The sequence below is a fragment of the Trachemys scripta genome, chromosome 20, assembly GCF_013100865.1.
Source record: "Trachemys scripta elegans isolate TJP31775 chromosome 20, CAS_Tse_1.0, whole genome shotgun sequence".
Lineage (NCBI taxonomy): Eukaryota > Metazoa > Chordata > Testudines > Emydidae > Trachemys > Trachemys scripta.
The window spans coordinates 13340785-13412873 of record NC_048317.1 but is presented as its reverse complement, the minus strand read 5'-3'; positions in this window follow the sequence as shown (position 1 = coordinate 13412873).

Below are 72089 nucleotides of genomic sequence, written 5' to 3'. Positions count from 1 at the left end.
AGCCAGAGTATTTCTATGTTTTCATCTAATTTCTTTGTCTGTATGAAGTGACAGAACAAAGTCCTGATATTCATATGTGGGATTTTGGCACAGATAGAAATTAAACACAGGTTTCTCAAGAAGCAGCCAGTGCCTTAACCACAAGCCCATCCTGCCCTCATGAGTCAACTGATACAGATTTAAATGAGGGAAAAACCTTGGCTGCCTTAACTCTTCACTAATAAAGCATAGAGTTTTTTGCACTGTGAGCTCCAACTAAGGTCGAAGGCTGAAAGGCTGTGATTTAAACTCCCCCACTGCTCACCAGAAAATGGGGGTTATATCGGCACAAGAGATAAGGAAACGTTCCTCCCTTTAAAAGTATTTAAAAGTACTCCTCTCTGAGTGAGAAGAAGAAAACTGCCCAGATGCATCTCATGGCTCATGCCGATGACTTGAAATTGGACTAACGCTAAGGGGTCTCCCTCAGGATGGCAGTTGCAGCCTGCTCCTCAACTGGTGAAAACTAGTGTAGATGGAACATTGGAGTTGGTGGAACTAGGCAGGGCCCTGAGGTAACCTGGCCTAGCTCCACTGAAGCCAACGAGCCTGATTCTCCTCATGCTTACACCAGGTTTATGACAAACTAACTCCATTCCCTTCAGTGGTTTACACCTGATTTACACTGATGTAAATAATAGGAGCATCAGACCTAATGGAGCTATACAGGTTTACATTGACTAAGGATGTGTCCTAGGCCAGTGGTTCTCAAACTAGGGCTGCTGCTTGTTCAGGGAAAGCACCTGGCGGGCCGGGACGGTTTGTTTACCTGCCGCGTCCGCAGGTTCGGCCGATCGTGGCTCCCACTGGCCTCGGTTCGCCACTCCAGGCCAATTGGGGCTGCAGGAAGCGGCGCGGGCCGAGGGAGAGGGGGAGAGCAAGCGACGGAGGGAGGTGGGATGGAGAGAGCAGGCGCGGGGCCTCATAGAAGGGGCATGGCCTCGGGGCAGGGGGTGGGGCAGGGGTATTCGGTTTTGTGTGATCAGAAAGTTGGCAACCCTACTTTAACTACACCAATATAGTTAAAACAATACAACTTACCCAGTGTGGACACAGTTGTATTGGTATAAATGGGCTTATACTGGTATAGCTTATTCCCATACAGGAAGGGGAAAAAGATATACCAGCATAAGGCACCTTGGCCCAGACCCTCAACAGTATTGAGACTCCTAACTTACATGGATTTCAGTGGAAGTTAGGAGTCTAAATACCTATAAGGAGGTAGGCCTTTTATCCCAGCATTACTGTCCGAACTAGGGGTTGTAAAAACCAGATCAGTAAAAAGAAATCCATCCCCCTGAAACAGTTACATTGGTACAAAAGCAGTGTGTAGACTAGGCCTTAAATCCATGGTGGTCCACAACCCCCTGCCGCCGCCACCTGCACCTTTCTGTTATTTTAAAAAGAGTGGCCTGACATCTCAAAAGTGCCTCTGATCTCCCAGCTGCCACGCACATGTCCCAAAGCCAATAAAAGTCTCAGAAACAAACCGGGAAGGTGCTAAATTATTCACTCTGACATTTGCATAGACGGCAATCTTGTAGTGCTGCGCCAGAGCACGGCAGGGAACTTAAGAGTCCCTGGGGGAAGTCGGGGAAACGTCCTCTCTGATCATCTCCTCGCCCCCCTGAACAAAACGGTTCTGTCAGACTTATTTTTTAAAGCAAAGTGCCCTAATGATGACAGACAGCTCCAGATTGGCGCTGGGAAAGCAGCCTCCCAGAGAGCTTGTGCATCTCACGGTGCCAATGAAAGGCTTGCAGAGTGATTGGCGTGCAGTAAACACAACTGAGTCGCAGGCAGTCTTAGACAGCTGGTCTAAGGCCGGGTTGCTTTCCCCAGCTCCCTGTTCCTGTGAAACTTTGGCTGAACAGGCCAAAAGAGGGGTTCTCTTAAAGACAGACCTGTCGCTCGGTGGCGTTTTCAAGCTTAATTGACCCTTCCCTGCATGGAGGAAAGATTTACTTACTAGTTAAGGGACAGAAGTAGAAACCCGTTCCACTAACTCACTGTGTTGCCAGCGCTCATGATTTCTGCTCGAGCCTCGTGATGTCGATTTATTTCTCACAGCCCCAGCTCCTGCCGTTATGTGAACACAAGAGACTCCTGGCTTTCCTTTTTTTTTTAAAAAAAAGTAAAGTTCTAAGCATTATGCTTGCAGAGAAAAATTGAAAATGTGACCCAAGTGCACTCAGAAAACAGAAGGCCAATAGAAATGGGCTAAAATGTGTTCTTTATTTTAAAATTGTCATGGTTTGGGGGAGCCTCACTTGTGATTTCTGAATTCTTGAAGGTGGCAATACTGCTCCCTGTGTGATATAGGACAAGAACACTAAAGAGACAGGAGTATTATTCAGCCCCATTTCATGGACAAGGATGGGAAGTTTACACAATACAGTTTACACACGGCACCTGGAATAGGAACCTAATTATTCTGACCCCCAAACCAATACCTCACCCCCCACCCTATTAGGGGCAACTTCTCCCTACCTCTCTGCCTTCCATAGTCCACTTCTGAGATGACCTAGTTTTCTCCAGTTCTGACAGCACAGGACAGCGCCTAGCAGCAATGAATTCTATGCCAGATTTCCAGTAGATTGCTCCCGCTTTTTGTCTTAGCCTGTCCAAACCTCTTTGAAATCTGAGGAGGCAGACACAGGCCTCATTTCTGGTGGTGCAGACCCCGAGGAAACAATGTCATGCTTCCAGGAGGCTCTCCTGTCAGAATATAGCCCACTGTATTTTTTTTTTTTTTGACAGACTCCCACTACGATCTGTAGGGCTGAAGAGAGGTTGATATCAATAGTCTATGAGAGAGAGAAAAAGAGAAAGCTTACTTTGTTTCATCGCGTCCTTGGTTTAAAAAAAACTCATTTTAAGTATCTCTGGCCTAATGACTTTGAAAGGTCACTTAAACCGTGTTCGCAATAAATAATTTTAATCAATTTACCCTCAGTATTTTCCACTTTGCAATTTCAAGCTAGTTGGTGTCTCCGCTTGGCGATAAAAGTTAGCATGATCATTTTGCTTCAGGTGTCTCATTGTCCAGAGTCTGGGATGGCCCATGAATATTTTATTCTCAGCATGGGGGACTGGGACAGACAGTGCAAGATGGCTGTGGTAGAGTGAGCTATGTCTGTGTCAAACTGTGGACTCCATTTTCTATTAAGGACTCCACTTTGTATTAGGTTCTGAACAGATCTCTACACCCACCTGGGGGCAGCTTATTGCATTTGTTATGTTTGCAGCATACACGCAGAGAAATTAGATTAAAAAAAGCATAAATACTGTTGCTGGAAGGATGCAATGTAACACAACTCATTTCTTAGAATCCAGAATGATAACATACAAGAATCCAAAATCAGAGAGAGGAAACAGGCTGCTCCCTAAGGCAGAGGCACAACTCAGTGTGCTTTGCTTTAAGCTGGATCTTTCTAGAATGACTCTGCTCACAGGCTTTGCTACAAAGCCCCTTAGCCTAGAAGCAAGACCATTAAACTCCCCCCCACCTCCTGGCTTAAAGTGATAGCTTGTCATTCCAACACATCCTCAATATACCATGGTACGGAACTCCTGACAGTGCTCTGCCAAGCAAAGGGACGTGACATCGTGTTGAAGGACTATCACAAAGAAGCCATCAAAACTACAGTCTGGGGCTATCAATGACTCTCAGCTACTGGAACAATGGGTTTTTCAGTGCAGATGGGGAAAGCCTGACTAGGGAAGGGGACTGGAGCGTTCCAGCTGAAGACATGGAAAAAGGAGACAGAGACTGCACTTAGAAAGGGGAATGCCCTATAGCATGGGTGCAACCATCACCAAATGAAAGCCAGACATGCAGGAGAGAGAGGGCAGGAGGGACTCTGCCAAGCATGAAATGCTGATGAGCCATGACTTGCAGAGAGGTGAGACCAGAAGAGAGGAGGGAACAACTCAGGACTTTTGTTGTTTTAAAAGATCTGTAGCTCTGAAGTGCTTTTCAGAGTGAAGTGCCTGTGGTTAAAAAGTCCTTTGCAGAGCCTGTGTTCCTTGCTTTCCATCCACATTGTTCCCCAAAGGGTTAAACTAGGGCTAGGGAGGTCGCAGATACTGAGTTCGGGGTCTAAGACAGCGGGATTGGAGATTCCCATGTCCCAAGGAAGGGGGGGTCAAAAAAGAGGTCTGAGCCTAGGTTTGTGCCCTATAAACCCAAAGCTACGAGCAGTAGATAAATGCTGCTCAGACCCTGCTGACTAGGAAGCACACAGGCTGTAACAACTGGGTCCACTCACAACAGAGTGGCGATTGTACAAGTGGTACTGGGACAGGTTCTGACAATGGGGTACTCCATGTTCTCTCTACAGGTGCTAATGCGGAGAGTGGACTAGATGGCCCATCTGAGGGAAGGGAGCAGAAGGAGACTCCACCGATTGGAAGGCAAAAGATGCACTGTCCTAGGGATGGGGGTTCCACGACCACCACTCCCAAGAGGAGGAGGAGGGTGGTGGTGGTCGGGGACTCCCTCCTCAGGGGGACTGAGTCATCTATCTGCCGCCCTGACCGGGAAAACCGAGAGGTCTGCTGCTTGCCAGGAGCTAGGATACACGATGTGACGGAGAGACTGCCGAGACTCATCAAGCCCTCGGATCGCTACCCCTTCCTGCTTCTCCACGTGGGCACCAATGATACTGCCAAGACTGACCTTGAGCGGATCACTGCAGACTACGTGGCTCTGGGAAGAAGGATAAAGGAGTTTGAGGCGCAAATGGTGTTCTCGTCCATCCTCCCTGTGCAAGGAAAAGGCCGGGGTAGAGACCGTCGAATCGTGGAAGTCAACGAATGGCTACGCAGGTGGTGTCGGAGAGAAGGCTTTGGATTCTTCGACCATGGGATGGTGTTCCAAGAAGAAGGAGTGCTAGGCAGAGACGGGCTCCACCTAACGAAGAGAGGGAAGAGCATCTTCGCCAGCAGGCTGGCTAACCTAGTGAGGAGGGCTTTAAACTAGGTTCACCGGGGGAAGGAGACCAAAGCCCTGAGGTAAGTGGGGAAATGGGATCCTGGGAGGAAGCACAAGCAGGAGAGCGCAACAGGGGAGGACTCCTGTCTCATGCTGAGAAAGAGGGACGATCATTGAGTTATCTTAAGTGCCTATACACAAATGCAAGAAGCCTGGGAAACAAGCAGGGAGAACTGGAAGTCCTGGCACAGTCAGGGAACTATGATGTGATTGGAATAACAGAAACTTGGTGGGATAACTCACATGACTGGAGTACTGTCATGGATGGATATAAACTGTTCAAGAAGGACAGGCAGGGCAGAAAAGGTGGGGGAGTTGCGTTGTATGTAAGAGAGGAGTATGACTGCTCAGAGCTCCGGTATGATACTGCAGAAAAACCTGAGAGTCTCTGGATAAAGTTGAGAAGTGTGAGCAACAAGGGTGATGTCGTGGTTGGAGTCTGCTATAGACCACCAGACCAGGGGGATGAGGTGGACGAGGCTTTCTTCTGGCAACTAGCAGAAGTTGCTAGATCACAGGCCCTGGTTCTCATGGGAGACTTTAATCACCCTGATATCTGCTGGGAGAGCAATACAGCGGTGCACAGGCAATCCAGGAAATTTTTGGAAAGCGTAGGGGACAATTTCCTGGTGCAAGTGCTGGAGGAACCAACTAGGGGCAAAGCTTTTCTTGACCTGCTGCTCACAAACAGGGAAGAACTAGTAGGGGAAGCAAAAGTGGATGGGAACCTGGGAGGCAGTGACCATGAGATGGTCGAGTTCAGGATCCTGACACAAGGAAGAAAGGAGAGCAGCAAAATACGGACCCTGGACTTCAGAAAAGCAGACTTTGACTCCCTCAGGGAACAGATGGGCAGGATCCCCTGGGAGAATAACATGAAGGGCAAAGGGGTCCAGGAGAGCTGGCTGTATTTTAAAGAATCCTTATTGAGGTTGCAGGAACAAACCATCCCGATGTGTAGAAAGAATAGTAAATATGGCAGGCGACCAGCTTGGCTAAACAGTGAAATCCTTGCTGATCTTAAATGCAAAAAAGAGGCTTATAAGAAGTGGAAGATTGGACAAATGACCAGGGAGGAGTATAAAAATATTGCTCAGGCGTGCAGGAGTGAAATCAGGAAGGCCAAATCACACTTGGAGTTGCAGTTAGCAAGAGATGTTAAGAGTAACAAGAAAGGTTTCTTCAGGTATGTTAGCAACAAGAAGAAAATCAAGGAAAGTGTGGGCCCCTTACTGAATGAGGGAGGCAACCTAGTGACCGACGATGTGGAAAAAGCTAATGTACTCAATGATTTTTTTGCCTCTGTCTTCACGCACAAGGTCAGCTCCCAGATTGCTGCACTGGGCAGTACAGCATGGGGAGAAGGTGACCAGCCCTCTGTGGAGAAAGAAGTGGTTCGGGACTATTTAGAAAAACTGGACGTGCACAAGTCCATGGGGCCGGATGCGCTGCATCCGAGGGTGCTAAAGGAGTTGGCGGGTGAGATTGCAGAGCCATTAGCCATTATTTTTGAAAACTCATGGCGATCGGGGGAGGTCCCAGATGACTGGAAAAAGGCTAATGTAGTGCCCATCTTTAAAAAAGGGAAGAAGGAGGATCCGGGGAACTACAGGCCAGTCAGCCTCACCTCAGTCCCTGGAAAAATTATGGAGCAGGTCCTCAAGGAATCAATTATGAAACATTTAGAGGAGAGGAAAGTGATCAGGAACAGTCAGCATGGATTCACGAAGGGGAAGTCGTGCCTGACTAACCTAATTGCCTTCTATGATGAGATAACTGGCTCTGTGGATGAGGGGAAAGCAGTGGATGTGTTATTTCTTGACTTTAGCAAAGCTTTTGATACGGTCTCCCACAGTATTCTTGCCACCAAGTTAAAGAAGTATGGGCTGGATGAATGGACTGTAAGGTGGATAGAAAGCTGGCTAGATCGTCGGGCTCAACGGGTAGTGATCAATGGCTCCATGTCTAGTTGGCAGCCGGTTTCAAGTGGAGTGCCCCAAGGGTCGGTCCTGGGGCCGGTTTTGTTTAATATCTTTATTAATGATCTGGAGGATGGTGTGGACTGCACTCTCAGCAAGTTTGCAGATGACACTAAACTAGGAGGCGTGGTAGATACACTAGAGGGTAGGGATCGGATACAGAGGGACCTAGACAAATTAGAGGATTGGGCAGAAAAAAACCTGATGAGGTTCAACAAGGACAAGTGCAGAGTCCTGCACTTAGGACGGAAGAATCCCATGCACTGCTACAGACTAGGGACCGAATGGCTAGGTAGCAGTTCTGCTGAAAAGGACCTAGGGGTCACAGTGGATGAGAAGCTGGATATGAGTCAACAGTGTGCTCTTGTTGCCAAGAAGGCTAACGGCATTTTGGGCTGTATAAGTAGGGGCATTGCCAGCAGATCGAGGAACGTGATCGTTCCCCTTTATTCGACATTGGTGAGGCCTCATCTGGAATACTGTGTCCAGTTTTGGGCCCCACACTACAAGAAGGATGTGGAAAAATTGGAAAGAGTCCAGCGGAGGGCAACAAAAATGATTAGGGGTCTGGAGCACATGACTTATGAGGAGAGGCTGAGAGAACTGGGATTGTTTAGTCTCCAGAAGAGAAGAATGAGGGGGGATTTGATAGCAGCCTTCAACTACCTGAAGGGGGGTTCCAAAGAGGATGGAGCTCGGCTGTTCTCAGTGGTGGCAGATGACAGAACAAGGAGCAATGGTCTCAAGTTGCAGTGGGGGAGGTCCAGGTTGGATATCAGGAAAAACTATTTCACTAGGAGGGTGGTGAAACACTGGAATGCGTTACCTAGGGAGGTGGTGGAGTCTCCTTCCTTGGAGGTTTTTAAGGCCCGGCTTGACAAAGCCCTGGCTGGGATGATTTAGCTGGGAATTGGTCCTGCTTTGAGCAGGGGGTTGGACTAGATGACCTCTTGAGGTCTCTTCCAACTCTGATATTCTATGATTCTATGATTCTATGACTGCCAAGACACTTACTGCAAATGTGATGGTCACCGTCTTGGCTCACATTGCAGGGACTGAACCAGGGACCTCCAGAGCTAAAATGATGGGCTCCTTTAGCTTGATCTAAAGCACTCCCTCTAGGCCTGCAATAGTCGCATCTCCCTGTGGATTGGATACAAAGGGAGCCCTACAAACCACACTCCCCAATGGGTTACACAGGCATGCTAGTGTTGCAGGAAATTTGCAACCCCTTTGGCTGAGACTCCAGCCAGGAGACAGCATCCAAATCTGGGTGAGGTTTAAGCTGGGGTTTGAGATGCAAAGTCAAGACTGAATGAAGGGTTTTGCTTCGGATTTGAGAGCACCATGTTCTTGAAAGCTGATCTTCTGCAATGGACACATGAACTGATCAGGCTGCTAGAAAGACCACGGGAAGCCCTAGAAGAGTAGCTAGGTAGCAGGAACAAAGGGGAATTGCAGGCTTCCTCCGTCACGCTCTTCTTTCTCTGTGTAAAACTAGTTGGCTTCTACTCTTGGAAACTCCATTCATGAAACCTCAGGAATCACACACTGAGATGTTTTATCCCCTTCCTGCCAGACCAGTGGATCCACTACAATATTCACAAGGGGCTGCATCTCTCTTTGAAACTTCTCTTGGAAACACTTCTGAACCCCTGTCCCTCATTGCTTCTAGAACCACTTCATCTGGTGGCAGGCATAACAACCCTCACTGATGCCTGCAAGTTGGCCACAGCTGCTCAGTGCAGCACTGTCGAGAGAACAATAGGTTAGTGCTCAGAAGGACTGGGTTCTGTTCCTGGGTCTACTGCTGACCTTCAATTCATTTGCCTGTTTAGGCTGTAAGCTCTTCAAAGTAGGGACATTTTCTCGCTATGTATTTACAGAGTGCCAAGCACGATGGGTCTGCAATTTTTGTTAGGTTCTCTAGCAATATCTCCTGCACCAGGGACCAAAATTGCCTTGATGGGAATTATTGTAATATAAATAATAATCCCGATCATCTAGTGACCAGTTCCCTTAGCCAATCCAAAAGAGGCAGGTAATTCACCCTGAGAAAGAGGGAGAGTGTGTGTGCGAGTGTGTCTGTGTGTGTATGAAATGTAAGACTCCGAAGCACAGCTACAGAAGAGATTCAAATTGGACAGGTTGATTATAACCCATCCGAGTAATGAGCTAATGCAGTTCCATCAACAGGGCCCAGCACTTCCCCGAGACAAGTTTTAAGGCCTTTCAGCTGAACTCCAAACTTTGATCATCTGCTGAGGAGTTCCCGTTGAGCTCCCGTCAGCTGAAGACAGGTTCATTTCCATTCTCTAAGGCTGCTCTACGTGAGAGGCCGAGCCATTGGCAAGTGAGCTGGTAGGATAGGGCCTAATGCAGCGTGTTCATGTCAGCCAGGCCTTCCAGAGTGCAGCTTTACAACCCCGTCACAGGCTGGCCCTTTGCAGGGAGGCAAGCTCCGTGCTGCCTGTGACGCTCAGCTAGCCTCCCTGCTGATCGGACGGGCTGGGGATCAAGTGGCCTTGGGTAATTATTAGATCCAGCTGAGAGGGTTTGCACAAAAGGCTGCGTGAGCGTGTGGCTGGTAGGAAGAGCTTCAGGGAGGAGGTTGCACCCTTGCACTGATGGGAGAAGATAACTGGGGTGAAGGAGATTCCTGGAGTGGGCCTGAGAGGATGGCCTCAGGGGGTAGGTGGCTGCTGAGACTCCAGACTAGGGCCAAGGCTCCAGGGAGTAACCCCTGAGTGTCAGTGTTCTGCAGAAAAATAAAGAGTTTAGCTGCGGAGAACCCAGGCTGGATTCAAGCTGGGGTGAGGAGGCACAGAAGTTGCTACTGATGTGGTTTGTTTTGCTTTGAAGTTTGGTTGAGAGACTCCAGGGAGAAGCCCTGGGGCCACCACTAGGACAGAGGAGTGGAATGAGGATGCCCAGAGGAGTAGATGTCAGACTGATGAGTGTTGTGTGGAATACTGTCTGTTTGGGACATTGATACCTCAACTGGGGGAACTACAAGGCACCTGGTGACTTGGCCCTCTGACAAGAAGAAGCAGACGACCAAAGGGGGGGAGGGATAGCTCAGTGGTTTGAGCATTGGCCTGCTAAACCCAGGGTTGTGAGTTCAATCCTTGAGGGGGCCACTTGGGGATCTGGGGCAAAATCAGTACTTGGTCCTGCTAGTGAAGGCAGGGGGCTGGACCCGATGACCTTTCAAGGTCCCTTCCAGTTCTAGGAGATGGGATGGGATAAAAAAAAGGGCTGGAGCAGCTATCATCAGGATAAGCTGGAGGAGAGCCTGCTATACCACATTCAACCACGAGGGGGCGGACTAGCTAGTGAGTCACTTACTGCAGTTCTGCTACTCTCTGGGAACCCATTCCAGCCACAGCTCACAGAAGTAGTGATTTTGTGAGAAATTTCCAAAGGCTTTCTGGGAGGGATTGTGGGAGAGATGGTCTATGGTGTATTGAAAACTATGAAAGGGGTTTCCTGGTCCTGCTTGCAGGGAAGCGTCAGTCTGCAAAGAGCCAGCCTAGAGGAAGGAGGGTTGCGTTCTGCTTTGAAGAGCAGCCTGCTTTGTCTCTCTGTTTTTTGTTTCTTGGTGTTAGGGTTCTGAATTCTAAGAAATAACAGAGTATTACGTTGCAACCTTCCAGAAAGATATCTTGTATGTGTTTAGCTAACTTCTCTGAGTGGATGCTGTGACTGTCACAAGGTCAAATTCTCATAAAGTCTCTGGGGAACTCCCATAAATCCCCAAGAACCTCTGACAGTTCCCAAACACTTTGTACAGTAATGGCGCCAGGGATGAATGCTCAGTTCTTGCTCTTTGTTTAGCATGAAAAGCCTCTGCTGGAGCTCTTGTGCAGCTGGAAACAAGTCTAGCCCAAATGTGATTTCATGTTGGGAGCACTTATTTGTGGTATGGTACAGGAGTGATGGGGCAGCAAGGCCCAAACGGTTTCCCACCAAAGTACTCTAGCATTGGCAAAGCATATTTGGTCCTTCCATTCCTGATCTAAGGTCTGGTCTACACTAAAAAATTTAGTTCAAAAGAAGCCACCTTAAGACAACCTGTTAATGTATGTGTCTACACTACTGGGTCTTTTACACCAACCTAAGTCGTCTCTGATGTCGACTTCTGTAATCCACCTCTGCGAGAGGCGTGGCACTTAGTTTGATTTTCATGGATCGACTGTGAGGTAGTGCAGACGCAGCGTTGTGTAATTTGACTTAATTGGCCTCCAGGTGGTGTCCCACAATGCTCATCTGTGACTGCTCTGGAGATCTTTCTCAACTCTGCTGCACTGCAGCCAGGTACACAGGAAACAGCCTCTCCCCTGCTAAAGCCTCAGGAACTTTTGATTTCCCATTTCCTGTTTGATCCGCATTGGGAGCATGCCAGCTTGATCATGGAGACTACACGCCCCAAACGTGCTCCAGCCTGGTTGGCACGGGAGGTGGTGGATCTCATCGCTGCGTGGGGAGAAGGGTCTGTGCAGGCCAAGTTCCGATCCAGCAGAAGAAACGCTGACACCTATGCAAAGATCGCTCGTGGAATGGGGGAGAAGGGCTACACGAGGGGGACACAGCAGTGCCGTGTGAAAATAAAAGAACTTCGCCAAGCGTACCAGAAAGCAAGGGAGGCGGACGGTTGTTCTGGTGCTGAACCCCACACATGCCGGTTCTACAACAAGCTGCATGCGATTCTCGGGGGTGACCCTACCAGCACCCCCACAAGCAATGTGGACACCTCACAGGTGTGTGAGTCTAGGGACAACAAGGAGGATTATATGGTGGATGAGGAGGAGGAGGATAATGGGAGACAGTCGAGCAGTGGATCCATTCTCCCCAAGAGCCAGGAAATATTTTTAACCCTGGAGCCCTGTGGATCACAGGACAGCACAGTGTTCGGCCATGATGCAGGGAAAGGCACCTCTGATGAGTATACAGTTACAATCAAAGTCTAGTTACACTTTAGTGGGCACACACATTCGGTGGTATTGCATGTTTACTGTGAAGAAAAAGTGAGGTGCTGTGGTTCTATGCTTACAAGAGACCATTCCAGCTACGCAGAGGGTAGCCCTCGAAAAGACTGTTTATGTGGACTGGGATAGCCCAGGAATCCTCCATGGATATTTCCAGGAAACTTCCATGGAGGGACTCTGCAATCCTCTGCAGAAGGTTTCTGGGCAGGGCAGTCTTATTTCTTCCCCCATGGTAGGACACTTTCCCGCGCAACTCCTGAATGAATTCTGCTGGCATCATTGCGGTACACAGCATAGCAGCACAAAGACCACGTCTATACCCAGACGCTTGCAGCATCTCCTTCCTTTCCGCCTCTGTTACCCTTGGGAGACTGATATCACATAGGGTTGCCTAGGGGAAATGGGGGAAGTTCTCATTAAAAGTGCTCTTACAAGAAAAGAAAAAAGGGCATGTAGACCCACTCCAGCCCCCACATTCTGAATCACCAAACCACGCAGCCACTAGTGTGCCTTGACTGTGCTCGGCATGGGATGGCAAGTAGTTTAAAGTGGCTGATAGGGGACTGGGGCCCCACATGCAAAATTCCGCAATTTGGGTGTGAAAACTCCCTCCCACACACCCCATTCATAAACAACTTCCCGTGGTGCTATTCCCCGTGGGGAAGGGCCATTGTTCAACTAGCTACCTCTGGTCCTGACATGAGACTGCCATAAACTTCATTAAAAGCATGGTGACTCGTGGCCCGGGAGGAGGCCATTCACAATGGCTGGAGCAGCAAAATGGCACAGTGAATGGTTACAGATTCTGATTATGTTATGGCTTGCACCTAGTATAATAAGGGTTTTATGAAAACGGCCTTGCTATGGAAACATTTTATTCATGTACAATGGCTACTTTATTTTTTCCCACGACTAACAGCTGGAAATGTGCGTGTCATCTACACCTGAAAGCAGACATTCACTGATTAGGAGGAGAAACTTGCAGAAGGACATGTTCACCGAGCTAATGAATGCCTCCAGGACAGCTGACACAGACCCGAGAACATTGAGGATTTCACTGTCCAAGAAGTTAGATGTGGACATGGAGAGCAGGAAAGCTTCCAGTGAGCGAGAGCGTGCAGCACAGGATGAGATGCTTCAGATTATGAGGGACCAAACAGACATGTTGAGGCATCTGGTTGAACTGCAGGAACAGAAGAAGGAGAGTAGAGTCCCTCTGCAGACCCAGGTGGACAGCCAGCCATCATTGCCTGGCGCAGAATCACCCTCCCCCAAGCGTTCCATGAGGCATGGGCGAAAAGTCCATTATCCCTTTCACTCAACTCAGGAAGAAGATACAAGGAACAGAAGGTGCCTGTTCATAGACCTTTGATGGTCTGGAATGCAGTGTTATGTTACACAGCTGAAAATGTTTCTCCCGTTCCAACTTTACAACCCCTTTTCCCCAAGATTACCTTTTTTTTTTCTGTTCTCACTCTTTACTTATGTTTGTTAAATAAAGTAAATGGATTCGAGAAATAAATGTTCTGTTTTGAGTAGAAGCAGTGGGTTTGGGCGGGGGATTGGCTTTACAGGGACAGTGATACAAGGCAGGTGAAGGTTTGGAAAGCACAATGCAGACAAGCAGCTCACATTACTGTGACTCATTATTGAAACGGTTTTTCAAAGCCTCGCTGATACGCAGCGCCCCTTGCTGTGCTCTTCTTATTGCCCTGGTGTCCGGCTGCACAAAAAATGGCTGCCATGCGATCTGTCTCAACTGCCCACCCCGGTGGAAAATTTCCCCCCTTTTTTTCACAGATATTATGGAGCACACAGCAGGCAGCTATAACCATAGGGATATTCTCCTCACTAAGGTCCAACCTTGTTAATAAACTTCTCCAGTGCCCTTTTAAATGACCAAAGACACATTCAACCATCATTCTGCACTTGTTGAGCCTATAGTTGAACGGTTCCTTACTGCTGTCCAGACGGCTGGTGTATGGCTTCATGAACCATAGGAGCAAGGGGTAGGCTGGGTCCCCCAGGATAACTATACGCATCTCAACGTCATCAATGTTCATTTTGTGGTCTAGAAAGAAAGTCCCAGATTGCAGTTTTTTGAGCTGCCGAGTTCCTAAAGCTGCGCAGTCATGAACCTTTCCCGACCCTCCTATATTGATGTCAGTGAAACGCCCCCTGTGATCCACAAGCACTTGCAACACCGTTGAAAAGTATTCCTTCCCATTTATGTACTCTTTGGCAAGCTGGTCTGGTGCCAAGCTGGGGATATATGTGCCATCTATCACCCCACCGCAGTTAGGGAACCCCATCATGGCAAAACCATCCACTATGTCCTGCACGTTTCCCAGATTCACTACCCTTCGTAGCAGAAGTTGATTAATGGCCCTGCACACTTGGAGCACAGCAGCTCCCACAGTTGATTTACCTACTCCAAACTGATTCCCCACTGACCGGTAACTGTCTGGCGTTGCAAGCTTCCAAATAGCGATCGCAACTCACTTCTCCACTGTCAGAGCAGTTCTCATTTTTGTGTTGCTGAACTGCAGGGCAGGGGAAAGCTCTGCACAAAGTCCCTGGACGGTGGCCTTCTGCGTTCGAAAGTTCTGCAGCCACTGCTCGTCATCCCATACCTGCAAAACGATGTGGTCCCACCAGTCAGTGCTTGTTTCACAAGACCAGAAAAGGCTCTCAACAGAGTGCAGCTGCTCTGTGACCACCAGCAGCAACTGTGAACTGTTTTTTCAATGGCTTGCAGCAGGGCTGCTTGCAGGACATCGCTATGTTCCCACGCGGTGGACCCTACTTCGGCTCTGGAAATACTGCAGGAGAAGGCGCGAGGTGTTTGAGATGCTCACAGCAAGAGTACACAACTGAGCAGGCTCCATGCTTCTGGGACTATGGCGAACACACAGTGGTTTTAAGGCATGAAAACCACTGGGTTGTTTGCCGTTGATATGAGAGTGGGAGCATAGTGCATCATGGGATGCCTATGCAATGTTCCCATTCTCCCCTGCGACAATGTTTTGGTCCCATGAGGCATTGCACAAACTTGCCACAGAGTGTTTTGGGAAGTTGCACTTTGGGATAGCTACCCACGATGCACTGCTTTGTGCACTGATGCAGGCGCTGCTAGTGAGGACACACTCCATCGAGACAATGAGCATGGTGTGGCCACGCACGATCGACTTAATTAATTCAGAGGCTCGAGATCGAATTAGATAAAGTCGAATTAATTTGTAGTGTAGACAAGCCCTAATTTACCCAATCCAGCCTAGGAAGGGTCCACTCCCCACTACATCTACACTATGAGCTAGAGGTGTGACTCCCAGTTCACAGACACATACTAGTTCCTGTTGTCAGTAGGCTATCATGAGCATAAATAGTAGGATAGCTCATTGCTTTGCTAAACCTAGGGTTGTGAGTTCAATCCTTGAGGGGGCCATTTAGGGATCTGGGGCAAAAATCAGTCTGCGGATTGGTCCTGCTTTGAGCAGGGGGTTGGACTAGATGACCTCCTGAGGTCCCTTCCGACCCTGATAGTCTATGAAAGCGCCAGAGACTCTATGAAAGGATAGCCATGGGAGCACAGGGAATGGATTCACAGAGTGAAGACCTGCCTGAACCCCCTGGGTAAGCAGCTATGCCATGCCTCTGTTGACAGTGCCCATGCTACTGCAGCTAGTCTACTATTTATACTCATCTTAGCTCTGATCAAGTTAGCACAAGTACGTCTATGCAAGCTGGGAGTTGCACTCCTAGGTCATGGTGTAGATGTAGCCTCACAGTGGCTATGTCCAATGCATCCTTGGGAGTGGCGACATTATGTTAAGTGTCTCCTTTGGTCATGATCACACCTTCCCTTTCAGACGTCTCCTTTGGTCGATAGGCAACAAGAGCCCCAACCATGAAATCTGGATAGTTCCCTCTGAATTTCTCCCAGCATCCATTGCTTTCCCCTGCAAGTGTTTGGGAACAATAATTTATGTACAGTATGCCTGAACTAATGAGTGTGTCTTGCTTTCTGAGACGAAGCAAAAACCATAGCAAATGACATTCCAGCAAAAATGGGGTCACCTAAGATTAAACTCTCTTCCCATTTATCTTGGGTCTTTAGCATTAAATTTACCGTACATATTATTAACAAATTTTAATTTTCCACAGCATTGGGCAATATCTTTTCCTTAAAGCCTAGAAGAACATTCATTAACATTCTCTTCCTTCAGTTCAGTGTGACTGGCTCCTCATTTGCACATAAATGTGAAGTTTGCTGCCTGGCAAGATTTGACTGAATAACATCAAAGATCCAGTATACATACACACACCACCCTGTGCTTGTTTTAGATCGAGGTCTAGGAATGCTAGTGACAAGTGGCCACAGGGGGTGGCAGAGAGCGAAGAATGGGATGGATACACCTACTGATGATTAGGACAGGGTACGAGGAGTAAGAGGGATGGATTAATTTGTGGTGAAGATGCTAAACTGTGACTCACAAGAGTGCTGCTCAATACCTGTTTCTGCTGTCTGCTGAGAGCCAAGATATGGGATGTGGACCTGATGGGAACAGGAAAGAATCTACTGATTGTCCTCCTCGTGGAAACAAATGATACAGCTAGATTCTCACTAGGGCACCTCAAAGGAGGCTACGCCAGGCTGGAGAAGATGTTTAAAGAAATGGAGGCTTGGGTGATCCTCAGTGGGATTTTACTGGTCCCTAGAGGAGGAGAGTGAAGGCAAGACAAGTTTATGATGATTAACAGAGAGCTGAGGCAATGGTGCAATAAGGAGGGCTTTGGGAAGTTTGACCACTGTGAGGCATTCACAGACAGTACTGTTCTCATGGGATGGACTCCATTTGATTAGGGGGGGAAATAGACTTTTGGGACAGAGGTTGGGACAATTGCTTTAAGCTAGGAATGTGGGGGAGATGGTTGGTAAAAGTCACCAGGACCAGATGGTATTGACCCAAGAGTTCTGAAGGAACTCAAATGTGAAATTGCAGAATTACTAACTGTGGTATGTAACTGATCACTTAAATCAGCCTCTGTACCTGATCAGTGAGAATAACTAATGTAATGACAATTTTTAAAAAAGCTCCGGAGACAATCCTAACAATTACAGGCCGTTAAGCCTAGCTTCAATACCAGGCAAACTGGTTGAAACTATAGCAAAGAACAGAATTATCAGACATATAGATGAACAGGATATGTTGGGGAAGAGTCAACATGGTTTCTGGTGAAGCATAACTTCCTTTTACAATCTATTAGATTACTTTGAGGAAGTCAACAATTTGAGCATTGGCCTGCTAAACCCAGGGTTGTGAGTTCAATCCTTGAGGGGGCCACTTAGGGATCTGGGGCAAAATCAGTACTTGGTCCTGCTAGTGAAGGCAGGGGGCTGGACTCGATGACCTTTCAAGGTCCCTTCCAGTTCTAGGGGATGGGATATCTCCATTATGAAATGAAATGAAATGTGGACAAGGGTGATCCAGTGGATTGAGTGTACTTGGATCAGTAACTGGTTAAAAGATAGGAAACAAGTGGTAGGAATGAATGGTCAGTTTTCAGAATAGAGAAAGGTAAATAGCAGTGTTCCCCACAGACTTGTACTGGGACCTCTGCTGTTCATTCTTCAAATGAGCAAGAAAGAGGGGTAAAACAGTGAAGTGGCAAAATTTGCAGGAGATACACAATTACTCTATATAGTTTAGTCGAAAGCTGACTGCAAAGAGTTACAAAGGCATCTCACAAAACGGGGTGACAGAGCACCAAAATGGCAGATGAAATTCAATGTTGATAAATGCAAAGTAATGCACATTGGAAAACATAATCCCTATTATACATACAGAATGATGGGGTCCAAATTAGCTGTTACCACTCAAGAAATAGATCTTGGCATCATTGTGGATAGTTCTCTGAAAGCATCCACTCAATGTGCAGCGGCGGTCAAAACAGCTAATAGAATGTTGGGAATCATTAAGAAAGGGATAGATGATAAAACAGAAAATATCGTAATGTCACTATATAAATCCATGATACGCAGACATCTTGAATACTGTGTGCTGTTCTGGTTGCCCCATCTAAAAAAAGATATATTAGAACTGCAAAAAGTACAGAGAAGGGCAACAAAAATGATTAGAGTTATGGAACAGCTTCCATGTGAGGAGAGATTAAAAAGATTGGGACTGGTCAGCTAAGAAGAGAGACCACTAACAGGTGATATGATAAAAATCTGTAAAATCGTAAGTGGTGTGAAGAAAGTGAATAAGGAAGTGTTGTTTACCCCTTCACATAACACAACGTCATTGGGTGATCTCTGGTTCTTAATGGGCAGCAGGTTTAAAAACAAACAAATGGAAGTACTTCTTCACACAACACACAGTCAATCTGTGGAACTCACTGGCAGGGGATGTTGTGAAGGCCAAGAGCAGAATTGTGTTAAAAAAAAGAATTAGATAAGTTCCTGGAGGATAGGTCCATCAATGACTATTAGCCAAGATGGTCATGGATGCAACCCCATGCTCTGAGTGTTCCTAAACCTCTGATTGTCAGAAGCTGGGACTGGACAAAAGAGGTTGGATCACTCGATAATTGCCCTGTTCTGTTCATTCCCTCTGAAATGTGTGACACTAGCCATTGTCAGAAGACAGGATACTGGGCTAGATGGACCATTGGTCTGGCTCAGGATGGCCGTTCTTATGAGATGGCCATGTAATCTCCATGCCCAATTCTAATATTGAGCTGAAGGAAAAAAAGTCAAGTAAAAGGGGATTCAGCAATGGAGAAAGGAAAACAGAGAGTAGGATAATGGACAACAAGAGGAAAGACAGTACTGATACCACTGAAAGCACCAGTCAGGTAGGCAATACTAGAAGTCAAATGATAGTACCTAATTGGGTGAGGAATCTGGAGTGAAGCCAAACAAACAACTACGGGTGTCTGTACACCAGTGCAAGGAGCTTGGGTAACTACTGGTACAGGAAGTGAAACAGATATTATAGGGATAAGGGGAAAAAACCCAGTGGACTAGTAGTCATGACTGAAATACAGGTATTGAAGGGTATGTGCTATTCAGTAAAGTCAGAAATAAAGGTAAATGTGATGCAGTAACATTGTATATTAATGACAAGGGAGACAGTAAAGAAATTAGAAGTGATAGACAAGATAAAATGGAATCTGTTTGGGTCAAAAATCTTTTTGGGGAAGAATGGATCTCTATGGAGATTGTAGCAGAATCTAAGCACTGACCCCCAAGCTCTGATTTGGATATGGATAGAGACCTCTTTAAAGCTTTGAATGAAATAAATACATCTGGGAATTCTGGGATTATTATTGGAGACTTTAATTTCCCAGATATAGATTGGAGGATAAGTGCTACTAATAATGGTAGGGCCTAGATATCCCTGGACAGATTTCTTCACCAAATAGTCACTGAATCAACCAAAAGGTGATGCCATTTTAGATTTAGTATTGGTAAGTAGCGAGGACCTCATAGAAGAGATGGTTGTAGAGGACAACGCTGGTGTAAGTGATCTTGAGTTAATTCAGTTTGAGCTAAATGGAAGGATAAACAAACAAACAAACAAAATAGATCTGTAACTAGGTTCTTGATTTAAAAAAGGAAAACCTAAAAAAAAAAAAACATTAAAGTGGAGGAGACTTGGATTTACTTAAGTCAAAGTTGTACAAGCTATCTGACGCCTGGATCCCAAGCAAGGGGGAAAAACTGTTGGGAAGGGTTGCTGACCAAACTGGATGAACAAACATGTGACAGGGGTGGCGTCCTGCTCCTGAATTCTGCTTTGTCTACACAGACTTGGCGATCTTCATTTGTTGAACATCCCAGTGCAGTTTATTTACATTTGCTCTTCCCACCACCTGATTGATCTATACACCACAATTATTTACAGTTTCAGTTTCTCCACAGTTCTCTGCCAAGGAGGAGAAGGAAGAAATCTATTTACTCAGGGACCCTTCCTGGTTCTGGCACTGCTAGCCTGCCTCTCTCTTCCATGCACTTCCATCCTGTGCCTTCTTACACCTCTGGTGCTAATGGGCTAATTTGCTTATTAATTCTCCCCGTACCAATTCTAATCCACCGGGGGTGAGGGACGGAGTAGGTGGTGTTTATAGTATGTTTACATTGCAATTAAACACCCACAGTTGGCCTGCGTCAGCTGACTGGTGTTGGTGGTGCTCGGGCTACGGGACAGTTTCACTGCAGTGCAGACCTTCTGGTTCAAGCTTGGGCTCTGGGACCTTGAAAACCGGAGTAATAGAAATGGGATGAAATTTAATAACGCAAAGTGCAAGGTCATGCATTTAGGGCCTGACAACAAGAATTTTTGCTATAAGATAGGGATGTATCATTTGGAGTAGAGGAGAAGAGAAGAAAGATCTGCATGTATTGGTTGATCACAGGATGAATATGAGACACCAATATGACATGGCCATGAAAGAGGTTAATGCAATCCTAGGATGCAGCTGGCGAGGTATTTCTAGTAGAGATAGGGAAGTGTTAGTACCATTATAACAGATACTGGTGAGACCTCATCTGGAATACACTGTGCAGTTCCGTTCTCCCATGTTTAAGAGAGATGAATTAAAACTGAAACAGGCGCAGAGAAGGGCTACTAAGCTGATCTGAGGAATGGAGAATCTACCTTATGAGAGGAGAATTAAGGATTTTGGCTTGTTTAGCCTAACCAAAAAAAAAAGGATAAGGGGGAGTTATGATTTCTCTCTATAAATAGATCAGAGAGACAAACACCAAGAAGGGAGAGGAATTATTTGAGTTAAGGGCCAGTGTTGGCTCAAGAACAAGTGGGCATAAACTGGCCATCAAGTAGTTTAGGTGTGAAAGTAGATGAAGGTTTCACAGTAGAGAGTCCTGAAGCAAAAATTAACGGGGGGGTTAAGTCCTTTCAAACTGAAAATGAAACTTCTCATTCGGAAAATGTTGAAATGCATTTTGAAAAGTCAAAAACCATGTGAAATGGAAAAATTCCCTGCCAGCTCTAGTTCAGGCCTCGGAAAGAGGCCCAGTGATAGCTGCGTCTTTCCTTCTTAGACGGTAGACTGTTGGACAGAGCAAACGGAAGCGATAGGCCGGCCTGTGTGGAGATGAGAGTTAGAGAAGGCGTGCAGTCTTTATTCATCTCCCCCCTTTTAAATATTAATCTGGAAACATTTCTTGGTTACATATACCATAACCTTCCCCTTCTGACTTATAACTTTCATCTGCATCTATCTAGCCTACCTCCTTCTCCCAGTGAAAAATCCAAGGGATTGTACCTACCATTTTCCAGTTGGCTAGTTGGCAGTTGGCAAGTGCAAACCTCTACTATGTGTGCCAGCTGCATACAGATGTACATGAATTGAGCCATCTACAGAGCACTTTTTACCAGATTGGCTTGACAACTGGACAAGGGATTTGCATGGGGGGGAGGGGAGCACACACGACACACTTAAAAGGATACTTTTATTCTCTGCGGCAATGTCCTTTATCTCCATTCCTGCTCACGGCTCAGCGTGAGTGGTGTTGTTTTAGTTCCTTTATGTGCCATTTCTGCAGGCCTCTCTGAACTCAAAGAATTGGGGGATTTCTTATAACTTCAAAGCTGGCTTCAATGACTGCAAAGAGCAGCACGGCATTGGCATTTCAGGCATGAGACAATCCTTCAGATGTCAGGGAACCATAAAAGCCTACATGGTCAAGACATGTTGTAAGTCACCTGTGCTGCAAATCAACACACCTGCCACTCTCAGAATTCACTTCCCTTCATTGTGTTCAAAATGATTCCAATGCTTTCATGTCTAAGGGGAGGGGGGGCGGAATTCCCTGAAGGTAAAAAGTGTAATAGGTTGTTTTGTTTCCCACTTTCCACATCAGTAATGAAAAATTGTCCTCCAGGGATAGACTGGAGAATGTTGCCAGCTAGCTTTTACAGAGTAGCAACACACAGTATCCCTTCCTTACCTGCAGTGTGATATCAAGGGCAGAGGTGCAAGAACCGCACCAGGCCCATCAGAGATGGGGCCAAGATGGGGAGCTGGGAGAGCGTCAAAACTAATTCTGAGCCTGCAGCTATTTGAATCCTGAACTGATGAGAAGTGCTACCATGAAGGTCACTCCTAGGAGCCCCGGCCACTAACACAATAGATATGTGAATGTTGTCGCCTCACCTCCACTAGGCATGGACAGGACACAATAAAAAATGAAGCTAACCCTGGATGGAACCTTTCATGAGGGGGTCAAAAAACATTTTTTTTTCTTTTTATGCAAAATAATATATGCAAATCTTCTTGGTTTCATATGAAAAGGGTAAGAACCCGGATACCCCAAGAAAGTAATGGCAGTTCCTAGCCGGCCCGTCAACAATGCTCTCCTATGACCCTCCCCTCTCCTCGCACAAAACCCCCGGTCCAGTTGTCAAGCCAGTCTGGTAAAATGTGATAGCCTGGTGCTTTGCAGATGGCTCAGCCCTTGTACGTCTGTGCACAGCTGGCACATCTAGTAGGTGTTTGCACTGGTAGCAGCCTGTCTCCAGCTGGCAATCCTGAGCCCCTAGTGACACACCAAAGTAAGTCCCTCCTGAAACAGGACCCTCTACCTCCAGTTCCAATAAAATCGATTCCCCTGTAGTCCTGGAGCACCTGCCAGTGTTGCCAATACGCGCTATTTGACTGTCTCATGGTTTTTAGTGTGTTTTCTGCTGGAAGCATGATGTTACATAAGAATCTCAGCTTACTTCTTTGCCAAATGGAAGCATCTGACCCTTGTGGTTATAGAGAAAAGACTGGAAAACGTGATACGAGCACAACCAAAAAGGCAAATAAAAAGAACCCAACAGTTATCACCCTTTTTATATATATATATATATAAACAAACTTTTTAAGGCCAGAATCATGATTTTTGAACATTTGGGTTTGGCAATACCGCACTTCCCAAGCAATGTGTCCTCACAGCACCTCTGACAGATGGGGCCATCTTAGCATTAGAGGAACAGACCTTGGACCGGTCACTTCTGCACTCGAAGTCCTGAACCATACTCTCCTGTGTCCCACTCCAGAGCCTTCCCCACAAAATCATCTTTCCAGTCAGAACAACCAAGAGTGACCAGAGTTCTGCAGCAAAGCCCGCTCTTGAGGGGAACCATTTACCTAAGGCTCCTCACAGTTGGGTGCTAATCAGAGCCAAGGTCCCTCATCGAATGTAGAGATGGAAAAGACTCCCCAGGCCATCAAGCCCACCCTGTCAGCCAGTGCGGAATGGTTCCCTAAAGAATCTGCTCCACTGCTTCATCCCAAACCATCTGAAATGTCCCAAAGGAAGGAAACAACTCCATAATCTAATAGAGTTCGCAGTTCCTTCGGCATTCATCTCGGCCTTGCCAGTTATCTGACAAGGGCGTCACCATATGCTGCAGTGCTGTAGCCCAGGGAACAGCTATGAAAACATGTGGGCTCTGCAGCGCCCGTGGAACCCTGCCTCAGGGGAAATGCAAAAACAGACACCTACACACCACTTGGCGCCTGCTGTTTCTGCTATGCTCCTCAGGCAGAGCGAGCTCTTGCCAGCTCCTAAAAGCTTTGTTTTCAACTGAAGCGGCGTGTGCTGTGTGTGTATAAGCAATCTTCCCCGTAGGCAACACTCCTGAGTGGCAGTGGTCATGTGATCATAACACCATGGCTGGCAGGATGTTCCTTGCCCAAGACAGCGGGGGAAGGTAATGCTTCAGCGGTGACACCTCGGTGACTCATGCTCCTCACTAATGCACTTGCAGGCAATGTTTCCCAGAGGCCACTGGTAGAGAGAAGAACCCTAATCCCGGAAGTAACAGCCCCATCATTGTCCTGCTCTGCCTACATGGTTCCCTCTCAGTTGGTATTGAGCCAACGGCAAGATAACACTCGGGGGTTTCTCTCTACGCCCCTGACCTCTTGTGGCATTTTCTGCCAGTGTTGGGGTGTTCGGCTTAGTGTCATGGCCATGTGTCAAGATGCTCTGTCACCTCGTTCGATCTACATAAGTGGTGTCCTCAAACCGGTGAGCTTCATTGATCAGGCCTGCACTGCATGAGCCAAATGTCCAGGCCAAGGTTTGCAAAAGTAGCCAGTCATCTTGGGTGCTTTAATTTTGGATGTGTCAAGTTGAGACTCCCTAAAAGGGCTGATTGTCAGAGAGCAAGTGTCCAGCACATTCAGAAAATGTGGCCCCTTTAAGGTGTCTCCAGATGGGCACCCAGAAGCTCTCCCCATTCCTAGGACTTTTTCCAGTCCAAAAATTTCATTTCAATAGGTCCTGCCGTTAGTGTAAAATATGGGATGGATTCTCTAGCAGCAGTTCCTTCTTTGATTGATTATTCTCGAGTCCTGGCATGGGATTTGGATAGGATGCCCCCAGTCTCCCTCTTCAATCTTACCTCTTTAGCTTTCTATGAGCAAATTAAATCCTCATTTGTTTTGCATTCCTTCGTCAGTATCGTCCTCTGCAATTAAGCTAGGAACTCTATCATTATGTCTAATTCATCAGCGTAAACTCCATCATTCTAAAGTAGGATTGATCATTTTGCACGTACTCCTTGGAGTAACCCACCAGTCAAAGTGTCAAGCCTGCATAGCCAATATGGCATTTGCCTGGGGCTTGTTAATCACAGGAGTGATTGCATCTTAGTCTACCAAGGACAGAGGAAACGGTTACATTTTAACATTCGCTAAAAAAGCAAACAATATACCAAGTACCGGTGTGAGTAGCTATGATAGAGGCACCATTGGTGAACCTCAGCTGCAAAATGCAAGCAATATACACTGTACGTATTCCAGCCTCATTCTCCCACTTCCTGCTGCTTACTAAGGGGAAGAAGGAGCTCTACATGTGGAATGCAGAAGAGCAATCAGGCAGCAACATGGTGTTTCCCAGGGTGCAGCCCTAACAGATTGGTGATGGATGCAGCTCTTCTGCTATCTCAGCAGGCGTGAGAGTAGCTGTCTCCCATCACGAGTAAAAGCAATATAACATAGCAGGGTACAGGCGTTGTTCATCCTGACGCATCCGGATCCCCTTTAATAACAAGAATCTTAAGTCCTCGTCTGGCTTGAGCTGGCTTGGGTTGAGACTGGACAGGGATCCAGGCATGCAGCTGAAGACCCGCCCCAGTGTGAAACCGAATTCCAACAAAATTGTATTCTAACAGGGATGCTGACAGGTGTGACCTCTCCCAAAGTCATCACATATGTCCCTATTGGGATCCCCGTGTGGGCTTAATTAATTAGGCTCACCTTCATTTGATTAACTGAGGGTTTAGTCAATGAGCCCGAAGAATGAGCATTATTTATTATGTCCCATCGTGTGCTTTTGATTTTTTTATTTTTAAAAGCTGGACAACTGGAAAGACACGGAGGCAGACCCACCGCTCGTGTAAATTGACTTCAGGAGAGCCAGGGCAATTTACAAAAGCTGAGAATCTGCCCCAAAGTCACTTTTTCCTGGAGAGTTTCTAAACCGCAAGTGTAGACATGACACCAAGGAAGGTGACAATCAGTAGAGAGTGGATGGGGTCGGAAGGAAAAAGAGTTACTGCAATAAGCTTGTGAGGTTACTCAGTTTTGGTGGTTAATTCCCCTGCTCGATAACACCTACCTGAACTAGATGCTATGGGGTCAAACATACGTATTGTGCTGTCAAACAGGAACTCCCAGGTAGCACCCACCTGCTCCGTTGGGGGATGTTCCGGTTGTGCCTAAATGGCTCAAACTCTTGTGCTACTTAATATGCCAGGTACATCCACACGTAACATACCGACTCTTTCTGGGACACGAAGGTGGACCAAACTTGCTGTGATAGGGGATCTTCCAGATTCATCCAGATGGCACCATCTTGTTATCTCTTCAGTGAATCCAGTCGTGCGACACCAGATTGTGGACATTGTTCTCAAGGTGCGGGGCTCAGTAGGCTTCCATACCAGCTGCTAAAGCCACAGAGGAGTAGGAGAGATTCAGGACCAAGCAAGGAAGGGATGCAGGAGCAGAGTAGCTGAGCGTTATGAGGCCTGCTGGGGCGAGTAAATGGGTAGCGTAGAGCGTGGGTTAGAAAAGCGTAACTTACAGTCAGTGATTGAGGGTAGACTGTTACTCGCTGGAGCAGCACACCGATGCAGTTTATCAGGCTAGAGAAGGGATAACTCCAAGGGAGTATGACAGCCGAGAGCATAACATTGCCTACTCTGGCAATGAATCCTTCTGCCCACCGATTGTGTCGAACTAGAAGTCTGTCCCATCAGCCTAATGGAGCGTCATCAACTTACCTCAAAGAGGCACTTAATCGAAAGAGCATTTACACCACTTGGACTGCCAGCCGCGCTTTATGACAGCTCTTTGCGTAGGAGATGTCATTGTGCATTTGCTTCTTTGTTAGAATAGATTGGTGTTATCAGCGGTTGAGTAAGCCCTGCCATTCACGGTGGTGCACTGCATGCAGCCGCAGGACAGAAGAAGACTCTAAAAGGGACAGAGCTGCTAGAGATATGGAGGAGCTATGAGGCAGAGGAACATTCTGCATAGCCTTGGTGCACTTAATCCGGATCCTCAGCTGGTGTAAATCTTGCATAGCTTCATTGGTGCAATACCGACTTAGACCAGCCAAGGATCTGGGCCTCCGTGCAGTTTGGGTGCCCAGCCAAGGATAGATCTAAAGAAGGACAAATCTATATAGAGCAAATGGAGGAGAGCGCCTAGGAGAACTGACAGCAGGAGCTAAGCTCTGCAATCTTGTAAGAAGACTCAGGGAGGCATGAACATGTTTTTAAGGTACCCATAGAAAGAGAGGGAATTAGAATCTTTAGAGTGAGGATTAGGAAGCTCCAGAAGGAAAAGTTTGAGCGAGACATTGGGGAAGCATTCTGGACTGCATAGGGCAAGCTAGATGCTTAGAGAAGGTGATGGAGGCACAGTCGTTCCAGGGGGTTTAGCAGCTGGAGGTTGGTTCTTGGGAATTTATTTAGACTTCCTACCAGCTACACCCATCCCATTACTATTAGGGGTGAAAGTCAGCCCTGGGCAGAGGCCTATGCACCACGTAAGCCCCAGATGAGTTGGAAAGCTGAAGTGGGACTGAAGTATCATCGTTCTATGAACTCACCCCATACTGAGTTATCCTATTACTCCAGAACATATTCAAATTGGGCCTAATCTAAACCCTATTGAAGTCAATGGACATCTTTTTCCACTGAGCTCCTTGGTGTTTGGTACTTCACTCTCCAAGACCCAAAGACTCTCCCTGGTGGGATGTCGGGGAAATCTGATTGAGGAACGTCACCCATGGAAAAGCAGCCCTCTGAGTCATCGACACCACAAAGCTCTGAGGGCAGAGAATCCTCCAAGCTGGTTTTCTGTTTCTTGTTATGGCTCTTCATTGAGTCATGGAACACAATGCAACAAAGTCCTGGGGCACGTGGGATAAAGCAATGTGTTTTATTTGGTCAACTTGCAAGAAGTCCCTGCAGGTAACTGTAGAGTCTTTTCTCAGTCTGCTTCATCCAAGAGCCATCAACCTCGTCTGCCTTCGTTTTCCCTGGCTGCAGAGGGTGGCTTATGCAAAACACCAGGCACAGGTACAGCTAACGAGATGGAGTCCATTATCCTGTCCTGTTTGAAGGGTAAGGTAAAGTGAGCTGAGCTGAGCACCCCTACAGGCCCTGGGTCTGGGAAAAGATGGTGAGGAGACAGCACAGTAATCTACAGGGGTTTATTTGCGAGAGCTCAGCTCCCCTGTGTAATTAACTGATCTCTGATAACATTTTGCCTTGTCAGGGTGGAATTCAGATTTTATCTTGTCTGACAGCAACATTTATGGTGTTAATACTGGAGAAGAAAGGGGGAAGTCTGTAATTGTGGAAACCCTATTTAATTTGAGAATTCTGTTATCTTGTCACAGGAACTGAGATTTTACTAATAGATTCTGACTTTGGGAAAATTATATGCTTAAGAAGATTGGATTTTAACAGACAAGATCCCACTGATATTAATAAGGAAATACAGTATTCTGCATTGGACACTTAGCACTGTGTTTTTGCTTATGACTTCCTCACCAGAAGCTAAATATGCCAACTGATGTGCCACCTGGAGCTATGCTCTATCAGCTTGGATTTGCTAAACAGCTTTAGATCTGGCCAATGTGTGGATAGGAGAGCATCAAGGAAAATGCCCAGTGCTCCATGATTAAATTGGCAATGTTTATCTGTCGAGTCGGTGCCACAGGTGGGAAGCGCTGGAGGCTTAAAACTGAAGTCCAGATGATTATAAATTCCATGGCACTTTTTTTTTCTTTTTTGCAAGACACTAGTGTTAACTCGGTAGATGTGACCAAATTCCCGCTGTGGTTTCAATTTGATAGACGATTCTTCTGTGCAGAATTGTGCAGCGTTGCTGTGTAGCGTGAAGCTGCTGCCATGTTCCTGCCCAGAGGTGGCTGCATTTCAGTGGTGTGCAAAGTGATTCATACTTAGCACAATAGAAAACTCAGCATTTGCCACCTCTGCCAATTGTAATGACACAGTGTCCCCATTTCTTTAGGAAGATAGCACAGTTACTGGCGCTCCTAGGGCCTAGGGTGACTATGAATAGGGATTATAGGCTAAATGTAATGGTGAACAGGAATAAATATTTGTGTGCTGGAAAAAATGCCTATACTGGTCTATACTGGTGTCTACTGGTGTCTACAGTCCAGTTAGTTAACTGGCAATCAGTTAACAACCCAACCAAATGCTCTAGAAAGACCCACTCAAGACTAGGGAGTCAGGGGGCTTGAGAGTCCGAGCCGCAGTCTGAGCGGCAACATCCACCCCTCTCTTCTTAGCGTAGTAGTTTGCACCCTGCTTGTGTGAGTCTGTCCTCTGCTGGGAGGCTTGCTCCCTGCTGCAATGTAGACATACCCACTGAGTCCCACGCAACTCTACTGATTTGCCTAATAGCCTGGTTGCCCGGCTAGCACCCCTGGCTATCCGGCATTCTCCTCGGGAACCCGCCTCCAGCATCCCATCTTGCAGAAACAGGTCCTGTGCGTGGGAGTGTGCCTGCGTATGTGCAAAGCTACAAAAGACTTTGCAGGCACTTGAAAAATATTTGCCAGGATATACAACCAGTGATAAAACTTCCTGCGCCTGCTATCAGCCAGGAACACTAAGCAAGTGTTTGCTCAATAAGACCGAAATGCTCAGGTCCAATAGGCTATTCCAGCAATAGTGGATATGCCCAAATTGTATCTCCTTTTCTTTTCCCCCACCCTCCCCTCCTGAAAGATAAGGACCAGCACTGAAAATATTTACACAAATGGCCTTGTTAGCGCGTGCTATTTTTTCCTTTAAAGCTGATTAATCCTTATCAGCGACACCAGCAGTTTGCTAGATAAATATTACTCCCCATTAACACTTGGGTCCTTTGGGAGACCCGCAATGATGCGGTACCTTGTTTTGGTCTAACACAGGTTTGTCTTGGCCGCAGGCCAGTCTCATGTCATTGGCTGTAGAGCTCTTGTTACCTCTCAATGCCATTGACATCCCGAACAGGGGAGGGGCAGACGGCTCTTGTCAAACGTTAAGCTTCCCCCTCCCCACTCCCTCATTTTTTCCTCGTGAAGGGAAAAGGAAAATCCAACGCCCCCCCATGGTCCGTCCCTCCCATCCTTGGGAGTCAAGTGCGAATGATGAGTCCATTATTTTGATCTCGTATTTTAAAGGACCCCTCGGTGCATTGCCTGGCTTGCTGAGGAAGCAGAGTATGGGTGGAGACTGCGAACTAGAGACAAAAGTCCCCTCTGTGCAGATAAACCAGTATGTTCAGCCTGAGAACTCAAGCAGGACTGACCTGAGGCAGAGGCCTATGGGGCGACAGTGGTGCCTCTGCCTTGTGTTGATCCTCTGCACAGGGTGACTTCACCCTAGGACATGCCTATGTGGGATCATTATGAATGCTTTTCTCCAACGCTTAGCTCTCTTTCAGCCTCCAGCCTGCTGCGTCACTGAGGGCTGAGAAGGAGAGCCTGCTCCAACTCATTGGTGACCCCCTGGGACTCTGGAAAAGGCCTCCTTGCCTGTAGCCACATACAGGGCAGGCAATGGGAGGGTAGGTACAGTAGGAAAAAGCATCTGTGACCAACAGTGGGGGTTGAACCCTGGGTCTAAGCCGGTAGCACCCGAAGTAGACCCTCATTAGCCACTAGAGGGAGATAAAGACCCACACTCACCTAGCATGGTCTAAACACAGGGATTTTATTTGCCTGGATGCTGCTCTCCTGTAATTATCCTTAACTTGTACAACAGCGACCCAGAAAATCTGGAGCATTCCTAATGGCAAGGTACCTATCTTGCTGACCCCAAATTAACTACGGTCTCTGAATGCCCTAGTGTAGTCCGTTCTAGGAGAGTGTTGGTCTTGTCTCCTGTAGGGCTCACGCTGTTTCCTTTATTCTAATGATGTTCCTTGTTCGGGGTTAGAAGAAAGCGGCTCTTTCGGTGGTTCCTCGCCATTATCGCCTGGCAGCCCTTCTTGGAAGCAGTTAAGCTGGCTGCTTTTCCATCTGAGTCCCCAGTCTTCCTTGCAAGCAAGCCCCTCCAGGTCTGTAAAAAGCAGCTGGAGACACGGAAGAGGACCCACGCCTGCGAGACCTGAATCAATAGTACCTGTGCATTCTGGAAGGACTGCACACATAGGGGGGAGAGGGGAACTCCAGTGCAAGAGGGCCAGCAATGCCACTCACTCAAATTTGGCCCAGCTGTCCCTCCATCATAAAGGGGGGGGTGAATGGAGATAACCCATCTCCTAGAACTGGAAGGGACCTTGAAAGGTCATCGAGTCCAGCCCCCTGCCTTCACTAGCAGGACCAAGTACTGATTTTGCCCCAGATCCCTAAGTGGCCCCCTCTAGGATTGAACTCACAACACTGGGTTTAGCAGGCCAATACTCAAACCACTGAGTTATCCCTCCCCCCCACTGAGTTATCCCTCCCCAAATGGCACTTTCCTCTCCCCATCTCCAGCACCTAGGATGGTACCTCTGTGCAACTGCCCTCCAATACCTCTACTACACAAGCCAACATGTAGGGAGGGAGGAAAAATTTCAAGGTCAGAAAAGACAATGGAAGATCCTACCCTGAGGGGGGTGAGGATGGTGAAAATAACAATGGATCCTTTATTTATAGTAACTTACACATGGCCCTGTGTTGTCTGTTACAGTTTCTGTTTCTTCAAGTAGCAGCAGAAACTTTGGACGTGTGATCCAATCCAGTGCTGTCTGCAGACAGCTCTAAGAAAGGTGTTAATCACCTCCATCCATCTTCCTGGACTCTGGAGCCTAATGATCACCTCCATCCATCTTCCTGGACTCTGGAGCCTAATGATGGTGATTTAAATGTCAACATTGCGAATCGTTTCTGTTGATCTTATTAGCAGGATTGTCCTGCTGCCCTGAGATTCTGGGTGGAATCTGGGCATCCCTCTGTTCTCACCCTACAAAAAGAACCCTGGATTTGGCACAGACCATATTGCACCATTAATTTATAGATAAAGTGTAGGGGGTTGAGTCACAACAAGAGACAGACCACTACCGGAGCTGTCAGCTGGGGGCAACAAACTAGGAGAGGCTGCTATGCCAGGGGATGGCACCAGCAGTGAATTGATTCTTCTACCCCATGTCTGAAAATATTTGCCGAACTAACTTGTCCAAAGCTACCTGAGTCCACGTCAGAGCCAGGGTTAGATCTAAAAGGATGTGGTTGCCAGTCCCATGCTGAAATACCTAGACTACATCTCACCATCTTCCCTTGTGATTGTCAAATCCACATATACTGTTCTCAGTGGTGGCAGATGACAGATCAAGGAGCAATGGTCTCAAGGGGGGAGGTCTAGGTTGGATATTAGGAAACACTATTTCACTAGGAGGGTGGTGAAGCACTGGAATGGGTTACCTAGGGAGGTTGTGGAATCGCCATCCTTAGCGGTTTTTAAGGCCCAGCTTGACAAAGCCCTGGCTGGGATGAATTAGTTGGTCCTGCTTTGAGCAGGGGGTTGGACTAGATGACCCCCTGAGGTCTCTTCCAACCCTAAACTTCTATGATTCTATGATATTTCTCATTTGAATTGAAGCACTCTGCCATGCAAATGATGAAGATACCTCTTGGTACATAATACTTGCACTGCTTCTGGGACTCCCATGTGAATCAAAGAAAGAACTAAAATACAGCAGAGCTTCAAGAGTTTGCAAAAGTCAATTGGAAGTAAAAACTTAAATATTCAGAGTTTAAGTATTATTTGCCTTACAGTAGTACCTAGAAGCCCCGCTTACAGACTCGCATTCTGGTCCCATCTCATGGCTGGACCAGAGAGAGGTTTATGAGCTTGCTACAGGTCTAACCAGGCAGAAGGGGGTCTGTTAGCTCTGGCAGTAAAATGCCCTGTTTTGGCAGGGGGTCAACAGGTTGTAGATTCAATCCCCATTTGCAGCCGATCTAGCCAGAGGTACTGACGATGTGCTTCTGTTCTGCTTTTCACTAAAGGCAGGTGATTCTCAGCTTGCTACAGATCCCTGCTTTATATCTGGAACCATGGGAGCTAAATAATGCTGCTATTATTTGAACTAATCCTTGTTGGTTCCAGGGTTCAAAATCTTCAAATAGGTTCTCCATTTGTTTGAAGAGAGTTTGCCCCTCTCTCATAAAAGAGTTAGCTGAATACTGCAAAAGAGTCTTCATTTAATCCCGACCCACTGTTCCACTCAAGAAGGTTATTTCCCATCCGTTTACTATCTACGGACTTTGAAAAGGACACTGAAAAGGATCTGGGGGTTAGAGTGGACCTCAAATTGAATATGAGTCAGCAACGTGATACAGCTGTGAAAAAGGCTAATATCATTCTGGGGGGTACTAACCGGATTGTCAGATGTAAGACACAGGAAGTAATTCTCCTGCTCTACTCCGCCCTGGTAAGGACTCAACTGGAGCACGGTGTCCAATGCTGGGTGCCACACGTTAGGAAAGATGTGGACAAAATGGAGAGTCCAGAGGAGGGCAACAAAAATGATAAACGATTTAGAAATCCTGCCCTATGAGAAAAGGTTAAAAAAACTGGGCATGTTTAGTCTGGAGAAAAGAAGACTGGAGGGGAAAAGGACCTGATAAGTCTTTAAATATGTTGAGGGCTTTTATAAAGAGGACGGGGATCAATTGTTCTCTATGTCTATTTAAGGTAGAGCAAAAAGTAATGGGCTTACTCTGCAGCAAGGGAAATTTAGGTTAGATATTAGGAGAAACTTTCTAACTAGAAGGGGAGTTTAGCTCTGGACTAGGCTTCCAAGGAAAGTTGTGAAGTCCCAATCCACCGGAGGATTTTAAGACCAGGTTGAACAAACACCTGTCAGGGAGGGGTGAGATTTACGTGGTCCTGTCTCAGGGCAGAGGGCTGGATTTGATGACCTTTCACGGTTCCTGCGAGACCTATGTTTCTAGGATTGTGTAGCGGGGCAGTTACTCTACTCCTCGGGGAAAAGGTTAAAGGCAGCTCACGTAGGCTGATTGGGGAGGCAGCAACAGCTGTGGCCACACCCAATCAGGTCGCAGAGGGTCCTGATATAAGGGCTAAGGGAGGCGCTAGGTCAGTCTCACTCCAGGGCTGGAGTAAGAAGGGCCTTACCTGGGAGCACAGGGTACCTCAAGCAGAGCAGAGCAGAGTTGGGGAAGGGCAGGCAAAACTGGGGAGCTCAGGCCAGGCGAGTCCCCAGGCTGAGGCCTGGCTAAAGGCCAGGGGAGGTACTGGGGCTGCAGGGAAAGGCAGCAGGTCCAACCCCCTTGCCAGTGATGAGGGGCCATTACAGACTGCAGTTTGCCCCAGTGAGAGGGGGCTAGATGATGACTGGCAGTCCCCACTGCGGCAAAGTGGTTATAGGGGATTGGGGTTCCCCTGGGAGGGAAGACCCAGAGTGTGGAGGCACTGCCCTGGGGCAGTATCCCAAGCTGGAAGGGCACCGGGGTCTGGGAGGGACATGGGGCCTGCGGTGGGCGAGACACCAGCCAGCAGGGGGCGCTCCGAGGCTGAAAAGCTAATTCCCGAGACTGACCAGCAGGAGGTGCCGTGGCGGTGAGTGCTTGATCTGCTACAGATTGATACAGACCTTGTTTTTTCATTCCCTCTATCATGTGGTCTTTTTGTTGCATATCACTCATTATTAAGTGATTTGTATATCATCTTTTATAAACCTTGGAATGCTTTGCAGAATGGCTGAAATGCAACTGACTCTGGGGTGGAACACAGCAGCGGTGTAATAACATATAACTATATTACATAACATGTTTAGGTCAAATCATGAGGAAGAATATCAGGTGGGAATTTGGTTAAACAGAACATTACTACCTGAGTTGGAATCAAGTCTGAACATTGGGGTTAATAACCCAGCTCTTGTGAGCAGTGCCATGGGGTCTTTTGTGACCCACTCTGGACTTGATTTTCTGTCTCATTTTAAAGGCCTGGCAGTGCCTTCCTCTGCACCGGTACAACAGTGATTTAAAGGGAAGCGCGCCACCTACTGGAGCACACTCACTACTTCCTGCAGCATCTTCTCTAGCAGTCTCTCATTTGAGCATCCTGCTTAGCTCTCCCCTGTGTGCACCGCTTGGGAGCTGACATGGGTGCAGAGGTGCCAACATTTTTCTTAGGCACGGCACTGACCTTCAGAGGTCACCAGTGATACCACTGCACAACGTCACTTTAGCAATGGCAGACTTGGAGTTTCTGCAAAGGACTGCAGGTTAACCCCGCCTTCCTCTTCTTGTACGTTGCAGTGGAAATGGTGATACATGAATGCGGATGGCAGAAGGAGATTTCATTATGCAATGCAAGTCCCATGTGCTCCGCCGCTCCCTTAAGTAATAACTTTCCCCTCCAGCCCCTATCCCTTTTGGAGATGACAGGGAATGCATCTCTGTGAGTTACAGCAGGACGAGCCAGGATGGATAGATGACAGATTGGGCTAATGCTGTCCCTACTAACAACTCGGAAGCTGTCAGGACGTGATCTGCGATGGTTTCAAAGATTGCTTTTTTCTCTCTCTCAATCTGTTTGGAAATGACAGCTAATAGAGAATAGCTCTGGGGGCTTTGTTGGTTGGTTGATCGCTGGTTACATAAAGGAAGCTGGGTCGCTCTCCTTGAACAGTTTGGTTTTTGTGTTCTCCTGGAGTCTGTCCCCGCCCTCCTGCAGGTGGGAAAAGTCGGGGGAGGACGAGGGAGGCAGAAGATTTGGGGTTCTGGTCTCAGCTCTTCCAGTGGCCTTTGGAAAATCTCTCGAGCCCAGACCCTCAAAAGTATTTAGGTGCTTAGCTCCCATTGATCTCCATGGGGATTAGGTGCCTAAATACCTTGGAGGATCTGGCCTCAGGTACCAATTCAAGCATGTATTTAAGTCCATCCCTGGTACAGCAAATAACATGGCCTGGGATTTTCAAATTAGCCTGTGGGAATTAGGTGCCCATTGAAATTCAGTGGGAGTCGGGCATCTGATTCCCTTATGCTACTTTGCCAATCCTAGCCTTGATTACTTAAACACTTGCTTAAAGTTCAGCACGTGCCTAGATGCCACGCTGGATCCGAGCTTGCCTCCTTTTCTCCAAACCTCCCGCGTCCCCACACTATGAATATGTTCCTAGCTCAATGGGTTGCCATGCAGTTTAATCTAGTCCTGTTTGTTTGTAAAGTGCTCCCAGATCCTCAGCTGGCAGGTGCTTTAGAAGTGCAAAGTGTTGTTTGTTTTATTAGTAGTAGTTTATTCAAGAAAACATGGAATGGTGGCTGGCTGGGATTCCTGTGTTAGAGACATGCAAGTTTGCCAGAGTCCTATCCTGGTGTTGAAATGACCCCATCTTAATGCTGTGCGGTTGCATTCAGGGCTGCACTGAGGCTTTGGGGGTGGGGCCAGAGCAAAATCTAAACTCAGGCCCCCAACTTGTCCAAAAATAACAGTAGAAAAACACTGAGGCGGGTTAGAGAGCAAGCCCACTCCACACAGCCCCCTGCAGCGCCGACTCCTGTCCTGTGCGCTGGGCCCAGCTCCATGTTCTGCCTGTTACCACGTGGTGCGTGATGTCGCAGTGCCACTCAGGACTCGCCCGGCTGCCCCGCCATCATGATACAGGGGCAGCCAGACCAAACATGAGTGGTGCTGTGACGCCGTGCACCAGACCACAATGCTACTTGATTTCGGGGGCCCTTCAAACAGGGGGCCCAGGGCAAACTGCCCCTTTTGCAGCCCCCCATCCCCAAGTTGTCCGGGTCATATCCCAATGAGGTGCCAGCTAACACTGTTCCATCAGCCCTGGAGCTATCTTGGGATACTTCTGGGACCTGATTTTCATAATGTAAGAGTAGAGAACCACAGCCTAGTTCCTCAAAAGTATTTAGGCTCCTAACTCCCATTGATTTCAGTGGAAGTTAGGAACCTAAATACCTTTGAGGATCTGGGCCCACATGCCTTTCCTCGCGCACTCTTGCATGTGAAATTTTTTCACTTGCAAATACTGCAACTGCATATACAAATCCTTCATGCAGATTTTGCATGCACACTTGTGTCAGCTGAGAGCGCAAAAGTAGACCTGCGGCTGTGCAGGCAAAAAGAAGTATACCTAGATTGTGAGCCGGATGCTACAAAAATCTGGCTCTTATATCCTGCAAAGGCCCGGGCCGTTCTCACGAACATGAGCGCTGCCCATGAAAATTGGTGTGTGTTGCTTTTCCGAAACACCGGCTATGCCTGACTGCTGTGTTGACTGAAGCAGAGGTACTGTGGAATCCATCCACCTGTATAAAGTAAAGGCCTACTGGGGATAATGCAAGGGCAATAAACAGCCACAGTAATGAAGATACAATCACTGCCTGATAAAGACCACTGCCTGATAGCCTGGCATGCTTGCGACATACAGGGAAAGAGCTTTTTGCCTGAAACAATACAAGTCCTTGCTTACTTATACCAGTGCTTTAGATCAGTGGTTCTCAACTGTTTCTATTCTTTTATTCTTCTATTATTCCATACTGCGGCCACACCATCCCATCTAGCCAGGTTGATCCCTCCCATCCACCACTTGCCAAGATGGGTAGGGCAGGATGGTGGCAACCCCGCAGTTTGAGAACCCATGATTTGGATCATATCTCTTCCTTCCCAAAGCCAATGCTTTTGAAACATGTGAAGGGTCCCAGAGCTTATTATTTTGTTGTTTTGTTTTTTATTATTCTGTTGTTGTTTTATGATTAACTTATCAAGCTCCAGCAATGTTCTTGGTGCTTTATAGACTATGGAGGAGACGTGATCCCTGCTCTGGGATCATTCAATCTAAGAAAGACCTGCTACCATGTTTTCACTGATCAGATGTGGGGAGAAAACCTGGCAAGTTTGGTGCTTTAGATCCCAGTTCATCCCTCTCAGAGCCCACGCCACTGCTGATGTAACCCACACACTTCCTGGGGGTGGAGTTCTGTCCCTTCTAGTGGCACCGAGACCACTTAGAGTTAAATGAGTCAGCGCAGGCTGTAGAGCAAAGTTGTCGGCATTATAAGTGGAGGCTCGTCTTGGATTTCAGCTGGGATGTCTCTGAAGCTCGGGACCTGCTTCCTCAGCTAGGGGAAGTATGTAACCCACACACCTGCCGAGTGTGGTGTTCTGGCCCAGCTAGTGGCACTGAGACCACTTAGAGAGAGAGCAAAATAAAATGAGTTTGCTCTACAGCCTTAGCTAACAGCCAGATGGCTTTTAGCTCATGCAGTAAACTCCAGAGATCCCCAGTTCAATCCCACCCGCTGACAACTGGGGTCTGTTAAAATAGCATAGGTTGGAGCAACTCAAATGCCTTCCAAGGAGTAGCATCTACTTATGCCCCTGGTGAATCTGGCATCGGCTCTGAACCGAGTCACTTAACAGAGCTCTTCTCCTTACTCAGACGGCTTTATTGACGTGACACAGGATGGGTACAGTGCTTCCCCCAGTTCCCGTTGCCCACGGTGAGTGCATAGCCATCACCACCTCCTGCAATGGGGCAGCCGCCTAGCTCAGTGGTCTTGGTTTGGGGGGTGGGGCCTCAATGCACACACGTCTTTTGGGGCAATCCATTTCCTCAGGGATGTACAGAGCGACCCCATGAGGCCAGGGAATGGCATTGTCCCTTCCCCTTCGGCAGGGTTTGTGTGATGAGGCTCTTTGTGGAGAAGGCAGTTTGGCTTAGTGGGTAGGACACTGGGCTCTGAAGTACTGGGTTCTGTTCTCACTGGCCTGGGCATGGCTCTGCACTGCTCTGCACCCCAGCGAAATGAGACGAATGATCCTTCTCCTTTGCAAAACACGATGAGATCTATGGATATGAAGTGCTACGTAAGAGCTAGATATTGCCATCCACACATACCCACTTGTGGATTAAGCTCAGTAATTTGGATAAAAGCATCCGCATGTGGAGTTAATCTAATCCACTCTAAATTCACAGCCGACCTTATTCCAGATTCATTTTCATGTGTAGACGAGCTCTTAGATGTTCTGACAAGGTAACACAGCAGCCTGGAAAGGATGCAGGGCGCCCTGGCGATTATAACTGTGCAGGGTACACCAGGAAGGGGATTCTAGGGAAAGGGAAATGAGTGGTGTATTGCCTTTGGGGACTGCAGCCAGCTCCAGCCATCCACACAGGTCTTTATTATGTGTGTTGTCTATGGGTTTTGTGTCTGAACAATTGGGCCCCGAAGCAAGGGTGTTGGAGATTTGGGCATGGGGTTGGCAGCCCTTCCTGGGCTGGGGAAAGAGCCTCTAGACTAGAGCCAGTCGAAAAATGGGGAAACTTCAACCAAAGAAAAAATATTTTTTTTTAATCTTTCACAGATTTTTGTCTTTTCGTCAAAATATTTCTGCCCCCAAAAAAGAAAAATTTCAACCAAACCCAAATATTTTGGCTTTCATTTTGGTAACAAAATATTAACATTTTCTGTGAGAAGCAGAAACTTCTGGGGGAGGGGAGGAGAGAAGAAATCACAGAATCAAAAACCTAATTTCCCATTGAAAAATCAGTTTTAACAGTGAATTTTCCACCAGCCCTATGTCAAGCACCTTCTGAAAATTGCTCAGGATAACCTCACCCTTTCCAGGTTCCCCATCCCGAAAGGCCCAGGTCTGCCGTTTCCAGTTTTCCAAACTTGTCTACATCAACAGACATCGAAACCTGCTTGAGAAGCGCTAGGCGGACAGCCGAAGTGTGTGTGTGTGGTGGAAGAGGGGAGGGAGGGGGTGAATGAATCCACGGTAGCTTCACAATAGACCAAATGGATAAGTGTCACAAGCAGACAGCGGAGAGTTTATGGGCAAACCTTTTAAGAGGTTTTCACTGGGCAATAAGTCTTTGTGCTGGCTTTTCATGTCTTTTTGGTTTTTTTTAAAAAAAGAAGCCCATTCGTTAAGAATATTCTTTCTAATTCCATTGAAACAAAATTTATGTTAAACTCTCAGGAAAATATATTTTGCACTATCTTTACTTCAACTGCTTGCTTTTTACTTGTTCTCTCTCCCCGTCCTGCTAATGGAATTATTGAGATCCTTTTGAATAGAATAGGCCCTTATCTTAACCTTTGCTCTCCTTTTGGAAGTGATTTAGTACCGTTCTCTTATCTGGACAGAATTAAAGACCTGTGTTGCTTTTTCCACTTCCCCCCTCCATAAAAACTATAGACTCTGCTTTCAAAAAATCAAAGGGTTTTTCTAATGATTTAGAGGTTATTCCTGAGAAAAGCTGATTGGTAAAATACTGTCCTTTTGTGAAAGGGGAATTGTACAGTTAACAAGCCTTCCACAGTCCGCTGGCAAAGAAACAAAGCTCTGGGGACAACTCGCGGGGCTGTTCTGATGGAAAATGTTTTTAGAAAAATGTTCCAAATTGCAGATTAACTTTGTTTGCTCTGTATTTACTATTGTCTCACCTGGCTTGAAATGAGCCCTTTGATAAATGGATTGAATTATTTGCCTGGTTTTGCTGTCGCTTCTTCAACTGCTGCCGCTTAAAAGTCTGCTTTTTGCAGCTTCTCTTTGAGCAGCTTATACGCCTCGGCTGTATCACAATAGATATTGATACGTCTTCGATGGGGAGGAAATGTGGTCTAGTGGATAAGGCATTGTGTTCACTGTATGTGGGTTCTGGTCCCAGCTCTAACACTGCCCTGCTGTGTGGTTGTAAGCAAGTTCCTTTACTACTCTGTGCATCTTTCCCCTTTGTCTGGCCTATCCATCCACTGGGACTGCTACAGTGTTTGCCGAAAATTGGTTTCTATAATCTACTTCACGTATGGTGGTGGATAGTCATACTCAGTGGCCATTAAAAACCACCTGAGGCAGTCTGACCTGGAGGATAGGGTGCTGGGTTGAGGAGACCTGGGTTCTGTTCCTGGGCAAATCCATTCACCTCTCTGTGCCCCTTTGATGGTCTAGTCATTAGAACATGGTCTTATCTCACCAGCTGGGCCATCTCATGTGCGGGGAGGGATAGCTCAGTGGTTTGAGCATTGGCCTGCTTAAACCCAGGGTTGGGAGTTCTATCCTTGAGGGGGCCATTTCGGGATCTGGGGCAAAAATCTGTCTGGGGATTGATCCTGCTTTGAGCAGCGGGTTGGACTAGATGACCTCCTGAGGTCCCTTCCAACCCTGAGATTCTATGATTCATAGTATGATGGCTGCTACTGTAAAATACATAATTCAGCAATAACAATATGCTGGGAGTAGAGTGACCAGACAGCAAGTGCGAACAATCGGGACAGGGAATGGGGGGTGGGCCTATATAAGACAAAGACCCAAATATTGGGACATCTGCCTTGATGTCTAAAGATGGGCTGAAACCATTGCCTAGCATGCTGACCAATCTTGTTTCCTCGTGGTTCCCCCATCTGTCTATATCCACCTATTGTATCTTTTCTTATACTGAGGATGCATCTTTTTCTTCTATGTTTGTACAGCACCTAGGACATTGGGGTCCTGCTCCATTACTGGGCTGCTAGGCACTGCCATGGGGCAAATAATAAATAATTGTAGAAGTGAGTGAGTTGCTGATTGGTGAACTCACTTTGGGTTCTCACCAATCCCAGCCCATTTTGTTCAGATCAGTGGTATTATCTTACATGCAAACTGCATCTGAAAACAATTTAGAGAATTAAGTACTGCGGGTCAGTACATTCTCGATGGTGTCCATTAGAGAAGGCAGTGGTGTAGAAACAGTGCATGGTGAACAAATTAAAGTGCTCGGTCCTAAGGCTAGTGAGTGAGAAGGAGACATAAGCGCAGAAGGCATTATATGAAATTTGGAAAGAAATGAAAAGTCAATGAGGTGAAGACAAGCAGACGGGCTGTTTCAGATGGCAGGAGCAGCAGAGGAGAGAGCACGAATACCATGAGTGTTGAAGTGGAGGGAATGTGAGCAGAGATGCAGGGGCTGGAATGGAGAGACCAGGCCCATGTCATAGCCTGCAGTACATTCAGGGGGAGATTGGAGACCGGATAAGCAGTGGGAACTGGATTGTGAAATGAAGTCCTGGCTGAGTAAGGCTCCCATAGGAGGTGGTGGAAGAGGCAGTGGCTGACATGGGCAATGTCACAGAGGTGAAGAGAAGTAGATTTGCAGACAGGTGGGAGGCAAAGGAGGGCCAAATTCAGTCCTAGGGTAAACAGGAGCAATTCGACCCAGAAAGCATCTGCTTAGACCAGGGCTGAATCTGACCCAGAGAGGTCCAGGATTAAGCCAAGGTTAGAGGGGAGGCATGAGGGTAAGAGGGGGATAGAGGAGGAGGACTTGTGTTGGAGGATGTTCTTCTGGTGTAAAAGAAACCCATTTGGCTTTGAGACTTTAGTTAATTAGTTCCCTGCAGCCAGATAGCACAATAAAGCTGCTAGCTACTTGCTTTACTACAGAGGTGTTATGGCCCAATGCCGCTTGCCTTACTCGCAGGGGGGTGAAATTCATCGCTGTGGAGAGGAGCAGCACAAGGCCATGCACCACTTACTTTGGAATTAAACCATTTTGAGGGCTTCCGTGGGACTTTAATTGTGCATAGGGACATTGTGCTAGCCCTCTGCACAGAGATGAGCTTAACCATAAGTAGCCCCATTGCTATCAATGGACCCATTGATGGAAGCAAAGTAGGTAAGATTTGGCCATTAATATGATAAATCCAGGTTCTCAGAAACTTGGGCCATAATAGCTGGAGCCTGTTGAAAAATCTGGCATTGAAACTGTTTGTTCAACAGAATTGTGTTTTTCAGCTGCAAATGCTTTTTGTGAAAATTTTCAGGTTTTCATTAGAAAAAACAAATGCCCCAAATACAAAACGTTTCAATTTGGAAATGCTGCTACTTGGCCTCATGTCATCCCCTTTCTCCTGTACGGGTGGGGCTCTCCAGCTGGACTACATCTCCCATGAGGCACTGTGGCCAGGGACTCCCTTAATGCACTGCTTTGCCTGTCCAAGGGAGTGTGTGTGGAGTATCGTTGGAGATGTGGTCAACCGAAGAGCTCTACCTATAGAGAGAATAGAAGCATGAGGAATTGGAACTACAACTCCCATGAGGCACCACAGTGGCATTTCCAAATCAAAATATTTCAGTTTTTGACCAAAACCCTCCAATTTTATCTACAATTTCTGCCCCCCCCCCCCCAAAATCTAAATTTTCTGCAGAAAAAAAGCCCCATTTTTCAACCAGTTCTAAGAATAGCCAAGATTCTCCAAAGTACTTAGTGATTTGGGGCACCCAACATGAGCCATCTTAAAGGGGCCTGAATTACAGAGGGTGGGTGCTCAGCTCTTACTGAAACTCAAACCCCTTTAAGGCATCTCAAGCTGGGAACCCAAAATTACAAGGAATTTTGGAAAATTTTGGCCAAGCCATAGATTGGGGGTAGGGAGCCATTGTGTGTCATCTCCTAATTAGTGAGTTTTAGAACCATTCAACAAAGAAACATGCATCATCTCCACCTGTTCTAGCAAAATCAAAATACATGTTGTACCATTTGCGTCATGTTCCAGCCAAAAGCCTGGTCCTTGCTGTTATCTAAGGCACACAGATACCATTCAAAGCCTTTTCTGCACTTCTTAAAAGAAGGGAAAACATCTCAGTAATGCAGTGAGCTTCAGTCGTCTTCAGTGACACAGATGCTGGTTACGTCTTCAGAGGGCACCAAGAAGGCTTTGGAACGGGGCAGGTTCTCTGCTCAGTGTTTGTAGAGTGGGGGAAAACCTATTTTTATTGGCCCAATAATTGGTGTATATTTGGCTTTTTTTTCTTTTAAAGAAAGCATATTAACAGCACAACCAATTTGTGGGCATCTGGGGGAAAAATCTCACCACGACAAAGAAATGTGGAGGGGAGAACAGTGATCGGATGATAAAAGATGATAAATACAGATAGAAATCTGTTCCCGCAAGCACTGAATGTTAATTTCTTCAATACAAGGGGAAGCAAAACTACACTGGAAAATATATACTTCCTAATATACACTGAACTTTCATAATGCCAGCGCTGTGCTGCCGACACGTAACAGGGCAGATTACTTTGTATTTAAACTTTTCCTCTCTTGCCTGGTGGTGGTTTCTTTACCCTGCTTTGAGGCAGGAGATGCAGAACTGCAAATATAAAATAAAATGTCTGGGGTTCTTTTATTTCATATTTAACTGCCGTTTACATCTTCCATGAAAATGTCCAGATATTACTGTTTGGATTGAATTATGACTGCCGAGCCTGAAAGTTATATATTGTCGGCGCTCCATTATTCATTCATCGTAGCTTTCTCTGTCAGGATCAACATGTACTTCTCCGCTTGTAACTCTAATGCATAATGGCTCGGATAGCGAGGGAATGCAAAGAAGATGCCGCTTAATTGTTCGGGGATTTCTGCTGAAGCTTTTAAGATGTCAGTGCCTGTTCCTGAAGAATGGCCCTGTGAGCTAACCGCCAACACATGTTCACAGCCCCCAGCTCCACCTTACACTTTATGAACTGTAGAGAAGGTAAAAAGATCGATGTCTGTGCAGTGCGACCTAGGCGCATCAAAACAATGCGGGGTGTGGGGTAATCTGCCCACCCTTTGGGACACCATTGCATCGGGGTTTAAAAAAATGCAGGCCTTGCAAAGGGGTTTCGCACGCTGCTCTCGTATAGTGACGTTCTAAAGGGCCCCAACAAAGGCAAAGGCAAGTCCCCAGTTGCTTTGTTGCGCTGCATTTCAGCGGGGAGGGCACAGGCCTGGGTTCAGATCTCTGCTCTACCGCATGCTCCCTGTGTCACTCTGGGCAAGTCGCTTAAGGCCAGTTTTCTAAAGGGATTTAAGTGATAAACGGATGCCGGTAGGTGCCCAGAGGGGTTGTCAAAAGCACCTAGGTTCCTAACTCCCTTAGGCTATGTATGCCTCAGTGCCCCCATCTGCCCAGTGGGGATAATAGCATTGCCCTGCACCACAGGGGTGTGTGAGGATAACTATTTAAAACATGGGAGGTGCTCAGATACTAGCATGTCTACGCACCTTACATAGATGCTTTTGGCTTGCTCTCTTGCATCTTCCCATCAATATAACTGCATCCCCTTAATCACCTATTCTGGACCCTTATCTCCCACCAAACCCCTTTCTAGTCTTTCCCTGCTTCGGACAAGCTGTATGCACAGTGTACGGCCCCGATTCAACTCCCAGGAATGCAGGGAGATGCAGCTTTTGCCCCTGTGCCCATGGGGAGCAGATGAGCTTGAGAAGCTCTTCACCCCAAGGTGCTATTACAGTCACTCCTCTGGTTCCACCAGGGTGGCAGCTTTATGGGCCGTGCAAACGGAGTCTCGCCAAGGGATAGATGGAGTCAAGTCATCTTCTGGCCTCCCTGTCCCCTACTTGGTTGGGTCATGCTCACTTAGTGGGCTGTATCCCCTGGCTCTCAGACAATACCAATGGGGCAAGAGTTGTGGGCAGCTCATGACGTACCACAAACAGGGGCTTGCGTGCCAGTTTGCACTAGTACAAGTATGGCCTGAGTGACATCCAGGCTAGGTGTTCACAAGTGCCCAGCACCCAAGGTGCTGAGTACTTGTGAAAATCTGGCCGCAGTAGAGCCCGGATAAGCCCTGTCTTACTTTGTCTGTAAAGTGCCTAATCAATAAAAAAGGAGCTCCTCAAAGAACTCCTGCAGCCAGGTCCCCACACATGGCTCTGATTGCCCGACTGGGGCCATTGGTTGGGGCCCACAAACCCTCGCCCCTCCTTGCCAGTTCTCTAGGCACACATTAACAATCCCCTTGTGCATTTCCCCAAGTTCCCTCCCATCAGGCTCTCACGCCCAAAGCGTTCTCTGTGTGTGACTGACTGCCCAGCACCACCTGGTTGCTACATTTCTCTGTGGCCTCTGCACTACCTGGATTTCCTGTAGCTTGTTAGCCTGCAACATGCCACTGTGAGACATACGCCATAAAGCCCAGCTGGGGCGGGCTGCATGTGTGGACTACGTGTGGCATATTCCCGCAGCAACCAGCAGCACGATTTACTTGCCGCTTTTATTTTATATTTTACAAAACACACCAGTTTGATTAAAGCCATAGATGTGGATGGGAGGGTAGCGGACCAGAGGAGGGAGCCGGTGATTTCCCCTGCCTGCCAGGGGATTTGAACAAGATCTTGCTGTCAAACTCTTACACACAGGGCTGCTGGGAGGAGCGTTGCTGCCTGGTTTACGGGACCTATTATACCCACAGCCCTGCCCATCCCCCCCCCCCAAGTTAGGGGGCAGTCCCAAATTTAATGAGCGGTGCTGGTAAGTGCATTGGGCGGGGGGGCGGGGGGGGCCATGCAGCTGTGAGTGCTTGCAGGTACAGATAGCAGAGCAAACATCAGTGCACGCTGTGCTGCTCTGGGATACAAGATGGGCAGCAGGACTTCCCCTAGCCTGCCTGTCACCCTGTGAAGGGGAAATTAGAAAGCCTGCACTGCCTCTCCGGCCCATGGAACAAGGGGAAAGAGTATGAAGAGGATAAGGAAAAGGAAATGGGAGGGGGGAATCAGAGAGGAAATTCTGAGGGGATTAGTGGAGGTGGAGAGATTAAGGGGATTAATTGGGAAGGAGAGAAGATGCAAAAACCATTTGCTGCTGGCCCTTAAATCCTAATGCCTGCCCTGTGTGGGACATTGCACGTGAGCATGCGTGTGTGTGTGTCAGAGAGTGTGTGCGTGTGTGGGGGGGGGTGTATGAATGTGCGAGTGTATATACATGTGTGCACAGGTCTGAGTGTGCATGGTGAAATGTGCACATGTGAGTGTGTCTGTCTGTATGAGTGTGCATATAAGCAGAAATGTGTGTATGCTAGGGTTACCATCTTTCTAAGGACAGCTTACTGGACCCCAAGGTCCCACCCCCTGCTCCACCTCTTCTCCCTTCCTCCCTCCCCCCGCCCCGCCCCTGATTGAAAACAAATCCGACATCAGGGCTTGTCGAAGGGCACCCGGATCCACAAGACGAAACCCAGACTGGCCGGGGGAAAACCCTAGTGTAGGAGCACATGTACCTACAGATGGGAGCGGGCACACCTGTGCTCATTCCCCAGGGCCTGGTGCAGAAGCAGAAAGTGTCTTTCCCATTCCGGCCTCTGTCTTGGGGCTTTGTTTCTTTGAACAGGTTGGAGGCAGCGGTGAAATAGGGCTTGGCATCTCGGATTTGGATGGGCCCATCTCTAATGGAAACATACACACTGAACGTTTCCCAGGATGTGGTTGTGATTCCTTAATCACTGTGAAGATGTTCATTATGGGGCAGTGTGAGATACAACATGCAGTGGCAACTGTGAGTTCCCCTCACTTGTCCTTCAATTTAATGGGGAATAGGCATAAATCATAGATCTGATACCTTACATGGGCTCGGGCTATATTTTTTTTACAAAGAAGATTTGCTATGATTTATAGAAGGAGTGGGGTTTTGAATTAGTCTAGCTTGAAAACTGAATCAAATCCTTCCATCAAGCCTGGTTTTGGTTTTTTTTGTTTTTTTGTATTATAAATGGCTTAGCTGTGTAGTAATGGAATGCCAATCAGACATTGTTTTCCTCCATCGGCAATTCTGAGGAGATCATTTCGGAACATAGACTCTGTGATTAACTGAGATGAACTGTAAAATTGTAGTTTGTTTAAAGTCTTGTATTTGTGGTGGAGATTCCTGGACTGATCATAGAATATCAGGGTCGGAAGAGACCTCTGAAGGTCATCTAGTCCAACCCCCTGCTCAAAGCGGGACCAGCACCAACTAAATTATCCCAGCCAGGGCTTTGTCAAGCCGGGCCTTAAAAACCTCTAAGGATGGAGATTCCACCACCTCCCTGGGTAACCCATTCCAGTGCTTCAGCACCCTCCTAGCGAAATAGTGTTTCCTAATATCCAACCTAGACCTCCCCCACTGCAACTTGAGACTATTACTCCTTGATCTGTCATCTGCTACCACTGAGTACAGCCGAGCTCCACCCTCGTGGGAACCCCCCTTTCAGGTAGTTGAAGGCTGCTATCAAATCCTCCCTCACTCTTCTCATCTGCAGACTAAATAACCCCAGTTCCCTCAGCCTCTCCTTGTAAGTCACGTGCCCCAGCCCCCTAATCATTTTCGTTCCACATCCTTTCTGTAGTGGGCGGGCCCAAACTGGACCCAATATTCCAGATCTGGCCTCACCAGTGCCGAATAGAGGGGAATAATCACTTCCTTCAATCTGCTGGCAACACTCCTACTAATGCAGCCCAATATGCTGTTATCCTTCTTGGCAACAAGGGCACACTGCTGACTCATATCCAGCTTCTCATACACTGTAATCCCCAGGTCCTTTTCTGCAGAACTGTCACTTAGCCAGTCAGACCCCAGCCTGTAGCAGTGGATGGGATTCTTCCGTCCTAAGTGCAGGACTCTGCACTTGTCCTTGTTGAATCTCTTCAGATTTCTTTTAGCCAAATCCTCCAATTTGTCTAGGTCACTCTGGACCCTGTCCCTACCCTCCAGCGTATCTACCTCTCCCCCCAGTTTAATGTCATCTGTGAACTTGCTGAGGGTGCAATCCATCCCATCATCCAGTTCATTAATAAAGATGTTGAACAAAACCGGCCCCAGGACCAAACCCTGGGGCACTCCGCTTGATACCGGCTGCCAACTAGACATGGAGCCATTGATCACTACCCGTTGAGCCCCCATCCCCCAGTGTCCTCTTTTTTGATTGTGGAAATATGGTAACCCTAGCTCAAGCTATAGTAGATCATCCCGTCTTGACTTAAAGAGAATTCACCACCGCCTAAGGTCAGTTGTTCCAGTGGTTAATTACCCTCCTTGTTAAAAATGTGCCTTATCTGTAGTCTCAATTTGTCTAGCTCAGGGGTGAAAGTAATATTAAACACTTACCGGTATGGGGGCCCGGCTCCAGGCCCCCGGAAGGGGCGGGGCCTCGGGCGGAAGGAGCGGGGTTGGGGGTCAGCCTTCTCCAGCCAGCCCATCCGTGCTGCCTGGCCTGCGCCACCTGGGGCTCCAGCGGCTATTTAAATGGGCCCGGGGCTCCGGCTGCTGCCACGGGAGCACTTTGACATTGGCTGCGTACAGGTCCATACCAGCTTCTTACCGGTACGCCGTATCCGCCCGTACCGGCCTACTTTCACCCCTGGTCTAGCTTCAGTTTTAATGAACCCTTCTCCATTTAAGGCCCTTCACATGGAGCGGTCAGAAGCTCCGCACCTAGGGGCCACTTAGGGATCTGGGGCAAAATCAGTACTTGGTCCTGCTAGTGAAGGCAGGGGGCTGAACTCGATGACCTTTCGGGGTCCCTTCCAGTTCTATGAGATAGGTATATCTCCTTATTATTATTTTCTGTTCATGTTTTTACTTTGTCACATAAACCCCATACAGTGGGGTCCCTGACGAGGGCTCATAGGCGCTACTATACAACAAATAATAAATCATCATAAATCGGACGACAAATAAGCTGTTTTCAATCAAACAAGCTCAGGTTCCCCAAATCAGTCACATTTAACTGGAGAGATTTTGTTCAGTGAATTATTTTGCTGTATTTAATGAGTTCCGGTTTGATTTGACTAAATGTAACTTTACAAATATGCCCTGTTTGCCCTATCCATCTCCGTAGGAATGTAGACATATTCTTTTAAAGTCATTTTTAGCGGCTTTGAGTTAGGTCTCATTAATACAGTAATGATTTTACTAAAGAGCTCACAGAGTATACCCACAAGATGGCATACATTAATGAGATCAGTCTAAACAGCCAGAAATAAATTTGTTAGTCTCTAAGGTGCCACAAGTACTCCTGTTCTTCTTTTTGCAGATACAGACTAACACGGCTGCTACTCTGAAACCAGAAATAAATAACGTTTCTATCTCAGTACCTAGAGAGAATGGCAGTGCTACTTCAAATAGAACAGTCTCAGAGCAGTCATGCAGAATAAGAGAGGCAGTATGGTCTAATGGTTTGGCCAACAGGCTGGTAATCCCACAAACTGGGCTGTATTCCCGGCTCTGCCACTGAGCTGCTGTATGGCCTTGGGCAACTCTTCCTTTGTGTCCCAGCTTCCTCTCCTCCTCTGTATGGGGTGGTGTTGTAGCCCTGTCAGTCCCAGGATATTAGAGAGACAAGGTGGGTGAGGCAATAACTTTTATTGGACCAACCTCTGTTGGGGAAAACAAGCTTTTGAGCTACACAGAGCTCTTTGTGAGGTCGGGGAAACGTACTCAGAGTGTCACAGCTAAAGGCAAGGTGGAACAGATTGTTTAGCATAAGTAGTTACACAAGTAGTTAACACCATTCACCTGGAATTGTCCCTTGAAATATGTGTTAACTACTTTTGCTAAACAATCTAGCTAAACATCCCAGCACAGAGCCTCAATGATTTGCCAGTTTCCCTGGCTCCGTCAGATTTGCTGCAGTAAAGAAAAGCCCAGCTAAGTGAGAAGGAATGAAGCTGAAATGGCTCTAGGACAGGGGTCCCCAATGCGGTGCCCGCGGGCGCCATGTGCGCCCGCCTACTTGCCGCCGGACAAGCAGCCGCTGAAATGCCGCCGAGAAGCGGCCACGTCAAGAAGCGCTGCCGCTGAAATCCCGCCGAATTTCAGCAACATTTCGGCAGCGACGCCTCTTGATGACGCTGCTTCATGGCGGCATTTCGGCGGCTGCTTGTCCGGCGGCCACGGTCCTCGGCGGCTAGTCATCCGGCGTCCGCCCCACGGAAAAGGTTGGGGACCACTGCTCTAGGAGGAATACGGCGTAGACCCAATGGCTCTAAGTGTGTACAGTTGCAGTTTCAGAGTTCAGATGCCAGTCTAATCCAGAGAGTGCGACAAGAGAGGCGTATTTCATGTCACCAGAAACAGCCCCTGAGATAGAGTCTATGCACGAGGACACACACTCCTCTGCTTGGGGGCATGTCATGCTGATCAGAGTGAAAGCACGCTCTGGGCTGATGGTTGTAGCTCTTCGGGCATGCCACGTTTGCTAGAGCAGATGGAGGATGGCTGGGGTTTAGTGCCAGGGTGGCAGCTGTCTGAGCAGCGAGCCTGCCGGGTTCCTTCTTTCCTTTGGCTTTTTTATATTCTGCAAATAAGTTTTAGGAAATGTTCGGGTCCCACGGAAGTAAGATATGAGCATCAGGCTTAGTGCAGACAAGAGCTGCGGTGTCTCATTCTCCCTTACCCCCTTCGCTGTTCTGCAACTGCAGTTCGATCGTCATCTGCTCCTCTCCCCCCGTGGTGCCCATAGTGACCTCTGTTGGTCCAGTCCTAGGCCTCCTACACAGCTCTGCCAACGCCCCTTGGTCCTGACCTGCAGCACCCCCTGCCAGTCCAGTCCTGGGCCTTCTGCTGGAGCCGGGCGAAGGACAGACCTTCTGTTTCATGAAGGATGGTGAGATTTCGAACTTTGGCTTCATTCTGAATGGGAACAAAACCTGAAAATTCCTAAATGCTCCAAGAAGGAAAATTCTGACAATAATAATATTTAATAATAATAATTTGGGGTTGATCAAAATGTCTAGTTTGGACCGAATTAAAATGTTTCATTTCAGTGGTGACTTATTTTCGCTTGTATTCTGTGATATACACAACATTTTAAAAAAATTGATGTGAAAAGTCATATCAAACCAAAAAAACCCTGAAATGTTTTGTCCTGAAATGGAACATTTTAGCATCACTGGGACTCTCCTCCCCCCGCCCCACCCGGTTTTCTTCAAAAATGAAATTCTGGCAAACTCAACCCAATGGAACATAGTTCTCTGACCAGCTCCACCTCCCATGCAGCCCAGCAAATGTATCTCGATCCTGACTCGCACCATCCCCAACACTGCATGCTTGCACCCCCATGCAGCAATGCCTGCAATGTGTCCCCATGCTGCTCTCTTCTCGTTCATAACCTGCAGCATCCTTGGCTTTCATGCCCATCCACCAGCTCTACCGATGCTCCTCCTTCCTGATCTCCAGTGCTGTCTGCTCTTCCAGCCCTGGGTTCCTCCACCACTCTGGTGGAGGAGGAGAGATTAAAAAGAGGGGGGCTGTTCAGCTTAGAAGAGAGACGACTAAGGGGGGGATATGAATGATAGAGGTTGGTGAAATCATGACTGGTGTGGAGGGAGTGAATAGGGAAGCGTTATTTACCCTTTTGAATAACACAAGAACTAAAGGATGGAAATTAATAGGCAGCACATTTAAAACAAAGATAAGGAAATACTTCACACAGCACACATGAAACTCATTGCCAGGGGATGTTGTGAAGGCCAAAACTATAACTGGATTCAAAAAAGAATTGGAGACGCTCATGGAGGATAGGTCTATCAATGGCTATCAGCCAAGATGGTCAGGGACGCAACCTCATGCTCTGGGTGTCCCTAAGCCTGTGACTGCCAGAAACTGGGGCTGGACAACAGGGGATGGATCCCTTGGTAAATGGCTCTGTTCTATTCACTCCCTCTGAAACATCTGGCGTTGGCCACTGTTCGAGACAGGATGCTAGGCAGGATGGATCATTGGTCCAACCCAGTGTGGCCTTTCTTCTGTTCTGGCAGTGCATCTCAGTCCTGATCTGGACCTTCCCTCGACAGATTTACAGCCAAGCTACAATTCAAGTTATGTTTATACCCAATCTCTCCCCAGGTGTTTCAGAGGTACCTGAACAAACAAGTCAAACAGGTGTGGCCCATTCAAAATCCACAGGGGAAGGGGAGAAACGCCCTCCTATACACATACTGGTCCCATACAGCAGGGCTACTATTGTTCTTTTGTGTCCATTGTGTATAGCCCAGGGCATCCATGTAGTACAAATCTTTTAATCCACGGGTGCCTTATTCTGCCAGGGAACAATGTGTGTTTGATTCCACTGGGGCCGGCAATTGTATCACCTCAGAGTGTTCCTAGAAGGGACAGAGCCAGGATCTGTCTCAGTGGGAACCACCCTGAGCTCCCATGTCTCTCTTCACGCTGGAAATGTTTACAGCATGTGCCAGCAGCCGGCATCCGCAACGCAGCTTCTTAAGCTTTATCACAGCGGGGCGCTATCGACAGCCAACGCGCTATCCCTCTGCCTAGCAGTTAGAGAGGGATCGGTATTAAAATCCCCCACCCGCGTGGCTCCCCGTCGAGTTTCACAGGGCTATGCCTCGCCGCAAGAGCTGCTCTCTGCAAGCGGCAGAGCCGGAAGCTGCCTGGAGGAGGGCAGCGCCGGAAAGATTGACATCCCAGTGCCAGCCCGTCTCCGTCTGCTGTCGCTGTGACCTTGTTCCAGGAGCCATCGGTTCCCCCACCACCAAACACTGCAAGGGGCTGCGTACCCGCCCCGCCCGCTGACTTCCATGAGAGTGGCACGTGCCAAGCCGATGCTCTGCACGTCTCCGGATTGGCCCCACGGGGCGTTACAGTGGCACACTCAACGCACTGTGCAGGTTTAAATAGAAAGGGTCAGATTCCCCACCTGGTGCAAATCAGTAGTTCCATTAGAATGAATGAGACCGGATTCCAGTATAAATAGTGATTCTGATGTACATTAGCAGAGGATCTCTCCCATGGAGTCCAGTGGCTGGGTAGGGGGAGGATCAGTGGGAAACCCTGGTATTTATTTATTTTAAAATAGACACACTGACCCTCCTTCCAGCCCAGGGAACTCCCAGTGCTTCCCCATCCCTGCCACCCAGAGGGCCTGACTCTATCGCTGTGGGGTGGACAGGGTGGTCGGAGGGCACATTGGTTCACCAACGGTGGAGCAAGTTGGCTAAGGCATCTGAACAGAAGGATGGGGCAGGGGGGGCATAAAAAAGAATCTAGCTAACAATCTAGCTATGCCAGTGTGACATTTTCCGTCTGTGCTGTCTGCCTGTTGCTGTCTGTCTGTCTTGTTTCTTAGGGCCTGTTCCAAAGTCCATTGAGTCAATGGGAAGATGACCTTTCATATCCAAAGCACTTTGGTTTGGACCTATTATCATGGGGCAGGGACCACATCTCTGTATATGCGTGTCCAGCACCTAGCGCAACTTTATTATTAATGGCGGAGCCGGTCACAGCTCGGTAGTTCAGACAGAGCCAAATTTTGCACTCGAAGCAGGGATTCAAGTGGCTTATAACAGTCATTCTACTAATGCCCTGTGCCCTGAGCGACTGTGAGCGATCGTTTCCAGGGACGATGCGCCGAGGGTACCGGGGGGGGGATGCGTAACACAGAGGCACAGCAGCGTGGTTAATTTTAAATGCTTTAAGGATGGCACAAGTTAGACTGTGAGCTCCCTGGGGCAGGCACCGTCTGTTTGCAATGGGATCCTGGTCCTAGCTGCTCGGTAGTAGTAATTTGGCTGGCAGATTAACAGAGAGAGGCTAATTTGCACTGATTTGAATAGGGACTTGAAAGGCAAGAGGACCAGGGCCGACCACGGGAGAAGATCTGGAGCTGAGCACGGGAGAGGGATGCTAAGGGAGGGGAAGCGCACAAGTTGAAAGTGATGGCGGTGTCCAGCGTGCAAAGAAACTGCTACATTTATTTTGTCACTCGCTAAAACTGGAGACTTGGGGAACGGGCCACTCACAAATACGTGGAGCCCCACCCTAGAGTGAGAAGCAGCCCGTGCTGGGTAAGCACAGACAGGCCAAGTAAGTGAATGTGGGAGGTTTCTCTATGAGCTGCTCTTTCAAGTTGTGTGGACACAATCAGTGGCCACTTTTGAAAATTTGGCCTTTTGAAACAGCATAATAGGAGCTTGGCGCTAAACTGCGGAGGTGCGACGTGAAACCGGCATTCGAGGGGAAAAGCCGTGCGCTGACCTGATGAAATAGCTCAGGGTAGCTGAGATCAGAGGGAAAGCCGATGAGCCAGAGGCAGTTTGAGCGGGGCTGGCGCAGGGTTTGATTGCTCCAGCCTGCAGGAGCTCCAATTTTGCAAGTTGAGTGTTAATAATTGAAAACTCTTGCCTACTGTTCTGTCTAAGGGACTGGAAAGAAGTAGTCTCCAAGCCTGACCTTTCCGCAGCTCCAACTTATAAAATTAAGCGGATTTACCATCGGGAGGTAAAGTACTGCTTCCTACGAGAGGCTGGCTTCCACGCCGACAATTTTAGACACGGAGATTTTTCACTAACCCTCTCTTTCCCCAAACAAAATCTAAATATACCTCTGAAAAGTTTCTCTGCTGCTGGCGCTGCCCTCTACCCCTTGCTCAACTGGGTTAGCGATCACAGATGAAGTTGCCAAATGACAGTGCTTGGAGCATTCTCCTTGAAATACCCCTAGCTCTGCTCTCTGCGGGTGTGTTTTGACTCCTCATTAAAACTTCCCGAGCCTGAGTCTCCGCTTGTGTAAACTCGTGTCGCTCCAACTGCTGACAATCTGGCTTGTAGGGTCAGTGCCTTCTTCTTCCCCATCCATTCCAGCAATCGGCCCAGTATCCCACCTCGCAACTGCTACCCTTTAAGGGGGTCGAAAAACCGTTCATGAGCTCTGTGCTGTCAGGGTGTAAAGGAAGCTAGTGGCTCAGGAGATTGGGAGCAGGTCACAGGCTCCAAGCGGGAAGGGCCCCCTCTTACAGCTGGCGTTCTTGTTCCCACTCTCCACAGCGAGGCCGGGGCCTGTGTGAGCCATTAAACAAGGTCCCAGGAAAGGGCAGACTGGCTTTGTAAACACATGGGGCCTGATTCTCAGTGGCGCTCGGGGCACTGCTCTAGCTTTTGACCCCTTGGGGACGATGAGAATTGGGCCCCGCACCTGGACCCAGTAACCAATGAGCTCCCCTCACTCCAGCCATCCCTCTCCTGCCAGGGCAGCGGGGTGGGAAGCGCGCTCCACTCTGGCTGTTTTGGTGGCATACGTGACACGAGTGTCCCCAGGCCAGCTCGCGGTATCATTCCAAAGAACACAGGGCTGTAGTCGGGCCTCTTGTTGGGAATCTCCACAGAGAGGCCAAGACCTGAGCTGGCCATTGAGACAGAATTATACACTGATCCCCCCCCCCCCCCCGGGTTATCCCTCCCACTCAGGGGGTGACTGCAGTGTGTGGGCCCAGCTATAACAGTTACAGATCCCCTGGGCCACTGGCGACCACCTTTGGTGGGGCCAGAAGGGACCTGGTGCCAGTTCTGAAGTTCTGCAGTCAGCGACGTGGGTGCCGTATGTGCAGATGCACCCCGAGCTAGCACCATACAATAGGCATGAAGTTGCAGCAGCCACTCCAGGATGTACCCCGGGGTCTCAGACAGCCCGGGCTGCCACAGCTTTGCGGCTATTGTTGTTCAAGCTAAGTAGATCAAAGCCACCTTGGCTACCTCTTCCTGGGCTGCAGTCACATCTCTGATTGCCGAGTAGACCAAACCCCCAGAGGCTTTGCCTATCTGACCTGGGGGGAAATTCCTTCCTGACCCCAAATATGGTGGTCAGTTAGACCCTGAGCATGGGGGCAAGACCCACAAGGTAGATACCCGGGAAAGATTTCTCTGTAGTAACTCTGAGCCCTTCCCACCTAGTGTCCTGGCTTCAACCATTGGGGATTTTTGCTACTGGCAGTCGCCAATTGGCCACATGCCATCATAGGCAGTCCCATCATGCCATCCCCCTCCATAAACTTATCAAGCTCAGTATTGAAGCCAGTTTTTTGCCCCTACGGCTTCTTTTGCCCACGGAGCTGGCCAGCACTCCCATCGATTATCATTGAAGCACTTCCTCTGCATTGGGTGATTGCCTTCCCACAAGACAAAAGATTTTTAATACAGATCCTGGCACCCAGCTTTGCTCTTGCGAAGGGAGCAGAGAGCAGCTGCAACTCCCCAGCTGGGCACACCTCAAGTGGGAGGTTAGCATCGGGGGGTCTGCCGAGGTTGTGGCCAGAGTGCACACAGTTCTGGTGGCCTCTGGCCAATGCAGAGCTGGTGAAAGTTGGGGTATCCCGGGGGCTGCTCTAAGTTACGCTGGGGCCATAATGGTTCTGTGGCCTGCGTTGTGCAGGAGGTCCGAGTAGATGATCACAATGATCCCTTCTGACCTTCAAGTCTATGACAGTGTTCTTCATTGCAAGGCCCGCGAGCCAGTGGCAGTTCCCATCGACCCTAAGTGCAGCTCCCTGTCGATCGCGATCTCCAGCGATCTCTGACAGTGCAGCGGGGCTGCCACTAAGGCAGGCTCCCTGCCTGCCCTGGCCTCACGCCACTCTCGGAAGCGGCCAGCACGCCCCTGCATCCCCAGGGGCACGGGGGAGCAGAGGTCTCCGTACGCTGCTCCTGCCTGCAAGCACCACCCCTGCAGCTCCCATTGCCCGGGAACGAGGAACTGTGGCCAATGGGAGTTGTGGGGGAGGTGCCTGCGGAGAGGGGCAGTGTGCAGAGCCACGTGGCTCCCACCCCAGGGGCCACAGGGACGCATTGGCCCCTTCTGTGAGTGACGTGGGGCCGGGGCTGCCTGAGGTAAGTGTCGCCCCCTTCAACGGGCAGGTTCTGAATAGCTCTGCAGCATTAAGACCAGGAGTAGCATGAGTACAGCAGGCCCAGCGTTTCTCTTCCTCCACCCCCCCTGCGGCCACCTGGGGCCAGCCCCCCATCCCCTCCCCTGCACCCCAAGCCCCTGCCCCAGCCCTGAGCCCCCTCCCAGAGCCAGCCAAAAAAAAGAAAGAAAGGTGTATGCTCTGGAACCGAAGGTTTCAAGAAAAGAGGACCGGTGAGTTTTTCTTTGTGCTTAATGAAACATGCATGAAGCCTATTTGTTTAATTGGTCAGCAGACATGTTCCGCTTTTAAGCGGAGCAATTTCGAACGCCATTACGCAACAGCACATGCAAACTTCAGTGACAATTACCCACCTGGAAGTAACCTAAGGAAAAATTGAACAACTTGCTGCTTCACTAAAAGGCCAGCAAAAAAATAATACAGAAATCGAGGTCCGTTGCAGACTGTTTGACAGAGGCATCTTTCGAAATCGCATGGATTTTAGCAAGACCTAAAAAGGCATTTACTGACGCTGAGATCATTGAAGAGTGTTTTCTGGCCTCTGCGGAAATCCCGTATGCTGATTTCAATAACAAAAATGCAATCCTATAGCAAATAAAAGAGCTGCAACTGTCTGACCCAACCATAACAAGAAGGGTGGAGGAAATTGGAAAAGAAATCCGACAACTAACTGCAAATATTTTGGCAGCACCGTGTTTTCGCATAGCGGTGGATGAAAATACAGATATGTGTGACGTCTCACAATTGTGTGTCTGGGTTTGTTTCCCCAAAGAAGAATTATTCCGGGAAGAACTGCTGTGTTTAATACCTTTGAAAGATCAAACTAAAGGGGAAAACATTTTGACTGCCCTACTCGATTTTATTGCTGAGAATAACTTGGACTGGACAAAGCTAACTTCCGTGTGTACAGACGGTGCACCAAATATGCGAGGGAAGGAGAATGGATTGATTGGTCTGATGAGGAAACGAAAGGAAATTCCCAAATTCACCATATTTCATTGCATTTCACTATGTTTTAGTCTACCCACAAGTGCTTTTTGGTGTAGAATGTAAAGTGTCATGCAGTTGGTTGTAAAGGGGGTCAATTTTATTGTTTCAAGAGCGCTGATTCACCAGCAGTTTCGAGCATCACTGGAAGAATATAAGACAGAATATGGCAACCTAGTGATGCACAATGAAGTGAGATGGTTATCTCGTGGCAGGGTCCTTGAAAGATTTTTGGGTCTCCTTCCTCAGATTTGTGAATTCCTTGGAAGCAAGGGGAAGAAGGAGAGACTTAGAAAATCCAGAGTGGATAATTAAGCTGGCATTTTTGACTGACATCACTTGCCATTTGACTGCGCTAAATCTCCAGTTGCAAGGGAAACAGAAATGTCCTGGTAACACGTGCTTTTCAAAACAAGATTCCAACATTATTCATTCCCGACACGCAGTTTGTTCCCTTTTCAAAACTCAGTGCAGTCACCTCAGGAAATCCCGAGCTTTTGAAATTCATTTGTGCAAGTGTTGGGAGAATTGAGGGTAGAATATGAGTCTCGATTCAAAGACGTAATGGAGTACAAGGAGTTTTTAATTTAATTGAGAACTGCTTCCATATATCAGTGACATCACTGTCACCAGTTATCAGACATTTGTTCTGACTGTGCTAAACTGAAGAGTGAAATTGTGACAAATGACACCATAAAGTCTGAACTTAAGACAGGTGTTAATCATTTCTGGAACATGGTCCCTGATACACAATACCCATCTCTGAAACATCGTGTGCCAAAAATGCTGTCAGTACATATACCCGCGAATCCACATTTTCAACATGAGTATTGTGAAAAGAAAACAGAGGAACAAATTAACCAACGAACATTTGGACTGCCTTACTAGGATTGCGATGACAGATTACAAATACTGCATGAACAAAGTCAAGGAGGAACAGGCAAACTTTCACTCATCCAGTTGTTAAAGAAAGTTTTGCATTATTCTGCTTTTAAAAAGGCACCTATGCGAGTAAACTTTTTAATTCCATATATTTTCCTGGCTACTATTTATAAAAGGAGTATCATTTTATTGTACAAGTGGACTTCATTTTAGTGACACGAGTGGCTCTGTAACATCACATCATGAAGGGGTAGTAAGCAGTGTGTTAATTTAGTAGTTGATGTGGCTCTCACACTGAAGGTTTTTTGCCAAAGTGGCCCCCACTTCCAAAATAGTGAAGAGCACTGGTCTATGAGCTATGATGCATTCAATGGAATTAGCCAGTGCAAGTCCCGTATAGCACACACTGCACCTCACAATGCTCTGGTCTCCCTGATCTCCTCTCCTAACCTTGTCTGGAGGCCACAGCTCGCTCTCCCAGCTGCAGTCCAGAGGCAGAGATGCATAGCAAACCAGGGATACTGGAAGCATGGGCATGTGGTGGGATGCAGAGTAAGTGAAGTTCAGATTGTGTGCTGCAGAGAAGCAGGATGGAAGGGATATCACATTTTAATTCTTCTCTCCCCCTCGACCCTCCATCCTAGCCAGACAAAGGCAGGTCAGGGAGCCACTTTTCTATTCGAGAACAATGAGATATTCTAGATATACCCAGAACCCTCCCCCACCACACCCCCAGGTAGAATCCCCAGACCCACCTGGTCTCCGACTAAGGGGGTGCACAGCTGCCTTGGTCAGACGTCATCTCAGACGTGCCACCTCTGGATGGCAGGAAAGTGGAACAGAGGGCAGAATGGGGCCCTACATCTGGGGACTTGGGAGAAGTCAGTTGCCAATGGGAACAGACTCTAGCTATCTTGCATGCTTCGCTTTATGCTTTCAGTGGCTCTTTAGACATAATATTTTATACAAAAGAAAACCAGTTCAGAGACTTTCCAAATTACTTTCCATTGAGCAATCCTGCACTGGGGCCCGAGGAAAAGCAAGGTTAGCAGCATCTAGGGGAGAGGGAGGAAATGAGAGACTTTTACATTTCTCCATCAATTTTAGTACATACGAAAGCGAGGGACTGAGCGCGCTGGAAAGCGCCAGGAAGTTAACGGCAGCGCTGGGCGTGCAGGGGCTGGAGGTAACAGCCCTCTGGCTGTGTGGGGCATGGTAGAACAGATGGAGGATTTGTGTGTACTAATGCTGAGGGTGTGGGGGGGAGGGGCTGTTCTCTTTGCTGGGACCTCCCTGGGCTCCCAACTTCCTTTTCATTCTCCAATTTCAGATTTGTTGGCATAATTTGGGGAATCAAATTTTTCCATCCATCCATCATCCTCCTAGATCCTAATCTGTCTTTCTATCTAGATCCTAGTCTGTCTGTCTGTCCATCTGGATCCTAATCTAATCTATCTACCCATCATTTAAGGATTTTCTATAGCTCCCTCATCACAGCAACGAATGTGTTTCACCCTTTTCATTACCCACGTTTCCCATAAAATTGCCCTGCTGCAACGCTCTTTTGTGCGTGTGTCTTTTCTGACTGAAACTGAAAAAAAGGCTGAGCCGCTCTAGCCAATGGCGAGCGAGGCCGTAGTCCTCGCTGGCTCCTCGGTGACGGCGATGATATCCCTTGAACAGAAGGAGGCCGGGGTGCATAATGGACATCAAAGTTATTCCTCAGCAGCCAGACCGGGGGCTGAAGGAAGTCGTTGATATTGAAGTATGTTTGTGAAATGACTTTGCTTTCTGTAAAATATATAACATTCTTAAAGGGGCAGGGGGAAAGAATCCAAATCTCAGGCTCCATTTTGCAAGCTGGGTCTGCACGGAACTCAGTGTTGCTACAGGGTGGGGCAATGTTGCCTAGTAGTTGAGCAAGGAACTGGGAGTCAAGGCTCCTCTGTTGTTCCCCAGTCTCCGCTACAGGCTTCCCAGGTAATCTTGAGCAAGTTACTTAAGTTCCAATCCAATGGTGGCTGAAGTCAATGGAAAGACTCCCACTCGGCTCTTTCCGCCCTAATCCTGCTCCCAATGAATATTGTCCTTGCTTCAATGGGGACAAGTTTATAGCTTCATAGAGTTTAAGGCCAGAACCCATTCGATCATCTAGTCTGACCTCCTGCATAGCACAGGCTATTCAATTCCCCCCAGTTACTGCTGCATTGAGGCCAGTTTGGCGAAAGCCTCCATCTTGATATGAAGATGTCAGGAGATGGAGAATCCACCACTTCCCGTGGGGGTTTGTTCCTGCGGTTAGTCACCCTCACTGATTAAACCATTGGTCCTTATTTCTAATTGCAATTCGTCTGGCTTTAACTATCAGCCAGTTCAGCCACCTCTCTGTGCCTCGGTTGGCCTGTTTGTAAATGGAGGATAACTCTTCCCTCCCGGGCGGGGGCACTGTGAGAATGAATGACTCTTTCTAGGGACAGTGGGGGAGCGTGGTGCACCCAGTGCTCAGAGTGTGCCAAGTCCCAACGGGTCACAGACCCAGGAAATGAGACTTTAAAAAAGTGAGTTGGTTCACTGAGGGGCACACATTTTTAGTGGCAAAAAAAAACCAACCCACATCTGATTGGCTGCTTTCCCTTCTGCCCCACCTCCTGGGGGACAGCCACCAATCAGAGCTGCTGCAAGAAGCAGACAGAGCTCTCTCCCTCTTCCCCTCACCATCCTCACAGGAGAGGAGGGGGGAGCAGAAGGAAGATAGTATCTCTTCCTGTAAGTAATAGGATGACTCCTCTGTTCTTCCCATCTTTCTCCTTGTAACACCAGAACTGGAAGGGAGGAGGGGTCCTCCTACAGCCTGTCTCTCCCCCACCACCACCTCCTGGCCTTGGAAAAGAGGGTGAAGGACCCCAAGAACTACAGGCAAAGTAGAGTTGAGGCTCGGCAGGGACAGAATTGATGTTGGGCCGAATTAATTGTTGGTCCAATGGTTGGGTAGATATAAGGATGATGGATACATCGACCATCCACCCACCTGGGCACTTTTTTCAGACCACTTTAAGCACTGGGTGCAGATATAGGTCCTAAAACAGGATGCTTGGAACTTATAAGTACTGGGGTTAGCCCCTGTCCCCCATACAGCTCAAAGCACAGCACACGCATTCATGGACCACCCAACACTCCTGTCAGCTGAGTATCATTGTCCCCATTTCTCTGCTGCAGGGAGCTGAGTCTCCAAGAAGGAAAGTGACTAGCCCAAGAGCACTCAGCAAGACAGTGTCAGAGCTCAGAAGAGAACCCAGGAGTCCTGCTCGATTCTGTGTCCCACTAGATGACTTGAGCATGTTATTCTCTGGGGATGGTGGACCAGATCTCCATCCAGCATAAACAGGCATGGCTCAATTCAAATCAATGGGCCAGAACTCACAACTGGTGTACATCCGTGTAGCCCCACTGACTGAAGTCAGTGGATCAGATCCCCAGCTGGTGTAACTGCATTTGAAGTCAATGGTGCAATGCTGATTTATACCAGATGAGGATTTGATCCAGTGACTTTACATAGGCCTGTAAATTACTGTAGCAGAAGTGGCCCTTTGGATGCATGATTTTCCCATTAGGGGATAAAGATTTTGTTCTGCAACCTCTTAATATTGGTGTGATTAAACATATGGCTTCCACCTCTCTCTTTCTCTCTGTGCCAAATAGTTTATGATGGAGAGCAACGTATTATTGTAAATACTCCCTGTTGCTCTGATAACCTAGTTTCCTCCCAGGGACGCTATTCACTTACTGAAGAGAAATTACCTCATCCAGCTGCTCTCTGCACTACCTTGGAAAAGAGTCCAATGAGAAAATTATCACCCTTTAAAGAACGAGGAACTGAAAGGAAGGGGGAAGCACTGACCTGGAGAATGAAGCTTTGGAGATCATGTGGTTCTGGTGCTGCCTCAAGGGTGAGTTCTGATTGGTTATTCTGTAATCAGTAAGGTTTCTACTGCTGAAATATAATAAGACTGAACTTCTCATCTAAAAGTACATTATTAGCCCTGCTTTATAGATGGGGAAACTGAGGCCCGGAGAGGGGATGTGACTCAAACTCACACCGTGAGGCAGTGGCAGAGCTTGGATCCGAACCCAAGAACCCGATGATAATGATTGCTATCATCAAGTATCAGGGGGTAGCTGTGTTAGTCTGTAACTACAAAAACAACAAGTAGTCTGGTGGCACCTTAAAGACTAACAGATTTATTTGGGCATAAGCTTTGGTGGGTAAAAACCTCACTTTTTCAGTTGCGGTTTTTACCCACGAAAGCTTATGCCCAAATAAATCTGTTAGTCTTTAAGGTGCCACCAGACTCCTTGTTGTTATTGCTATCGTCGTTACTTACTAATTCTTAGTGCACACAGTAGAGTGTTAGCAGAGGTTTGCAAACCTGAACCCACTTCTAAGCCAGCCTGACCTGAGTTTTGAGGGAACCTGGGGGAGGTTTAGGATTTCACAAGGAGGCTCAACCAGAAGCTATGCAAAACGCAGCATTGCTCCTTTGGCCTGAGCGGTGAGCCCATACTCAGGGCCTTGCAGGATTGCTTCCATCAGGATGAGGAATTGATGATAGGACTCCGATCTATCCTTGGTGAGATCTTGTTTGTTTATAAAAAAATGTGCCCAAAGTCCTGTTTCCCTGAACACGGCAGAAACCAGCAAGAGCAGGCAGATTCCTTGCTCAGAAATTCCTGTGTCTGCCCCTTCAGAAGTTCCATGCCCAAGAAGCTCTGTTTCTTCTTTGGGTCATGCTCACAACTCCTTTGGGTTTTCTTTGCCCAAAACACATACAGGCTGTAACTGGTCTCCTAGCCCATGCGCCTGCAATCAGGGAATCATGTTGGTCCGGCTTAGCTCTGACTTGCCACGTAGTCCATTATTTGGGCGGTAACTCTCATTGTGCAGTTGCCTTTACCGCATCTTTGACCAGCATGTTTTAGAAGTTTTCACTGAGCTGTACTGGCAGAACTGAGGGTATGGAAGTGTAGGGAGCGCAGGACCGGAATAATAATAATAATAATAATGCTGCAGGAGTGAGGTGCATTAACAGAGCTGGTATAGCCAGGAGAACTGGCGGGGGACTGCAGGTCAAGGCTGAGGTGCCGTGGCTGGTATGTGTGTAGGGAGCCCAGGACAAGAACAACAGGGCATGCTGCAGGTCAAGGCTAATGTGCATCATCAAAGCGGTGTGGGAGCAGCGTGCTTGCAGCCTGCCGGTCTGTGACTAGTTCTGTCCGAGGCTCTTTGAGCGAATTTGTTGCTCAGGAACTAATGGGCAAACACATGTTCTGAATTTACAGCCAAGCGTATTCTGTGCAACTCGTATTTTATGAGACCTTTTGAGGAGCATTTTGGAAGAAAAGTAAATAAATAAGATCTCCCCCAATAAATAACTAACCAAAGAAGTTATTCGGATTGCATCTCAAGCCATGCCTTTTATAGGGGTCTGGGTGGCCTCCCAAGCATTTGCCTCATGCTAATACATTTTTAAGGATTAAAGGTCTCCTCTTGTTCCCACTGAAGTCAATGAGAGCTTTGCCATGGAAACACTGGGACTGGGAGGAAGGCTGAGATCGTACAAACCGCTGGTGTGGGGAGACTTGGACTGGCTGGGCAAGGAGACTGTGACTGGGGGCTAGTGGGTGGGAGGAGGGGACAGTGGTATGGTGGGGGGGATGGGGAATCACTTGGGGAAATCCAGATTGGATGAGGCACCTGGGGGCATGGGGAGACTGAGACAAAGGGCCATGGAGGGGACTGGGAGCAGGGTTGGGAGCAGGACTCAGATGGGGAACCCAAAGAGGAGACTAAGGTTGGCTGGGCAAGACACTGGGACTAAGATGTGGACCCTCATAGGGTGGAGATTGGGACTGGCTAGACGAAGAAACCATCTGTGACAAGCTGCTTGAGTGGGTGAAGGTGGCAAAAGCCAGGAACAGGCTGGAAGGGAAAAGGGGTCAGGTTTGGGGAACAGGGGCAGGAAGGTCTGTGTCCACTAGACCCACTCCCTTTGAGAGCCCGGAAGGGAATCCAAGATTCCTAAATCTCACCATCCCTCTGCTGTTAGCAAATATCTGTGAAACCCACTGACCAAGGGGATGACAACCTACTATTGCTATCAGTTAATCCAGTAGTTCAAGTGGCAACAGTCTGTGCGATGGATCTAAAGGTTCCAACCCTGCTGATGACCCAGGTGGGCATGATGCCACATGATGGAATATCTGGGGGTTGTTGTTTTTTCCAGTTTGCTTTTAAAAAAACCCTAGGAAACCACTCTCACTAAACTATGCTAGAAGAACATTAAGGTTGCGAGCTCAAGGACTCAGAAGTTATGTAACTCCAGAGTTAAGGTTACCCGGGCACACTTATTTCACCCCCCTGGTGTGCATGCGTGATGATACTGTCTTTAGTTACATGATCACTCAGGCCCTACTTAATTTGCTATATTGCGGAAATTGTGGCTCTTGCAATATTAGGTTTCCACTGCAGTTTTGATGCTGAATTCAGGTGTATGTATGTTGAAATGTAACAGTCAGCCCCGCTGACCATCCCGGCCAGCCAGGGCTCCAGCTATCAGCCCCACGCATGGTAGTCTGGTCCATTATTACTTTTCGGTACTTTTTCCATGTCTTGTCTGCAACTCAGTCACAATTATTTGACAGTCGTCCCTCAATTCATGTAGAGCCTTAATGATTGCACCCTACTTTTTCCATGGGACCTCTGCCGGAGTCAATGCACAGGATGGGCTGTGATCTGGGGAATGAATCAGGGTTGTATAGTGACTGTGGCTATTATCTGCAGGACTCCTGTCTGATTTGTTGCAGGGTGGGTAGTGAATGAGATGGGCTTGCAGGAAGAGAAAAGATGATCTAAAGATAAAATAGCTGAATGGTGCCCCGGGGAGCTGGATTCTCTCTCTGCCACTGAGTTCCTGTGTGATGCAGGGCAGGTCACAAGATCTGTCACAGATGTGTTCCTCATTTTCTAACTGGAGCCCCTGGGGTCTGATTTGCAGACGCGCTGAGTACTCACAGCTGCAACTGAACTCTGTGGGAGCTGTGCTTTGACCATACCAGTGCTATGTAATGCTAAGTAAACTGAAAAGTCAGCTCCGCCGTGTCTGGAGATTGGACATCCATTTCCCCATGTGCAAAATGGGGATCATAACAGTGTGACCTCCCCTTCACCGAGGTGGTGTGAAATGTCTGTGAAGTACGCAGATACTAGAGTGATGTGCGCCACAGGAAAGCCCACGAGGAAATTAATAATTGCGTCTTCAGAGCAGGGTTTGAACAGTGTGCCTTAAATGAGGCTGGAGTCACACCAATGAGGAGAAAACAAAGTGTTTAATAGCTGCTCATTAAGTGAGCACCAGCCACCCAGTGCATTGAATGAGGCAGGGGTACGGTGGGAAAAAATAAGTGATCGTGTAGTCGGAGGCACATCATGATGCATACGCACGGGGGAGCTGAATTAAGGTTACACAAGCAACCTTAATTCTGGAGTTCCCGAACATCGGAGTGCTTGGCTTTGTGTCACGACCAGGACGTGGGCAGTCTGACCTAGTGGTCAGAGCAGGAGTTGCGATCCAGACTGGGTCAGATACCGGGGGATCAGAGTCCGAGGCAGGCCAGAGAGCAGACTGGGTGTCAGGAGGCAGGTAGGGTGAGGCTCCCAGGAGATGAGAGTCAGGCAGTAGAAGCAGGCAGCACAAGGGAAGTGGCCCTAAGCAGGGGAAACCCAGTTGCATGGACAACTTCCTGTTTCTGTGCTTGGTTTAAATAGCAGCCAGGAACCAATAAGCACCCCCAGAGTTCCACCAATCAGATTTCAGGACTGGAGTCCTCTGTTGGAGTTGAGCTTTTAGTTCGGCAACTGTTGGCAGGTAAGACCTTATTGACTCCTAAAGGTATGTCTACACAGCAACCAGACACCCGTGGCTGGCCCATGCCAGCCGACTTGGGCTCTCAGTGCCTTGGATATGGGGCTTTTCACTGCAGTGTAGATTTCCAGGCTCCACCCTCCTACCTCGCAGGGTCCTAGAACCCAGACGCCAGTCCGAGCCCGAAAGTCTGCACTGCAATGAAACAGACCTTTGCTCTGAGCCCCGTGATCCCATGGCCAGCCTCAGGTTTTTCATTGCACTGTAGACATACCCTAAGAGCCCTGTGAACCAGGGTTTGACACCCACAGTCCCTGACTCTTTGCAATCTTAATGTTCTTTTACCGTAGTTTCCTCTGTGAGATATATATATATATATATTATATATATATATAATCGCCTGCCCAGTTTGGGTTTGTAAAAATGTCATGGCTTTAAATTTTCAAAAATGACAATTGATTTTTGGACATCCAACTTGATGGAACTTAATTTTCCGAGTGCCGGCGCTCAGCGCTTTCCTAAAATCCGGCCCTTTTGCCGTGTTTCAAATTAAGCACTCAAAACTGGAGGCCCCTAATAGCAACGGTCACAGTTGAAAATGTGACCATATATGCGCTGTGACAAAGTTCCTCCTCTATCTTGGTGGGTCCTGCGCTTATTGGCGGATTTTCTTGCCTCAGAGATTCACCATGTGGGTTGGGGAATAGCCCAGAGACCTTCCCCTCTGGAAGAACCCACTGTCCAGGTCAATTGGGAGGTTTGGGGGGAACCCGGGCCCGCCCTCTACTCCGGGTTCCAGCCCAGGGCCCTGTGGACTGCAGCTGTCTATAGTGCCTCCTGTAACAGCTGCATGACAGCTACAACTCCCTGGGCTACTTCCCCATGGCCTCCTCCAAACACCTTCCTTATTCTCACCACAGGACCTTCCTCCTGGTGTCTGATAACACTTGTGCTCCTCAGTCCTCCAGCAGCACACCCTCTCACTCTCAGCTCCTTGCGCCTCTTGCTCCCAGCTCCTCACACTCACACTACAAACTGAAATGAGCTCCTTTTTAAAACCCAGGTGCCCTGATTAGCCTGCCTTAATTGATTCTAGCAGCTTCTTCTTAATTGGCTCCAGGTGTCCTAATTAGCATGCCTGCCTTAACTGGTTCTAGCAGGTTCCTGATTACACTAGTGCAGCCCCTGCTCTGGTCACTCAGGGAACAGAAAACTACTCATCCAGTGACCAGTATATTTGCCCTCTACCAGACTCCTGTACCCCACTGGTCTGGGTCTGTCACAGCGCTGATAAGCTGTCTCTCACCCTGCTACCTGTATCTATTCCCAATCTAATCCAAAGTCTAAGGCACTAAAATTTCTCTCCATCCTCTCTTATATAAATCATCTCCAAACCATTTGTTTCTCGGAAATATATAGTCGCTGATAAAGCATCGCAAGTGTTACAACATGTGGCTAATCCCTTTAATAGATCTCTTGCTATTAATTTAAGTGCTTGCTTTGGCTTTGCTGGACCCCGTCATTATTCCTGTGGATTATGTCTTCAAGGGGGCCTATCTGCCTTATCCAAATACTTTTCATATTTCAAAGGCCACGGCTTACTTAGCAGTGGGTGAGAACCAGCCCTGCACCTTGCAAAGCCACTGAACGAGCAGGCATATATCTACCGCCAGTCCTCCAGCAAAATAAATGGCTGCAAGTTAAAAGGAAGAGTGCTAAATACTGTATCATTTAGCAGCCAGGATCTTAAATGCAGCCCCAGTTAGGCACAATTTGCTTGTTCATTGACTAGTGAGTAGATATATTTTCTCAACGGCCTTGTAGGCCAATCGGAATGGAATAACGCTGACCTGAGAATTCCTATAATGTAGCTAGTCACATTTGCTCCCCTTAATTGACCTGTGTGGAACACTGAAGGTCAGCTGTAAAACTTTTTTATTCTAATCACAGATGGATTTTTAAGGCACAACAGAGAGCAATCGTGGAGCCGCTACATCCTCACTAGGAGTTAACGGGGCCTGACGCTTCCAAATGTGATGCTGGGGGGCACCACAGGATGAGTGTCCAGCTGGGTTTTCCTCTCATTCCTATGCAAAGTCCAAAACAATCTAGTTCCCAGTTATAGGGCCTCATCCAAAGCCCACTGAAGTCAACGGAAAGGTTCTGATAAAGCTTGTATGTGCTGAGATCCTCAAAACCCCCACTTAACACTGTCAAGTGCCTCTATTACTGTCTGTGCATTTGTGCAAAATCAACTGAGTCCTGACACCATGGGAGGGAGTGAGAACTGAGGCAGGACATCAGAGTTTGGCTTAATAACAATCAATTCTGGTGCATTTTCAAGAGATTGCATGTGATCCTAGCCACCGCTGTTGCATGGCTCAGGCTTCTGCTATCCATCAGCATGGCAAGAAGGCTGATTGCATGTTTGTTCATATTTGTGCTGGCAGATGAACCAAGCTCTGGTCCCGCCATCCCTTTCCCAAGGCCAGTCTGCCCACTGCTCAGTAGCAGTTATCTTTGTTAAGGAGTTAGATGATGTAGAACCGGATCAAGAGAAACCTGAACCATCTTGGCATATGTTCATTTCTGTAAAGCAATAACTATTAGTATTCAAGCCAAAGACCTTGAAGCATTATGCAGTTCAATATTTTCTGCCCCTCTAACAAAGGCAATCCATTTTGCATGCAGAACGCAAGAGTGCGACCTTTTGTTACTAGAGTTTCTTAAATTTTTATCACAAAAATCAATGAAGGAATTGGAATTCCACATCTAATTTTATGGTCAGAAGGGAGAGAGAGAGAGAGAAAAAATGATTATAGAGAAGGGGAAAAAAACAGACTCATACAGATATGCTCGTAAATTCTTTAACAGTTTAATTATTGAGCATTTTGTGGTTGGGTTTTAAAGCTTTTGAATGAGGTTTTTCTTTCCCCCCAGAGTTTATAGAGTTGCTCATCTTTTACAGTTGATCTTCCTGGAGAAAGAAATTATTCTCCATCCAATTAATCTAATTAGAATGTAATCAAGTTGTAGAGATCTGTGCAGCAGTGTGAGTGATTAGGAAAAATTACCTTTCTGCGAAGAGTGTAAATTTAATTTTAGTTCCATATTCTAAAGACCAAATAAAAGGAAGTGTAATTTGTGTGGCAACACTTTGTGCAGGGCAGTATATTTCCTAGGAAAAAGGCGGTGAAGGAAGGGGATATTCCAACTTTAAGCACAATAGATGAACATAAATAAATAACCACACACATAAGAACCTATTCAACTTTAGATTTACATGCACATATATATATAATACCTGTGTCTTAAGTAGCACATTTAATTGCTAGAACTCAAAGTACTTTACAAATGAGGTAACCATCATTATACCCATTTCACAGATGGGAAAACTGTGGAAAAGAGAGGTCACCCAGCAGTCTACAGGGAGAGCTATGAGCCTAACCCCAGTTTCCTAAATTCTAGTCTCACGCTCATGCCACGATGCCCCATCACATAGGAGCTGCTATTTGGGATCAGACTAATGGTTCATCTAGTCCAGCGTCTTTTCCCAACCAGGGTCAGCACCCAAATCTTCAGAGAAAGGTGCACAAAACCCTGCAGTAGACAGTCATGGGAGGATCTGCTGCCAGAGAATGTTTCTTCCTAACCTTGCATAGAGTTAGACTTTAAGCATAAGGGTTTAAATAAGAGCTGGTTGAAATTCAGATTTTCCATCCCACAGGAAATGATGAGATTTCAAATTTTGGTTTCATCGCAAAATCAGAATGAAAAGTCAAAATTTTGAAATTGTTCATGAAATGAAATATTCTGAAAATATTTTGTTTCAACCTAGTCAAAAGAGTTTGTTTTAAATAAAATCAAAATGTTTCATTTTGACTTTTAGATTATATTATAATCTATATAATGTATCTAAGGTATAATGTATAATTGTACTCATATAATATATACACCGAAACAATAAAGTTGAAAAAAACATTTTGACCTTACTGAAATGAAATATTTCAATAATTTTCCATGAAAAATTTGCCCAAGTCGATACATTCCAATAAAATGTTAAAATGTCATTGAATCATCATTTTCTGATGGAAAATGTATTATCAGCTCTGGTATAAATCTCTTGCAGAAACCTTGGTCCTTATTAATCCTCACTATTGTAACTCTGGACATTCTTGTTATCCATATACATTTCTAATCCCTTTTTTAATCCTGCCAAACGCTTGGCATTTTGTGGCCATGAGTTCCACAGATTAATTGTGTGGGGAAAGCCACATGAAAAATCTTGTATGATTTTGTTAACCCAATGTAGGGCCAAATCCTGGTCCCACTGAAATCAAAGGTATTTTTGCAATTGACTCTCTTAACACCAGGATTTGACCCACAGCAAAATCAGGATTGATTTGGCCATGCATTTGGTTCCTCTAAAGTGAAGCTTCTTGAAGAGTGTAGTGAAGGGGAATAGAAACCCCCAGGTGTGATCCAGATCTAGAGCCTCCTCTCATGATGGTGTTCACTGAGGGCTGTATCCAGAAGTCCTTCTTCAGTTCTAGCTCAGGCAGAACTCCCATTGAGTTCAATGGGTTGTATTCTAGAACCCTTACTCAGTCCTTCTCATAGATTCAAGGCCAGAAGAGACCACTGTGATCATCTTGTCTGACCTCCTGCAGAACGCAGGCCAGAGAACCTCCCCAAAATAATTCCTAGAGCAGAGTGTTTAGAAAAACAAGCTGTCCATGATGGAGAACCCACCATGATCTTTGATAAATTGTTCCAGTGGTTAATTACTCTCACCGTTACAAGTTTACACTTTATTTCCAATCTGAATTTGTCTAGCTTCCATTTCTAGACACTGGATTGTGTTAGACCTTTCTCTGCTGTACTGAAATATTTGTTTCCCATGTAGGTACTTGTAGACGATGAGCAAGTCACCCCTTAACTTTCTCTTTGTTAAGTTAAAGAGATTGAGTTCCTTGAGTCTATCACTTTACGGTGTGTTTTCTACTCCTTGAATCATTCTAGCGGCTCTTCTCTGAGAACCTCTACTTGCTCAGAAGCTCAGTGAGCATGGTGATGGTCAAAGGATAGGTAGACAGACAGATAGATAGAGATCTGTGTATGGGGAGGGATAGATAGATAGATAATCTTAAGAGTTTTGCCAGAGTAATGACCTCTTCATTGGACCTTAGGAGACATTTCCACTGTTCACGAGCCTTATCCTGAGAGACGCAGTTCCTGCGTTCAGTCGGCAGGATGAATGGAGGGAACTCTCCAAATTTTATCAATTGCACTCTGTGCTGTGC